Raw genomic sequence first — 72,089 nt, 5'->3', positions numbered from 1 at the left:
GTATCTGTTGTAACTTCTCCTTTTTCATTTCTAATTTTTTTGATTTGAGTCCTCTCCCTCTTTTTCTTGATGAGTCTGGCTAATGGTTTATCAATTTTGTTTATCTTCTCAAAGAGCCAGCTTTTAGTTTTATTGATCTTTGCTATTGTTTTCTTTCTTTCTATTTCATTTATTTCTGCTCTGATATTTATGATTTCTTTCCTTCTGCTAACTTTGGGTTTTGTTTGTTCTTCTTTCTCTAGTTCCTTTAGGTGTAAGGTTAGATTGTTTATTTGAGATTTTTCTTGTTTCTTTAAGTAGGCTTGTATAGCTATAAACCTCCTTCTTAGAAATGCTTTTGCTGCATCCCATAGGTTTTGGATTGTCGTGTTTTCATTGTCATTTGTCTCTAGGTATTTTTTGAGTTCTTCTTTGATTTCTTCAGTGATCTCTTGGTTATTTAGTAATGTATTGTTTAGCCTCCATGTGTTTGTGCTTTTTACGTTTTTTTCCCTGTAATTCATTTCTAATCTCATAGCATTGTGGTCAGAGAAGATGCTTGATATGATTTCAATTTTCTTAAATTTACTGAGGCTTGATTTGTGACCCAAGACGTGATCTATCCTGGAGAATGTTCCGTGTGCACTTGAGAAGAAAGTGTAATCTCCTGTTTGTGGATGGAAGGTCCTATAAATATCAATTAAATCTATCTGGTCTATTGTGTCATTTAGTTTGTGTTTCCTTATTCATTTTGTGTTTGGATATCTGTCCATTTGTGTAAGTGAGGTGTTAAAGTCCCCCACTATTATTGTGTTACTGTCGATTTCCTCTTTTATAGCTGTTAGCAGCTGCCTTATGTATTGAGGTGCTCCTATGTTGGGTGCATATATACTTATAGTTGTTATATCTTCTTCTTGGACTGATCCCTTGATCATTATGTAGGGTCCTTCCTCGTCTCTTGTAACATTCTTCATTTTAAAGTCTATTTTATCTGATTGAGCATTGCTACTCCAGCTTTCTTTTGATTTCCATTTGCATGGAATATCTTTTTCCATCACCTCACTTTCAGTCTGTATGTGCCCCTAGGTCTCAAGTGGGTCTCTTGTAGACAGCATATATATATGAGTCTTCTTTTTGTATCCATTCAGCAAGCCTGTGTCTTTTGGTTGGAGCATTTAATCCATTCACGTTTAAGGTAATATCGATAGGTATGTTCCTATGACCATTTTCTTAATTGTTTTGGGTTTGTTTTTGTAGGTCCTTTTCTTCTCTTGTGTTTCCCAGCTAGAGAAGTTCCTTTAGCATTTGTTGTAGAGCTGGTTTGGTGGTGCTGAATTCTCTTAACTTTTGCTTGTCTGTAAAGCTTTTGATTTCTCCATCTTATCTGAATGAGATCCTTGCCGGGTAGAGTAATCTTGGTTGTAGGTTCTTCCCTTTCATCACTTTAAGTATATCATGCCACTCCCTTCTGGCTTGTAGAGTTTCTGCTGAGAAATCAGCTGTTAACCTTATGGGAGTTCCCTTGTATGTTATTTGTCGTTTTTCCCTTGCTGCTTTCAATCATTTTTCTTTGTCTTTAATTTTTGCCAATTTGATTACTATGTGTCTCGGCGTGTTTCTCCTTGGGTTTATCCTGTATGGGACTCTCTGCGCTTCCTGGACTTGGATGGCTATTTCCTTTCCCATGTTTGGGAAGGTTTCAACTATAATCTCTTTAGATATTTTCTTGGGTCCTTTCTCTCTCTCTTCTCCTTCTGGGACCCCTATAATGTGAATGTTGTTGCGTTTAATGTTGTCCCAGAGGTCTCTTAGGCTGTCTTCATTTCTTTTCATTCGTTTTTCTTTAGTCTGTTCCACAGCAGTGAATTCCACCATTCTGTCTTCCAGGCCACTTATCCGTTCTTCTGCCTAGTTATTCTGCTATTGATTCCTTCTAGTGTAGTTCTCATTTCAGTTATTTATTGTTCATCTCTGTTTGTATGTTCTTTAATTCTTCTAGGTCTTTGTTAAACATTTCTTGCATCTTCTCGATCTTTGCCTCCATTCTTTTTCTGAGGTCCTGGATCATCTTCACTATCATTATTCTGAATTCTTTTTCTGGAAGGTTGCCTATCTCCACTTCATTTAGTTGTTTTTCTGGGGTTTTATCTTGTTGCTTCATCTGGTACATAGCCCTCTGCCTTTTCATGTTGTCTTTCTGTGAATGTGGCTTTTGTTCCACAGGCTGTAGGATTGTAGTTCTTCTTGCTTCTGCTGTCTCTATAAACCTGCTAGTGTTGGAGCGTCTCCTGCAGAGGCGGGGGGCAGCTGTGGCTCACAAAGGGACGAGGACACTGGCACCAGAAGTCCTGGGAAGCACTCCTTAGCGTGATCCCTCCCAGAGCCCGCCATCAGCCATCAAAAACATATTAATTTTAAGTGCCTGCTCTTACGTCTTATTACTTAACCTTAAAATAATGGATTTGGTCAATCTCCCTGCTAGTGTCTAAATAAAAAGTCAAAAATTATTGCAAACCTTTAAAAGTTTAAATTTTCCAGATTTATTCATTAAAGTAGCCAATAAAGAGAAAGTATATAAAGTTACCTATTTCCTTCCAGGGTATAGTCTTAACAAACAGATGACATTTTGGGTGACTTTCCAACTTTCTAAAAGATATGGTCTTCTTCATGTAATTAAAGAGTTCCCACCTTGCTAATAACTGAAGACCTAAAGTGATACCTTCTAAACTGGGAACATTTACCTTAATCCTAAAACCATAAGATTAAAGCTTTGTTTTCAGCATTTATATTTTATGGGTTTGTTTTCAATTTATTGAGGCAATCAGGAGGTACCATCATATCACACACACTGTGCTCAGGAAAAAAATCAAGGTTCCTTGATCCTCAATGCTCCCTGAATTTATGCGAAGTCCAAAACACCTATACCTTAACTAACAGGAAAAATAGGAAATACTATGGAAATTAATAGTATAAACTGGGATATAGAACAATAAACTAATAATCAAGGGCCCTGGGTTCTAGGCCTGGTTCCATCAATTACTAATTTCGTGACCTGTGGCAAATCATTTAACTTCTGCTAATGATGAAGCTGTTGTAAGGACCAAAGGAGAGGGTGTTTCTTAAAGTATTATACTTGGAAAAATGAGAAAGCTCTATGCAAATGCAAGTATCAGTTTGTATAACTCTGAGACATTTTTATCCTATTTCAGAAAACAAACTACCTTCAGGCACTTGAAAACCTCGTCAGCTGTCATCTGCATAAAATTATTATTCTAATTACAAATTATTTTCATATATTCATTAAACCAGGTTCATCAGGGCATCTATTAGGCAATTCTTTATTAGACTAATTCAAATTATGTATATGAAAGTAATAAAGCTGCATTTCTCTTTCAATAATAATTTCAGAAAGTCTCCATTAATCCAACTAACTGAAGTATTACTCTAAATTTTTTGCTGTCCAAACGTCTGAGAGGAAAGACTAAAACTGCAAAAATGAGTTCAATGCAAACTCCAACAAACAGTTACCAATACTCTCTTCGGCGACAATATCTAAATATCGTGGATATGTTTTGTTTTATTCTGCTATTTCCATTTCACCCCTCGAGAAACAGAGCCTATATTCAAAAAACAAAGTAAGATAAACAGACATTAGTACACAACACTAAGTAATATGAAGGGATCAGAACTTAAAACTCCCTGGTCTCCAGCTCATTTTACATCTTTATAATCCCTAGTTGCCCACCTGAATTAGCAACACCAGCAGAATCAGGGTAAAAACGATGTTTATCTCTTTGTATTTAAATATAGCAAATAAAAAAGCATGTCTTCCTTTAGAGTCTGATACCTCTCATTTCTTTTTCTCCTTCCACCCTCCCCTATTCACCAAGCACACTAGCATTCCTTGAGCACTCTGGGTATTTCTACTCTTCTGTGTCTTTGCTGTTCTCTTGGCCTGGACTGTCCTCCAGCCATTAACATCCCCCTTCATCTTCAGGCTGAGAATCCATGCCTTCCCATTATTCTGCAATGTGTTCTGCCTTGAAATGGGTGAACTGTTCACTGACCTGCCTCTTCAACTAAAGTATAAGCCCCTTGAAGGCAAAGACAATGCCATATTCATCTTTTTATTACCTACAGCACCATGATGCTTGGCATACACTTAGAAGGAAAGGAGGTAAATGAAAGAACTGATGACTAAATGAATGGATGGATGCTACAGAAGACCTAGTGACTGACATAGTATTTTAAAGTTATGCAGCCTGGTATCTATAAGCTAGCCTATTTGGGCAGGAGAGCAAATTTAAATTATAAAAAATCTACTTAATTTATGTAGAAAACAAACTTATGGCTATCAGGAGGTAAGGAGCGAGAGGAATAAATTGGAATATTGGGATTGACATATACACACTACTATATATAAGATAGATAACTAATAAGGACCTACTGTATAGTACAGGGAACTCTACTGAATACCCTGCAATGGTCTATATTGGAAAAGAATCTAAAAAAGAGTGGATATATGTATATGTATAACTGATTCACTTTGCTGTACACTGGAAACTAACACAACATTGTAAATCAACTATACTACAATAAAATTTTTTTAAAATCTACTTAATTTATAAATCTATCCTGATGTAGAAATAATATTACCCAATCTTATCTGGTATGAAAAAGTTGGATATTATCATATAAAACTTGAGTTACTTGGTCACATAAAACTACCCTGGATACGAAACATTAAAAGCATTTATGTTTCATCAACATTCTGTCATTTTTCATTTCTCTCCAAGTACTTTTTACTTTTTAAAGTCTTTAGCAGTCAGACCCATGGAGGAAAAAAGGGGCCAGTAATAAAACAACTGTGAAATAATTAAATTATTTAAGAGCCATGTTATTTTGACGAAACATAAAATAATTAAAAATTGTGCTTTTGAGAAAGTGTTTCATCACGTGAAGAAATCTTCCCAATAAATGCATTAAGTGAATAAAACGGTATACAGATTTATCTGCTATGTGAAAGTAGACCATTCCTATGAAACCTTTCATAAGTGGAAATGGCGTAAAGCGAATAAGCAGTTACCTTCAGATACATCTTACCACCAGAGGCACAAAATAAACACAGATAAAGCACAGGTGCTCACAGACACAGTTCAAAGCTATGACGGCTTGACGCAGAGATGCTGAGTGTGGTTCCTGTGAAGGCGCTCGCTCACTGCTCAGGGTGCCTGCTGCCTCTATAATGGCTCACTGCAACAGAAGCTGAACACTATTTCCACTTTCTGCCTTTTTTTTGCAAAAATGAAAATCCTCTTTGGGCTTCAGTTTGAAAAAACAGGTAATAATGTAAGTCTTGCGTAAAAGCGACGTTGCGTGAAGTGAACTTTGGAAAAGCAGGGGATACCTTTGGTCTTTATTTTTCAGAGAAAATAGTTCTATCTATACTTCCTTCCTCGTATATATAGATAAAAGGTTGGAAGGATATACAATATAACGTTAACAGTAAAGTTATCTTTGGCTGGTGTGAATATAGGTGATTTTTAAAAAATCTACTTCAAAATATTTTTTGAGTTTTCTCTGTGTTCTAAAAGACAGTATTTTGTTATTATAATCAGTTTCTTAAAAAACCTATACATTATTTCAGTTTTAACAGGGAAAAAAAAAAAAAAACCACCTTACAATTTGTAGGCAAAAGCAGAATAGGGTATGATTACATCTGAAGGGGAATCCAGTGTGTCCCTAACTTACTATGTGAACCTGAGCAGGCCACTTAATGCTTACAACCTCAGCTTCTTTATTTTTAAAAGGAGGTGCTGGAGTAGATGAGGGTTAAAATGCCATGTAGCTATAAAACCCCAGAACTCTAAGCAAAAAGCGAATAGCTTTCAAGAGCCTTGGAAACTGGTTCCATTCTTTACAACAGACAAGACATAAACATGAACCAAGTAAATAAGGAAACCAAAGTAGCAAGGGCAAGAACCATAGAACTCCCCCAAATACTCTCGCATTACAATACTGTCGCCCAAAGTCCTTACACTCACAAAGTGGCCCCAGGTCTCCTGAGTCCAATCCCTCGAAGGCTAATTAATGGTATGCTACATTGGGGTATTCTCAAGATGTTAAGGAGTCATTTGGGGAGGGAACATAAAAGTTATACTAAACAATAGTATGCAATTTATAGTCTGGATATGGCACATACTGTACTGGCTTACTTTTATTTCACAGTTAATCTCCCAGGTCACAAAAGTTTTATAAGATTGGAGGCATGTGTAGTATTCCCTTTATAAAATTTTATAGTCCCTTGCTATTTTCAGGGGTTTGTTTTACAGGCACAATTTGCTGCTTTAATCTCACCCAATTGTCATGTTCTGAATCATGGTGAATAAAAATGTCCTAAAAGGAGAGCTGTGCTGAGGGTAGTATTTAATTACATGTAGTGCCTGATTTAAATGTTATCTGGGCATTGCCAAGTGCCAGGCACAGAGTAACCCAGAGGTGCAAATCTGCATAAGCCAACACAAGTCATTACTGGTGTTTGAATAGCAGAGCCCATTCACACTAGGACTGTACTCTGGCGGCATTCTGATGAAGGTGGCCCTCCCATCTTCCATCAGTATCTGTGCAAATTAAGGCAGCTAACGAACTAGCTCCCATAGCTCATGTTCCCAAAGTGGCAAAGTACAGGTTTCGTCTGTAAACCCATCAGTGAACAAGGCAATATCTGACATATCTCTTAGAGAAGCTTCCCTAATTCTCATTCGGCCAAATGCTACTGATGATGAATATTAGTGTGGGGAAGGAGAGACTCACCTCGGAAAAGGCTGTTCATTTCTAGGATTCAATTACACTTCAGCAAAACTCAGGAATGTTTAAAACATGCATACCCTACTCATTGTGCTCTTTCCTTAGGCGTGTGAAGGAGAAAGATGACCAAAAGTGATGGTGTTCCACACTTTTTGCCCCCTTGACCTGGCCCCTAATAACACGACCCCACTTTCCCTTTAATGAGATACTCCACCCTCATTCGCACTGATTGGTATCCCTAACTTTCTTTGCCGGACCAAATCTGTGAACCACAGTGATTGTTTAAGAAAAGGCTTTGTGACCCAAGGCAAACCAGTCTGAAACCTCCCCAAGACTTTCCTGCAGGAGGGATGGCCTCTGGCTGCTTGGGCGTTAAAGCTGGGAGCATGCAAGTCCGGGGCTGTTTCTGCCTGGGAGTGATGCCAAACAGGGAAACAGAGACGGATCGTACAAAAAAGTGTAAGTGTCTGGGTCTAGCTATGCCTAATAAAACATCATCCAAGTTTCGTGAGCCAAGCCAAAAGATCCTCATTTTGTCTTTAGTGGGACTTCGGTTTCTGTCATTTGCAACAGGAGTTCAGACTAAAAGGAGACATTATTGTTAACGGAACAATGCATTTTGTTCAGAAAAGCAACACTATTCACACTCCTTTTTCTTTACTGAACATTTCCTAAGTAGTGTTGTTTTGGGAAAAAGAGAGAAAATATGATCACATATTCCAAACAGACGTTGTCATCAATGACAAATACTGCTTTCACATACCCCAAGGTAACATTAGCTAACTCCCTAAGGGCCAGTCCAAGCACACAAATGGAAAAACATATGGTAAGCACTAAGTAAATGGAAGCTAGCAGCAGTCATAGCAATATCTGGAACACACAGTTTATTTATACTGAAAAAGGCTTACTTTACAGCTCTATTGATCTACAGCTGTATCGATCTTCCAGTGGAACTTATCTTGCTATTTATAAATAAATATACTAAAGACTACTAGGATATTTTAAAGGGATGGGTGAAGAAGTTGGTCTGAATTATCCTCATGCATGTGTGTGCACTTTTATCACATATGTTCGTGTACACATGCGTAAGTAATAAAGTATATTGGTTTATGAGTGTTAAAATTTACATTCATAGTGTCATAGCATATTCTTTTGAGACCTCCCCTTTTTGGCCTGAATTTATGTTTTTAAAAAAATGTCCATATAGATATCTATATCTATAGATAGATACATACATACATATCATTCATTTTAAGATTTCTTTAGTATTTTATTGTGTGAATAAATCACAATTTATCGATTTCTCTATAATGGTTTCTTAGGTGGTTTCCACTCATCAATCGTTCATTATCACAAAGAGTATTACTATGAATTACCCAATATTATACAGATGTCTTATGCAAACATGTGAGAATTTCCCTGAGGCATATAGCCAGAAGTGGATATAGGGGTCATGAGATGTACACAACTTCACATACACTAAGTCAAAATAAATTGGTCTCCAAAGCGCATAGACCCATTTATATATATTGTCAACAGCAATTTAAATACCTTAAATATTACTGAGAAAAACTGAACCCTATATTGATAAACAAAAAATAAATTGATGTGACAAATCTGACAATGGTGAAAGAACTAGGAAAGAAACTAACTTTAAAACTAATATGTCTAGCTTGACCCATTTCAGCCTGCTCTCTTATTAATAGCTGATGTTTGTATATATCTTTATAATTTTCAAAACACTTTTAATAGAATATTTTGTAGGTACTAAAGAGAAGGAATCAAAGTAAAGGATGAAAAACATGAATGAAAAATGGATTCTTACATCTAATTCTATAGCCAGGACCAGTACTGCCCCACAAAAACACTGGCCCAGGTTCTAATTGCTCTCTTCCAGCTGCAGCCCAAGTAGCCCTTTGAAAATCCAGTTGGATCATGACTCTCCCCTACTTCAAACAACGCAGTAACTATGCACACAAATCCAAAACCTTTTTTTTTTTAACATCTTTATTGCAGTATAATTGCTTTAAAATGGTGTGTTAGTTTCTGCTTTATAACAAAATGAATCAGATATAACTATACATATATCCCCATACCTCCTCCCTCTTGCATCTCCCTCCCACCCTCCCTATCCCACCCCTCTAGGTGGTCACAAAGCACTGAGCTGATCTCCCTGTGCTACGTGCCTGCTTCTCACTAGCTTTCTATTTTACGTTTGGTATTGTATATATGTCTATGCCACTCTCTCACTTTGTCCCAGCTTCCCCTTCCCCCTCCCCAGGTCCTCAAGTCCATTCTCTACATCTGCGTCTTTATTCCTGTCCTGCCCTTAGGTTCTTCAGAACGATTTTTTTTTTTTTTTTTTTTTAGATTTCATATATATGTGTTAACATACGGTATTTGTTTTTCTCTTTCTGACTTACTTCACTCTATATGACAACTCTAGGTCCATCGACCTCACTAGAAATAACTCAATTTCGTTTCTTTTTACGGCTGAGTAATATTCCATTGTATATATGTGCCTCATCTTCTTTATCCATTCATCTGTCGATGGACACTTAGGTTGCTTCCATGTCCTGGCTATTGTAAATAGAGCTGCAATGAACATTGTGGTACATGACTCTGTTTGAATTATGGTTTTCTCAGGGTATATGCCCAGTAGTGGGATTGCTGGGTTGTATGGTAGTTCAATTTTTAGTTTTTTAAGGAACCTCATACTGTTCTCCATAGTGGCTGTATCAATTTGCATTCCTACCAACAGTGTAAGAGGTTCCCTTTTATCCACACCCTCTCCAGCATTTATTGTTTGTAGATTTTTTGATAATGGCCATTCTGACCGGTGTGAGGTGATACCTCATTGTAGTTTTGATTTGCATTTCTCTAATGATTAGTGATGTTGACCATCCTTTCATGTGTTTGGTGGCAACCTGTATATCTTCTTTTGAGAAATATCTATTTAGGTTTTCTGCCCATTTTTGGATTAGGGTATTTGTTTTTTTGATATCAAGCTGAATGAGTGGCTTGTATATTTTTGAGATTAATCCTTTGTCAGTTGCTTCATCTGCAAATATTTTCTCCCATTCTGAGGGCCGTCTTTTCATCTTGTTTATGTTTTCCTTTTCTGTGCAAAAGCTTTTAAACTTCATTAGGTCCCATTTATTTTTGTTTTTATTTCCATTTCTCTAGGAGGTGGGCCAAAAAGGATCTTGCAGTGATTGATGGCATAGACTGTTCTGCCTGTGTTTTCTTCTAAGAGTTGTATAATGTCTGGCCTTACACTCAGGTCTTTAATCCATTCTCAGTTTAGTTTTGCATACGGTGTTAGGGAGTGTTCTAAGTTCATTCTTTTACATGTAGCTGTCCAATTTTCCCAGCAGCACTTACTGAAGAGGCTGTCTTTTCTCCATTGTATATCCTTGCCTCCTTTATCAAAATAAGGTGACCATATGTGCGTGGGTTTATCTCTGGGCTTTCTACCCTGTTCCATTGATCTATATTTCTGTTTTTGTGCCAGTACCATACTGTCTTGATTACTGTAGCTTTGTAGTATAGTCTAAAGCCCAGGAGCCTGATTCCTCCAGCTCCGTTTTTCCTTCTCAAGATTGCTTTGGCTATTCGGGGTCTTTTGTGTTTCCATACAAAATGTGAGATTTTTTCTTCTAGTTCTGTGAAAAATGCCAGTGGTACTTTGATGGGGATTGCATGGAATCTGTAGATTGCTTTGGGTAGTACAGTCATTTTCACAATGTTGATTCTTCCAATCCAAGAACATGGTATATCGCTCCATCTGTTTGTATCATTTTTAATTTCTTTCATCAGTGTCTTATAGTTTTCTGCATGCAGGTCTTTTATGTCCTGAGGTAGGTTTATTCCTAGGTATTTTATTCTTTTTGTTGCAATGGTAAATGTGAGTCTTTCCTTAATTTCTCTTTCAGATTTTTAATCATTAGTGTATAGGAATGCAAGAGATTTCTGTGCATTAATTTTGTATCCTGCTACTTTACCAAATTCATTGATTAGCTCTACCAGTTTTCTAGTAGCATCTTTAGGATTCTCTATGCATAGTATCATGTCATCTGCAAACAGTGATAGCTTTACTTCTTCTTTTCCGATTTGGGTTCCTTTTATTTCTTTTTCTTCTCTGACTGCTGTGGCTAAAACTTCCAAAACTATGTTGAATAACAGTGTGAGAGAGTGGGCAACCTTGTCTTGTTCCTGATCTTAGAGGAAATGGCTTCAGTTTTTCACCATTGACAACAACGTTGGCTGTGGGTTTCTCATATATGACCTTTATTATGTTGAGGTAAGTTCCCTCTATGACTCCTTTCTGGAGGGTTTTTATCATGAATGGGTGTTGAATTTTGCTGAAAGCTTTTTCTGCATCTCTTGAGATGATCATATGGTTTTTATCCTTCAGTTTGTTAAGATGGTTTATCATCTTGATTGATTTGCATATATTGAAGAATCCTTGCATTCCTGGGGAAAACCCTACTTGATCATGGTGTATGATCCTTTTAATGTGCTGTTGGATTCTGTTTGCTAGTATTTTGTTGAGGATTTTTGCATCTATATTCATCAGTGTATTGTCCTGTAGTTTTCTTTCTTTGTGACAGACATCTTTGTCTGGTTTTGGTATCGGGGTGATGGTGGCCTCGTAAAATAAGTTGGGGAGTGTTCCTCCCTCTGCTATATTTGGGAAGAGTTTGAGAAGGATAGGTGTTAGCTCTTCTCTAAATATTTGATAGAATTCGCCTGTGAAGCCATTTGGTCCTGGGCTTTTCTTTGTTGGAAGATTTTTAATCACAGTCTCAGTTTCAGTGCTTGTGATTGGTCTGTTTATATTTTCTATTTCTTCCTGGTTCAGTCTTGGAAGCTGGTGCTTTTCTAATAATTTGTCCATTTCTTCCAGGTTGTCCATTTCATTGGTATATAGTTGCTTGTAGGAATCTCTCATGATCCTTTGTATTTCTGCAGTGTCAGTTGTTACTTCTCCTTTTTCATTTCTAATTCTATTGATTTCAGTCTTATTCTCTTTTTCTTCATGAGCCTGGCTAATGGTTTCTCAATTTTGTTTATCTTCTCAAAGAACCAGCTTTTAGTTTTATTGATCTTTGCTATTGTTTCCTTCATTTCTTTTTCATTTATTTCTGATCTGATCTTTATGATTTCTTTCCTTCTGCTAACTTTGGGGTTTTTTTCTTCTTCTTTCTCTAATTGCTTTAGGTGTAAGGTTGGGTTATTTGGGATGTTTCTTGTTTCTTGAGGTAGGATTGTATTGCTATGAACTTCCCTTTTAGAACTGTTTTTGCTGCATTAGGTTTTGGGTCGTCGTGTTTTCATTGTCATTTGTTTCTAGGTATTTTTTGATTTTCTCTTTGTTTTCTTCAGTGATCTCTTGGTTATTTAGTAGTGTATTGTTTAGCTTCCATGTGTTTGTATTTTTTACAGATTTTTTCCTGTAATTGATATCTAGTCTCATAGAGTTGTGGTTGGACAGATACTTGATACGATTTCAGTTTTCTTAAATTTACCAAGGCTTGATTTGTTACCCAAGATATGATCTATCCTGCAGAATGTTCCATGAGCACTTGAGAAGAAAGTGTATTTTGTTGTTTTTGGATGGAATGCCCTATAAATATCAATTAAGTCCATCTTGTTTAACGTATCATTTAAAGCTTGTGTTTCCTTATTTATTTTCATTTTGGATGATCTGTCCACTGGTTAAAGTGGGGTGTTAAAGTCCCCTACTGTGATTGTGTTACTGTCAATTTCCCCTTTTATGGCTGTTAGCATTTGCCTTATGTACTGAGGTGCTCCTATGTTGGGTGCATAAATATTTACAATTGTTATATCTTCTTCTTGGATTCACCCCTTGATCATTATGTACTGTCTTTCTTTGTCTCTTGTAATAGTCTTTATTTGAAAGTGTATTTTGTCTCATATGAGAATTGCTACTCCTGCTTTCTTCTGATTTCCATTTGCATGGAATATTTTTTTCCATCCCCTCACTTTCAGTCTGTATGTGTCCCTAGGTCTGAAGTGGGTCTCTTATAGACAGCATATATACCGGTCTTGTTTTTGTATCCACTCAGACAATGTATGTCTTTTGGTTGGAGCAGTTAATCCATTTACATTTAAGGTAATTCTCGATATGTATGTTCCTATTACCATTTTCTTAATTGTTTTGGGTTTGTTATTGTAGGTCTTTTCCTTCTCTTGTGTTTCCTGCCTAGAGAAGTTCCTTTAGCATTTGTTGTAGAGCTGGTTTGGTGGTGCTGAATTCTCTTAGCTTTTGCTTGTCTGTAAAGTTTTTAATTTTCCATCAAATCTGAATGAGATCCTTGCTGGTTCGAGTTATCTTGGTTGTAGGTTTTTCTCCTTCATCACTTTAAATACGTCCTGCCACTCCTCCTGGCTTGCAGAGTTTCTGCTGAAAGATCAGCTGTTAACTTACAGGGATTCCCTTGTGTGATATTTGTTCTTTGTCCCTTGCTGCTTTTAATATTTTTTGCTTGTGCTTAATTTTTGATAATTTGATTAATATGTGTCTTGGCATGTTTCTCCTTGGATTTATCCTGTATGGGACTCTCTGTGTTTCCTGGACTTGATTAACTATTTCCTTTTTCATATTAAGGAACTTTTCAACTATAATCTCTTCCAATATTTTCTCAGTCTCTTTCTTTTACTCTTCTTCTTCTGGGACCCCTATAATTTGAATGTTGGTGTGTTTAATGTTGTCCCAGAGGTCTCTGAGACTTTCCTCAATTCTTTTCATTCGTTTTTCTGCTCTGCAGTAGTTATTTCCACTATTTTATATTCCAGGTCACTTATCCGTTCTTCTGTCTCAGTTATTCTGCTATTGATGTCTTCCAGAGAGTTTTTAATTTCATTTATTGTTGTTCATCATTGTTTGTTTGCTCTTTAGTTCTTCTACGTCCTTGCTAAACGTTTCTTGTATTTTCTCCATTCTATTTCCAAGATTTTGGATCATCTTTACTATCATTATTCTGAATTGTTTTTCAGGTAGACTGCCTCTTTCCTCTTCATTTGTTTGGTCTGGTGGGTTTTTACCTTGCTCCTTCATCTGCTGTGTGTTTCCCTGTCTTCTCATTTTGCTTAACTTACTGTGTTTGGGGTCTCCTTTTCCCAGGCTGCAGGTTCATAGTTCCCGCTGTTTTTGGTGTCTGCCCCCAGTGGCTAAGGTTGGTTCAGTGGGTTGTGTAGGCTTCCTGGTGGAGGGGACTAGTGCCTGTGTTCTGGTGGATGAGCCTGGATCTTATCTTTCTGGTGGGCAGGACCGCACCCGGTGGCATGTTTTGGGGTGTCTGTGACCTTATTATGATTTTAGGCAGCCTCTCTGCTAATGGGTGGGGTTGTGTTCCTGTCTTGCTAGTTGTTTGGCATATGGTGTCCAGCACTGTAGCTTGCTGGTCATTGAGTGGAGCTGGGTCTTAGCGTTGAGATGGAGATCTCTGGGCGAGCTTTCGCCATTTGATATTACGTGGATCGGGATGTCTTTGGTGGACCAATGTCCTGAACTTGGCTCTCCCACCTCAGAGGCACAGGCCTGACACCCGGCCAGAGCACCAAGACCCTGTCATCCACACGGCTCAGAAGAAAAGGGAAGAAAAAAGAAAGGAAGAAAGAAAAAAATTAAATCCAATAAAGTTATTAAAAAATAAAAAATAAAAAAATTATTAAAAATTAAAAAATTAAAAAGTAATAAAAAAAAAGAAAGAAAGAAGAGAGCAACCAAACCAAAAAACAAATCCACCAATGATAACAAGCACTAAAAACTATACTAAAAAAAGAAGAAAAAAAAAAAAGGACAGACTGAACCCTAGGACAAATGGTAATAGCAAAATTATAAAATGGTAATAGCAAAATCACACAAAGTCCACCACCTCAATTTTGGGATGATTCGTTGTCTATTCAGGTATTCCAGAGATGCAGGGTACATCAAGTTGATCGTGGAGATTTAATCCTCTGCTCCTGAGGCTGCTGGGAGAGATTTCCCTTTCTCTTCTTTGTTCGCACAGCTCCCGGGGTTCAGCTTTGGATTTGGCCCCGCCTCTGTGTGTGGGTCACCTGACGGCGTCTGTTCTTCGCTCAGACAGGAGGGGGTTAAAGTTGCAGCTGATTAGGGGTCTCTGGCTCACTGAGGCCGGGGGGAGGAAGGGGTGCACAATGGGGCCAAGCCTGCGGCGGGAGAGGCCAGCATGATGTTGCAACAGCCTGAGGTGCGCCGTGTGTCCTCCCAGGGAAGTTGTCCCTGGGAGACAACTGGCAGTGGCGGGCTGCACAGGCTCCCGGTAGGGGAGGTGTGGATAGTGACCTGTGCTTGCACACAGGCTTCTTGGTGGCTGCAACAGCAGCCTTAGCATCTCATGTCTTCGCTGATAGCCGCGGCTTTCGCCCACCTCTGGAGCTCACTTAGGTGGTGCTCTGAATCCCCTCTCTTCACGCACCCCAAAACAATGGTCTCTTGCCTCTTAGGCAATTCCAGACTTTTTCCCAGACTCCTCCCAGCTAGCTGTGGCGCTCTAGCCTCCTTCAGGCTGTGTTCACACCGCCAACCCCGGTCCTATCTCCGGGATCTGACCTCCGACGCCAGAACCTCAGCTCCCAGCCCCCGCCCGCCCCGGCAGCTGAGCAGACAAGCCTCTCAGGCTGGTGAGTGCTGGTCAGCACCGATCCTCTGTGTAGGAATCTCTCCGCTTTGCCCTCTGCACCCCTATTGCTGCACTCTCCTCCTTGGCTCCAAAGCTTCCCACCGCCACCTCCCGTCTCCAGCAGTGAATGGGCTTCCTAGTGTGTGGAAACTTTTCCTCCTTCACAGCTCCCTCTCAGAGGTGCAGGTCCCATCCCTATTCTTTTGTCTCTGTTTTTTTTTTCTTTTGCCCTACCCAGGTAGTTGGGGAGTTTCTTGCCTTTTGGGAAGTCTGAGGTCTTCTGCCAATGTTCAGTAGGTGTTCTGTAGGAGTTGTTCCACATGTAGATGTATTTCTGATGTATCTGTGGGGAGGAAGGTGATCTCCATGTCTTACTTCTCCGCCATCTTAAAGGTCTCCCCCTAAACCTTTTAACGTTATTAATACAGACAGTCAGCCCACCATGCTTACCAAGCATCATCTCTTGCCCCGACCCTGATACCCTCCATGCTCCAACATTATTCAACAGCTTTTAGTTCTACCCTCTCTTTTTCTACCCTGGATCTTCAGAGATGCCCAGAAATCTCTCCCTGTCTACTTCCAACTCTCCCACTCTCCCACTTTCTCTTGCCTAATTCCTATTCCTTTTTTTAAATTGAAGTATAGTTGGTTTATAATATTATGTTAGTTTCAGGTATACAGCATAGTGATTCAACATTTTTACAATTTCTACTCCATTAAAAGTTATTATAAGATAATGGCTATAATTCCCTGTGCTATACAATACATCCTTGTTGCTTATCTATTTTGTACATAGTACTTTGAATCTCTTAAACCCATACCCCTAATGTGCCCCTCCCTACTTCCCTCTCCCCATTGTTAACAACCAGTTTATTTTCTATATCTGTGAGTCTATTTCTGTTCTGCCACATAAATTTATTTGTATTATTTTTTGGATTCCACAAAGAGTGATATCATACAGTATTGGTCTTTCTCTGACTTATTTCACTAAGCATAATATTCTCCAAGTCCATACACGTTGCTGCCAATGACAGAAACTCATTCTTTTTTATGGTTGAGTAATATTCCATTGTACATATAGATACACCGCATCTTCTTTATCCATTCATCTGTTGATAGACACTCAGGTTGCCTCCAAATCTTGGCTACTGTAAATAGTTCTGCTATGAACACTGGGGTGCTTATATCTTTTCGAATTAGTGTTTTTGTTTTTTCCAGATATATACCCAGGAGTAGAATTGCTGGGTCATGTGGTAATTCTATTTCTAGTTTTTTGTGGAACCTTCATACTGTTTTCCACAGTGGCTACACCAATTTATGTTCCCACTAACAGGGTAGGAGGGTTCTCTTTCCTATACATCTTCACTAACATTTGTTATTTGTAGACTTTTTATGATGGCCATTCTGACAGGTATGAGGTAATAGCTCATTGTGATTCTGATTTGTATTTCTATAATAATTAGTGATCTTTTCATGTGTTTGTTAGCCATCTGTATGACTTCTTTGAAAAATGTCTATTCTGGTTTTCTGCCCATCTTTTTTTTTTTTTTTTTTTTTAACATTTAAAGAGTAATCTCTTTGTTACTTTTTTTTTTTTTTTTTTTTAGTTTTAAATTTATTTATTTATTTTTGGCTGTGTTGGGTCTTCATTTCTGTGTGAGGGCTTTCTCTAATTGCAGCAAGTGGGGGCCACTCTTCATCACGGTGCGCGGGCCTCTCACTATCGCAGCCTCTCTTGTTGCGGAGCACAGGCTCCAGATGTGCAGGCTCAGTAGTTGTGGCTCACGGGCCTAGTTGCTCCGCGGCATGTGGGATCTTCCCAGACCAGGGCTCGAACCCGTGTCCCCTGCATTGGCAGGCAGATTCTCAACCACTGCACCACCAGGGAAGCCCCTGCCCATTTTTTGATTGGGCTGTTTCGTTTTTTGATATTGAGTTGTATGAGCTGTTTACATATTTTGTATATGATTCCCTTGTCAGTCACATCATTTGCAAATATTTTCTCTCATTCCATAGGTTTTTTTGTTTTGTCAGTGGTTTCCTTTGCTGTGCAAAAGTTTTGAACTTTAATTAGGTCCCATTTGTTTATTTTTGCTTTTATTTCTTTTGCCTTAGGGGACTGATCCAAAAAATATTGTTGTGATTTATGTCAAAGAGTGTTCTGCCTATGTTCTCTTCTAGGAGTTTTATGGTTTCTGGTATTACATTTAGATCTTTAATCCCTTTTGAATTTATTTTTGAATATGGTTGTGTGGTAATGTTCTAATTTCATTCTTTTACATATAGCTGTTCAATTCTCCCAGCACAACTTTTTGAAGAGACTGTTTTTCCTCCATTCTTGCCTCCTTTGTCATAGATTAATTGGCCGTAAATTTATGGGTTTATTTTTGGGCTCTCTATTCTCTTCCATTGATCTATCTGTCTGTTTTTGTACCAGAACCATGCTGCTTTGACTACTGTAGCTTTGTAGAATAGTCTGATGTCTGGAAGGGTGAATCCTTTTTCCTCAAAATTTCTTTAATAATTCAGGATCTTTCGTGGTTCCATCTGAATTTTAGGATTGTTTTTCTAGCTCTATGAAAAATGTCATGAGTATTTTGATAGATATTGCATAAAATCTGTAGATTTCTTTGGGTAGTATGACCATTTTGACAATATTAATTCTTCCAATCCAAGAGCACAGATAGCTTTCCATTTCTTTGCAGCATCTTCAATTCTCTTCATCAATGGTTTATAGTTTTCAGAGTATAGGTCCTTTAACTCCTTGGTTAAGTTTATTCCTAGGTATTTTATTCTTTTTAATGTGATTTTAAATGGAATTGTTTAATTTCTCTTTCTGATAGTTCATTATTAGTGTACAGAAAAGCAACAGATTTCTGTATATTAATCTTGTATCCTGCAACTTTGCTGAATTCATTTATTAGTTCTAATAGTTTTGGGCTGGAGGGTTTTCTATATAAAGGATCATGTCACCTGAAAATAGTGACAGTTTTACTTCTTTCCTTCCAATTTGAATGCTTTTTATTCCTTTTTCCTTGTCTGACTGCTGTCATTAGGACTTCCAATACTATGTTGAACAGAAATTGTGAGAGTGGGCATCCTTCTTTTGTTCTTGAATTTAGAGGAAAGGCTTTCAGCTTTTCACCATTGAGTATAATGTTAGCTGTGGGTCTGTCAGAAATCAGCCTAATTCCTATTCCTTCTGAGGGAACAGCTTAAATGTGACTCCCTCCAGGAAACCTACTGCAACTCCAAAGCCCTTGGGGGGAGGTGTCAAAGGCTCCCAGAGCACCCTGTGCTTCTGCAAGCATGGCACCCTCTATGGTACACTGCCTTGTCTTTATTTCCCCACACTGAACTGTGAGTCTTTCTGGAGTAGGGATCAAGCCTGGTGTACCTAATACATGGGCTCATACTCATGATCGGCAATTATCTCAATGATCTAAAGTGTGTAATAGCATAAGCCTGGAGCCACAGATAGGACATCATGAGGAGGAAAGACCAAAAGATGATGCTACATCAATTCTTTCTATTTTGTGTTCTACTATTCTTGTTTCTTCTATAATATATGTGTGTGTGTGTGTGTGTGTGTGTGTATGACTGTAGATAATTCCTGTAGTTTTTTTTTACTACCACACATTATACTCAAAACAATTCATAACTCTTCCACACAGGGGACAGAAGGCTTTACCCTAGCTTTTCTGGAATTTAAGGTCTGGAGAGAGATGTTGGATATTGCTGCAATGCTATTTTCAGCATGAATTAATTGTAGAATGAACAAGTGTTATTATTTGTTATTATTATTAATCTGGGACAATGAATTTGTCTTATTCTAGGTTGCTTAATATTTCATCATCTTCCATTAGTTCTCAATGTAACAAATTCAGAATACTTTCAGTGACTATTGCTTTCAGAATCTGTAGGAAAAAAATACTTTCTAGATCCTAACCTTTAAGAATATAGGAATTCTGTACTAGGCCAAATCAGTCACCAAGAAGCTAGATTATCTGTCCCCCAGCGGTCACTGGAATTAAGAGTATGACTCTACTTCTACTTAACATAACAGCTCAATATGAGTCATCTATGAATTCATGTAAACCGTCCTTCCACTTATTTATATTTTAAGTCTGTATCACACCAAACTTTAAAAAGTTCTTTAAATTCTGTTGAAATTTCTTTCAGTTGTCCCTCTTTGCCTCCTCAAGCTTTAATCGGATGAGGAGTGGTACGTTAAATTTCCTACCAAGGGCATTCACAGTTATGGGGTTTCTTTCCATACATAAAGGAACTTACATAGAAGATGCACATACACTGTATCATTTACTCTTCAAAATGTCTCAGACAAACAGATATTAATTTCCCAATTTCCAGATGACAGAACTGAAGCTGGGGGAAGTAACAAGGTCTCTCCCTTTCCCTCTCTTTCCTTTTCACTTCCTCCCTCTCTCTGTCTCTCCCTTTCTCTCTACTCATTCTACCTCTGGGATGAATCTTCTGATTTTAGACAATTCTTACTTGCATGGAGCTGGAATCTACTTCCCTGTGCATCATTTTTCTAAAAAGTGAGACTTAACAGTCTTATTCTAGCCCTTAAAACATTTAGAGGAAAGATCCTCTTCTGTATAGGAGCTCTTGCCATGTAAGAGGTCCATACTCATTACTCTGACACAGCTGCTAAAACTACTGCTAATAATGAAGTAGCCACTGCTTGTTCAACTCACCTTCTCCCTCAATGAGCTTTACAAGTGGTTTTCAAACATTTTCTGGCCGCAAAACTCTTTGTAAGATAAAATCTTTTATGAAATCCAAATACATATTAAGGGGGAAAAATCTGTGGCTCTGGTTGAAATGAACGTAGAGAACCTGGGGTTATTCTCTTAGACCCCCTACCTCTGCAACTACTCAACCCTTCCTCTCTATGGGACCTCCATGTCAAGTAACCCATAAGGAATTTCTGGGCTTCATGGTATGCAGGTATAAACCACTAACTATATTCTCTCTTAGTCTTTATCTAGAATGATGTGCTGGACTGGCCTGAATGATCAAATAGACTGAGGAATATGAAGATTTAGAATAACTAACTGAAAATTCCTGTTAGTGTATAATTTGGTTATAAAAATATGAACATAGGCAGACTAAGAATCACACCAAAGAGCAACTTCCTCCCATGTCCTTTCATCTGAGGGTTTGCTGGGCTGTGTGATAGATGGAAATAACCAAAGAACCTGAGAAAAGAAGACTCATAGGACTCCATGACCTATTAATCAGGAAGGTCTCCAACAAAACTGGAGCAAGAAGATATTTATCTTTTGAGAGTTTCCAAAAACTTAAGAAACTAATGATTCTTCATTTTTAGGAAACCTGGTTTCTCTGAGTCTCAGTTTCCTCATCTCTACCAAAATTAAGCTGGATGTTGTCCAGGGCCACTTCCATGCCTAACAGTTAATCAGTCAGTGAACTGAAAGTTTTACTTTACCTCTCAAGGATATGAATATACAATAAAAGCTAAACTCATTCCTTGATTTTATTTTAAATATACAGTCAGGAAGATAAGCCAGCATAGTGAAGCTTAATACTCAGACTACTAAACTGAGCTAAAGAATGACCAAGTCAGAAGTGTGATAATCACAGGTGCTTTTACAAAGTCTGTGAGACATTTTGATAAGTCAAACTGATTATATCATATAGTATTATCTTGCTCTGAGTCATTTGGTGTCTTTAATTCCCTTCAAATGAGTGGTCAAAAATAAATCTACATATTCCAAAGTGTCTTGTGAACACAAAAATTTGAGAATCACTGTTATAAATCAATGTTAATAAGTAAACCATTCATACTGAACTGTGTATTTCCAGAAATCACGTTTTCGCCTTTGCACCTAATGGAACTACATTCCACCTCCCGTGATTATGGAATGCCTCCTCATCTGAGGTGGCACCGCTCTCATCAACTCAAATGCCACTGCACCTCATTTCCCAAAGAGCAGCAACACAAGTAATTCTCAACAATCATTGCAAAGGCACCAGATGGAATTTCAAAGGATAAATAAGTACATTTATACTGCAGCAGGGGATTTCAAAATTTCCTTTCAAATAGAGCCAATTAAAATACAGGAACTCTGACAGGAGTTCCACTACAGAAGAAGAAAAAATAATGCACTATCCATGTCACTATTTTAATTGGCTCCACAAAGAGAGCATTTTCTAACCATCTGAAATCAAATCCTGCCAGAATGCATAAAATTTACTCAGATATGTAGACAACACAATACGACTCTGAATGCCACAGAGCTTCCCAAGCATCTTTTCAAAAATTGACAGTGTCAAGTTGTTCAGGGAAAGAACTGAGTGTCAAGAAATGAGCTACTCTTCCATGCTGTGATCAGATGGAGAAAGAGGGAATCCAGAATTTGTCTACAGCGGTGCTGTACAGATGTTTAAAATGGGATATAATGACCCAAATCTACTAAGAGATTTTCTATGTTTACATTTGTGTCTAAATTCCTGTAAGTCAGAGAGTAGAATTTTTTCCAGCAAATTAATATGTGTCCTTTAGGAATCCTTAGAAATTGCCCAAAAGAATATGAATAACCAATTCACAAAAGGGAAAACCTGAGTGTCCACTAAATATGAGAAAATACTCAGATTTACCCTTAATCAGAAGAATTCAAATAGAAATAATGACAAAATATCCTTTCTTATCCACCATAAAGGCAAATATTTTAAAAAATCACATCATACCAAGTGTTGGCAAGGATGTGAGAGGACAAGCACTGATGAGGGGAATGTGAATTGGAAGAGCTTTTCCAAAAACCTGGCCATTTTTATGTAAATTAGGTATGAATAACCATTATGGCCTAGAAGTCTCATATTTGATATTCTGCCCCATAGAATCTGTCACATCAGTTCCTAACAGGCTTATAAGGGGACATGCACAAGGATATTCAACCAAGACAGTGGACTCCCCTGGCAGCACAGTGGTTAAGAATCTGCCTGCCAATGCAGGGGACATGGGTTCGAGCCCTGGTCTGGGAAGATTCCACATGCTGAGGAGCAACTAAGCCCGTGCGCCACAACTACTGAGCCTACCCTCTAGAGCCTGTGAGCCACAACTACTGAGCCTGCGTGCCACAACTACTGAAGCCCACGCACCTAGAGCCCGTGCTCTGCAACAAGGACAAACCACCGCAACGAGAAGCCTGCACACCACAACGAAGAGTAGGCCCCGCTTGCCACAACTAGAAAAAGCCTGTGCACAGCAACGAAGACACAATGCAGCCAAAAATAAATAAAATTAAATCTTTAAAAAAAAAAAACAAAAAACAAAGACAGCATTTCTGTGACAATGGTGATTTAGAGACAACCTAGATGTCTACAAGTAAGAAAATGGATACTTTAAAATGTGGGATATGTATTACGGAGTACAATTCAGAAACAACACATTAGGTTTATAACAATAACATGGACAGATCTAAAAAAGTGTTGATCAAAAGGAAAAAACAAGATAAATAATAGCACATTGTTTTATGTAAATTAAAACTCCATACCCTCCAAACTAGTAATATATATTTTATAAGAATTCATGTAGATGTAAGAACACATTGCATGCATTTTAGAGAGAGTGTCTTCAGGAAAAGTGGAATGAGCCTGGGGTTTGGAAGTAAAAAGGAAATAATGAACTAAAACAAGAGGCAGGAATTTCTGGGACAAATAATGGAAATGTGCTATGTGCTGAGGTGTGTGATAAGCTCACATTTCTGCAACCAAGACTCAAAAGAAGTAAACAGAAAACAGAATAACAATTCATCTTATCCCACTAAGGACTGTTTCACTTAAATATAATCCTACCTTCTTATAAAATACCATATTCAACAATAAGAGTAAATATTAAATAAAAGAGTTGAGCAAAAGATCAAATTTTTATTGAGTAACTTTTAGCTAAGCATAAGTCACCACTAGGAAGGCACCAAAAAGCTAGACAACCAGCCAACTGCCAGGTACTCAATGTTTACCAAACACCAGGCAGGACATTGCTAAATGTAAGAAAGACTAAAATACGGAACCACTGCTCAAGTTTTGCTATTTTGGTTTTATCAGGCAGGAATAAGGTCTTAGAAACATATATGGAGATTATAAAATTATGAGAGTATACATACGTGCCTGAGATCAGAGAAGCCTATTCTACCAAAGCCTACAATACAACTTTTCCAAAAAAAATTCATTTTAAGAGCTCTTCTTTTGTAACTGCCTTCAAAGTCACTGGCGCTTTATTTTTTAAAATTCTCAATAGTAGTAAAACTTATATTTGAAAGATGTGGTTCACTTTTAAATGATTACTGCTGAAGTCACAAATAAACTTCCATTAGTGTAACTCTAAAGAATTATAGAGTTTATAGAGTATGTTCACAAACTCTAGCTCTTCTGGCAATGTGTTTCAGAATCATCTGAGTAAAAAAAAAAGACCAGCTAAGGATATCTGTTAGAGACTTTGTCATAAATAGTGAAAGTGATTTTATTAATATACCATAAAATGAAACTATTGGCAAAACCAAAACTGTTCCAAATGCATTTTAAACAATGGCTGCAACAGCCTAAAAATAAATGTATAGCCTTATAACCTCTTAAGGTAACAAGATTAGACACTTAGACTCTGGCATTTTTGTCTTAAAAATACATTTCATTATATATTAAATACTATGAGTGTCCACACAACTGCTATCCATAATAGCACTGCTATGTAGAACAAAAAGTGGCAATGTCAGAAGGCCTGGGTTTTATTCTCTTTTCTTCCAATTACAGTCAGTTCTTCTATAATACTTGTTTTGAAAAGGCAGATGTGTTGTGATGCATTGATATATTAGGAAACAATTTGAGTATATCACAAATTTGGCATTTGTATATGCACGATTTTGTCCATTAAAAACACTACAGTAGGTGGACACAGAATCTGCATCCAGGGGAGCCTAGCCATGCAGGAAGGTACAAAACAGACACATCTCAAACATCTACCAGGAACCAGTTCACTGTGTGCACTATCGTACAACGCTGTGTTTTGCTATTCTTACACTTAGGAGCTTGGTTACATGAAAAAACACTCTTTCAGCATTCTATTTATATTGAAGTATCCAGATTCAAAAATGCCAGGAAGTGCATGCAAAAGGAAAGTTTTAAGTCTTGAGGAAAAGTTTGAAATAAGCATTTTGAAAGAAACAAGAAATCATGTTGTGGAGAGGGATCCAAGCTGGTGGTGGAGGAAAACTCTGAACTCACCTACTCCCATGAACACATCAAGTCTACACCTACATATAGAGCAATTCCTCCTGAAGAACTGAAGGCTGACTGAACAGCTTCTGCGAACACATCAAGTCTACACCTACATATAGAGCAATTCCTCCTGAAGAACTGAAGGCTGACTGAACAGCTTCTGCACATAGAAGGACCACATAGAAATGGACAGGAAAGACAAAGGCACAGTATCCAAAGGAACCCCACAGCCCCCATGAGGTGACTTGTAATAGGGAGGGATGTCACTGATGGGACCAAGTGCAGACTCCCTGGCCTTGAGACACAGCAAAAATATGGCAGTTTAAAGGGCACACAGACTACATGGGAAGGAAATTTATATACTAACTTTGAGTGTCTGCCAAATGGGCTAGGAACTGCTGGAAGTCTCTCTGGAATCAGAGGCACCAGCAAAAATGTAGTGCTTTTAGAATGCACCCAAAATTAAGCAACAATCAACTTGAGATAGAATGCTACATACAGAGATTGTTATATATGAACCTCATGGTAACCAAAAACCTATAAAGATACACAAAAAATAAAAAGAACAGAATATAAGCATAACACTAAAGAAAGTCATCAAATCACAAGGGAAGAGAACAAGAAAAGAACAGAGAAGAACTACAAAAACAACCAGAAAAAAATTAACAAAATTTCAACAAGTACATAACTATCAATAATTACTTTACACGTAAAGGGATTAAATGCTCCAATCAAAACAAATAGGGTGGCTGAATGGATTGAAAAAAAAAAAAACAAAACAATACCCATAAATATATATGCTGCCCAGAAGAAACTCACTTAAGATCTAAAGACATATACAGAATGAAGTGAAGAGATGGAAAAAGATATCCCATGCAAATAAAAATAAAAAGAAAGCTGAGATAGTGAGAATTATATCAGGCAAAATAGACATTAAAACAAAGACTCTAACAAGAGACAAAAAAGGGCATTACATAATGATAAAGGGATCAAACCAACAAGATAACACTTGAAAATACCTGTGCACCCAACAGAAGAGCAACTAAATACATAAAGCAAATTAAAAGAAACAAAGGGAGAAATAGATAGCAATATAATAATAGTAGAGAACTTTAGTACCCCACTTACATCAATGAATGTATCATCCAGAAAGAAAATCCATAAGGAAACACGAGCCTTAAAGGACACACTAGTCCAGAGGAACTTAACAGATATATACAGAACCCTACATCTAAAATCACCAGAATAAACATTCTTTTCAAGTGCACATGGGACATTCTCCAGGAGGATAGATCACGTTAGGCCACAAAACAAGATGCATAAATTTAAGAAGGCTGGAAATCATATCAAGCATCTTTTTCTACCACAAAAGTATGAAACTAGAAATCAATTACAAGAAGAAACTGGAAAAAAACCACAAATACATGGAAACTAAACATAATGCTACTAAACAATCAATGGGTCAATAAAGAAATCAATGGGGATATAAAAAATACTTTAAGACAGATGAAAATAGAAACAAAATTTTCCAAAATCTATGGTACACAGCAAAAGCAGTTTTAAGATGAAAGTTCATAATGATACAGACCTACTTCAAGAAGCAAGAAAAACTGCAAATAAAAAAATCTAAATTTACATTGAAAGGAAATAGAAAAAAGAAGGACAAGCAAGCCAAAAGTTACTAGAAGGAAAGAAATAATAAAATTCAGAGAGGAAATAAAGGAAACAGAGACTAAAAAGAAATAATAGAAAAGATCAATGGAACTAAGAACTGGTTCTTTGAAAAATAAATGAAATCCACAGATCTTTAGCCAAACTTATCATGCAAAAAAGAGAGAGGACCAAAATAAAATCAGAAATGAAAGAGGCGTTTACAAACAACACCACAGAAATACAAAGAATCATAAAAGAATACTATGAACAATTATATGCCAACAAATTAGGCAACCTAGAAGAAATGGATAAATTCCTAGAAACATATGATCTTCCAAGACTGAATCATGAAGAAACAGAACACCTGAATGGACAGATGTCTTCACAGTTGAATTCTAAGAAATATTTAAATAAGAGTTAATACCTATCCTTCTCAGATTCTTCCAAAAAATGAAAGAGGAGGGAACACTTCCACACTTATTTTACTAGGCCAACATCACCCTGATACCAAAACCAGAGACATCACAAAAAAAGAAATTTACAGGCTAATATCCCTGATGAACATAGATTCAAAAATTCTCAACAAAATATTAGCAAACCAATTTTAACAATACATTAAAAGGATCATACACTATGATCAGGTGGGGTTCATTCCAGGGATGCAAGGATGGTTTAACATCCACAAGTCAATCAACTTATTAACAATCAACCATATTAACAGAATGAAGGATAAAAGAACATATAACCATCTGAACAGATACAGAAAAAGCATCTGACAAAATTCAACATCCATTTAAAATGAAAACTTCCAACAAAGTGGGTATAGAGGGAACATACCTCAACATAATAAAGGTCATATATGACAAACCCATAGATAACATCATACCCAACTTTCCGTGTTTTTCTAAGATCACGAACAAACAAGGATGCCCACTCTTGCCATTTTATTCAACATAGTACTAGAAGTCCTAGCCACAGAAAATAGGCAAGAAAAAGAAAAGACATCCTAATTGAAAAGAAAGAAGCAAAATTGTCACTATTTATAGATGACATGATATTACATATAGAAAACCCTAAAGACTCCACCATAAAACTATTAGAACTAATAAATGAATTCAGTAAAGTTGCACAGTACAAAATTAATATACAGAAATATGTTCCATTTCTATACACTAATAACTATAAGAAAAAGAAATGAAGAAAACAATCCCATTTACAATTGTATAAAAAAGAATAAAATACCTAGGAAAAAATTTAACCAGGGAAATGAAAGACCTGTATTCTGAAACCTATAAGACATGGAGAAAATAAACTGAAGACAACACAAATAAGTGGAAAGATATACAATGCTCATGGATCGGAAGAATCAATATTATTAAAATGTCCATACTACCCAAATCAATCTACAGATTGAATACAATCCTTATCAAAACACCAATGGCATTTCTCACAGACTAGAACAAATAATCCTAAAATTCCTATGAAACCACAAAAAACTCTGAATAGCCAAAACAAAAAAGAAAAACAAAGCTAGAGGTATCATGATCCCAGACTTGAAACTATACTACAAAGTTACAGTAATACAAATAGTATGGTACTGGCATAAAACAGACACACAGATCAATGCAACAGAACAGAGAGCCCAGAAGTAAACCCATGTTCATATGGTCATTTAATGTACAACAAAGGAAGCAAGAATGTGCAATGGGAATAAGCCTCTTCAATAAATGGTACTGGCAAATAGGACAGCTACGTGCAAAAAAATAAAACCTGGACCCCTTTCTTACACTATCTATAAAAATAAACTCAAAATGGATTAAAGACTTAAATGTAAGACCTAAAACCATAAAGCTCCTAGAAGAAAACATAGGCAGTAATCTCTTCCACATTGGTCTTAGTTATATTTTTTTTGGATTTGTCTCCTCAGGCAAGGGAAACAAAAGTAAAAATAAACAAATGGGGCTACATCAAACTAAAAAGACTGCATTGTGAAGGAAACCACAAACAAAACAAAAAGGCAACCTACTGAATAGGATAAGATATTTGCAAATGTTATATCCAATAAGGGGTTGATATCCAAAATATATAAAATATTCATATAATTCAATATCAAAAAAAAATCAACCCTGTTAAAAAATGGGGAGAGGACCTGAACAGACATTTTTTCAAAGAAGACATGCAGATGGCCAAGAGGCACATAAAAGATATTCACTATCACTAATCATCAGGGAAATTAAAATCAAAATCACAAAGAGGTATCACTGCACACCTGTAAGGATGGCTATTAGCATAAAGACAAGAAACAACAAGTGTTGGTGAGGATGTAGAGAGTAGAGAAAAGGGAACCCTTGTGCACTGTTGGTGAGAATGTAAATTAGTGTAGCCACTAGGGAAAACAGTATGGAGGTTCCTCAAAAAGCTAAAAAGAGAACCACCATATAATCTAGCAATTCCACTTCTCGGTGTTTATTAGAAGAAGACTGAAACACTAAATAGAAAAGATATATGCAGCATTACTCACATTAGCCAAGATATGGAAGCAACCTAAATATCTACTGATAGATGAATGGAAAAAAATGTGATATGTATATATAAAATGGAATGGAAAAAGATGTGATATGTATATATAAAATGGAATAAGACTCAGCCATAAAAAAGAATGAAATCTTGCCATTTGTGGTAACAATGGATGGACCTGGAGCATATTATGCTAAGTGAAATAAGTCAGAGAAAAACAAATACCACAGGATTTCATTTATATGTGGAATCTAAAATTTAAAACAAACAAACAAAGCAAAACAAAACAGAAACAGACTCAAAAACAGAGAGGACAAACTGGTGGTTGCCAGAGGGGAGGAGAGTGGGGAGACGGACGAAATAGGTGAAGGTTTTTAAGAGGTACAAACCTAGAGCTATAAAATAAATAAGTCAAGGAGCATATAGTGTACAGAATAAGGAATATAGTCAATAATATTTTAACATTTTTGTATGGTGACAGATAGCAACTAGACTTATTGAGTCAATCATTTCTCAATGTGTAATAATATCAAATCGCTATACTGTACACCTGAAACTAATAAATTATTGTATGTTAATTATAATTCAATAATTTTTAAATGAAAGAACATGTTGCTCTCCTAAGCCACAGGCATAAAGAAATCAACATTGCAGACCATCAGAGACAATGTAAGAAAATTAAAGAAATATCTACATCTGAAACAACTTTAAGTACTGTGAATTCAAAAAAAACAGTCTAAAGAAACAGAAGAAACAAAAAGATTACTATGCAAACAGCAAAAAAGAAAAATCAGAAATATTTCTCATGAGCAAAGAGAAGGCATCATCTATATAAGAAGAACTTAAGCAGAAACTGCCAAATCCTATATGAGAGGCTCCTGTTAGTCCTAGTAGTGGTAGGTTTGGCGGTTTCAAACATTGCTATAAATTTCCAAATCCTTAAGCTGTTGGGTGAAGCCAGCAATGCGAATGAGAAAGCTATAAAAGAATTTCTAGCAGTGCTACCAAAAGTAATTGAAGAAGAAGGCTATACGTGGATCACATTTTCAACTTTGATGAAATAAGTATCAATTATAAATGCATGTTTTGAAGGATTTTCAAAGACAAAAGCATGCTCCAGAATTCAAGACTGTGAAAGATAGCAAATTTTATAACCCTCCTTCTACCATTTCACAATAACTCACAAGTAAAAACAAATAGGGCCAAACTGAGTCCTCCTAAGGAACTGTTTGCTATAGCTATTAGGAAAGAATTGTCCTCATTTCTCCTGGGTCTCTAACAGTAAGAAAAATAAAAACATCTCGCTGCCTAGTGGCCTTTATAACCGGGAAGGACAGTCTATGAAGAATAAATCCAACACAGAATTCTAATAACATCATATAAACTTCAAAATTTAGCCTAGAAGCTAGTTTACATGCATAGATTTTCTTCAGCAATGTGAGCCAATACATACCCAAATATTTTTGCTATTTTGAATAGAGGTTCTATTACTAGAAACCAAAAGTTCATTGATTAATATACCCTGGTCAAAGAAGCTTTCTGTGTTGTCCCAGATTCAATGGTCCCTGATTGTCCGTTCCTACAAAACACTCTACTTGTCCTTTGGAGCAGTCATGGCATAGGTAATCCTTTGTTACCACAGCACCATAAGCTCCATAAAGGAACAGACTTTTCTGTCTGTTTACCACTGTTTCTCAAGGATTAGCCCAGGCTTGGCACCTCATGGAGGTTCACTGAATGTCTGTATAATGAATGAAGGTTCAATGAGCGAATAAAGGAGCACACTTGGCCATTCTGAGCCTGTTTGCTCGTCTCTAAAACAGAGAAGCAGGTGATAGTTGCCTTTTTTTATGGGGATCTAATGAGATAATGTATGTGAAAGTAATATGCTAGCTATAAAGCAATAATTTTTATTCATTCAGCACATACTTTACTGCAGAAGTAAAGAGGAGCATAATGGAGTTGATAAAAGCATGGGTGCAGGAGTGAGAATGAGTTTGAAAATCACCACTGTATCTTATTACTTGTCTAATTTGGGACAAGTTATATATGCTCTCTGAGCCTCTGTCTCGGGTTTTGTGAGCATTAAAAAAAAAAGTTAATACACGAAGAGCTCCTAATTATATTTTAGGTGTGTTATGTGCTCTATCAGATACACTGATATATCAGGAAAGGGCTCTGTCTCCAAGAAGCTTACAGTCTAGTAAGAAGATAAATCATACATATAAATGGCTTGAATACAGGCAAAGCTGGTGCCCTAAAGGAGCTATAATGTGATATAAGACATCACAGGAGATCATGGGAGATCACTCCAGTTCTTTAAAAATAAATTTTCTTTCTCTAAAGTTACTAAGGTATCTTCCTGCTAAGCATTACTTTCATTGTCAAGCAAGGCTTAAGAAACTCTTACAATGATATTCAAATGTGATCACTAAATTTCTTGTTTGCATTCTTCCATATGGCAAATTCAAAAGCATTTAGATGCAATTAGAAAAAAATGTATATCAACCTTCAGCCACAAAAATGCTCATGGCATCACTCTGGTCAAGAAGGTACCGGGAGAACTGCTACCATCAAAGGATTCATAGCTGGGAGGAGACTTACAGGCTATAATGGGCTCCCAAAATGCCTGTGACCTAATCTCTGGAACCTGTGAATCAAGTTAAGGGTGATTATCCTGGATTATCTGGGTGGGCCTCATGTAATCACATGTAAGAAGCACACAGGAGGAATCAAAAGAAAAGGCAGTGTGGTAATGGAAGCAGAGATTAGATTGATGTGTCTTGAATGGAGGAAAGGGCCACAAACCAACTAATACAGGTGGCCACTAGAAGCTGAAAAAGGCAAGTAAACAAAGTCTGCCCTCTGAGTGTCCAGAAGGAACCAGCCCTGCTGATATCTTCACTTCAGCCCAATGAAACTGAATTCAGCCTTCTGATTTCTAGAAGTGTAAGAGAGTAAATCTGTGTTGTTTAATCCACTAAGTTTGTAATGATTCTTAAGGAAAGCCACAAGACACTAAAACAGAGACGGAAGAAAAATGGCCCCTGTTCTTCAGTCTCTGCTCTGATTTCTAATGGGAAAGAAAGTTACAAAGTGCCCCAGACAACCCCCAATTGAGAGTTCATTGACTGATGAGGAGAAACTGCCTTAAAATTGTGAAAAGAACTTTCTACCACAACAATCCTGATAAAAGCTAAAAGACTAACCATGCAAAAGCACAAAATATCTTGAAGTGATCCAGGATTCTGAGGAACATTAAAACCCATCTCAAAGTTAAAATCCTAGAGTTTGAAAAAAAAAAAAAAAGTTCTTTATCGTCACCATTCTTACATGTTAACTTTGTGGGAAAATTCATTCCAAACATAAGTTGAGAACTTGAAAGATATGGCATAATTATAAAGGAGTGAGTTAAATTCTTGTCAAGCATTCTAGAACTCAAACATCCAAAGGCATGTTATAATTCTTTAAGCAGACCCCAGAGCAAGGAGGCAAGTACACGTTCATCCTAACAATACTTTCGTACCACCATCACTGTCTATCCACATCCCATGCTCTGGTCACATGATTGTCTTTCCTGCTGCCTGCCTTTGCACATGACAGTCCCTTGCTTGCAGCACCCTTCTTCCATCCACCAACTCAAAGACCTAGAAAAAGTCATTAAATCTTAAATATTCGAGACTAAATCCAAATGTTGTATCCTTAGGGAAGTTTCCTTTGACTAACCCCTAGACAAGCTCCCTGCTTCTTGTACCCCTTGCCATCTTGGAACAGAGTTTCATTAGCAGTTATCCCATTGTTATAATTATCCATCTACACATCTATCTCCCCAACTAGCTGGAGGTAGTTGGGCAATGACTCCTGGCAATGACCATGCCCTACACATCTTTGAATCCTGAATGCTTAGTACCATGCCTGGAACATAACAGACGTTAAAAATGTTTGTTAAAGGAATCAATGCATCAATGCAGCCACTTCAGTAAACCAGTATCAATAACTTACTATCTATTTTGGTTATCTTGAAGGCTTGACTCCCAAAAAAACATCTGTTTCTAAAAACCCAATATACACTTGAAAAGAAGAGTTGCTACAAAAGAGGACCTACAAAACAATATGTAAATAAAGCATGGATTCTGGACTTATTATCACTGCTAGTCCAAATAGCTAGTCTTTACAGTATGGAGTAGCCAACACTTAGCATTTTGTCTGCCAGCGCCCCTTTGTTCTCCTGGAAGTAGCACCCTGCTTTTCTGGGGCTGTGAATTGCTTCCCCCTCCCTCTCTATGCATTGGTCCAAACAAACAGTATCTGAGTTCAGATCTATCTCCCATGGCTTACCTATGTATACGAATATATTCCCCGTTTTGAATTTGGTTTCTGTCACTTGTAACAAATAGATTCTGACGAACGCAGGTTGTTAACTAAAAGGTAAACTGGAGCAAGTTTCTCAATTATTTCTTCATGAAAATCAAATGAGTAGCTTTTCCAAGCTGTTTTTTTAAGAGTATGATGCAAATATGTATCAGGCATTCTGCTTATTAACATTGTGCTGCATTAAAGAACAATCTAGAGAATCACCTCCATTAAATAAAAAGTAGCAACATGGCAGAGCACAGTACGGATCCAGGAAATCTGAATGTTAACTAACTGGATGCCTTTGGACAAGGGACTTTAAATCTCTGGGCACCAAATTGCCATCTATATTCTAAGCCACTAAAAAAGCATGTATTTTGTGGTTCAGAATACAGCAGCACCTCCACGATTTCTGATATCAAAAATTCAAACTTCTTTTGGTAAAGAAAAAAAGAACTTCTCAATGGGATTTAAAGAAAAGTTCAAATATCCAGAATACTGAAGTTTTTAAAAGCAAAACCAGAGCCATTACACAGTATGTGATAAATGAACAAAAATAGGAGATTACCAGGAAAGTTACCTTTTTATGAACTTATCTAGCTTGCTGGATAAAAACCGGAAAAGAGGACTAAATCCATCCCCTGCTGAAGTGTGGCTAATTCTATAACCATCATAGCCACAGCATTCAATAATGCAACAAGTACTCACTCGGCAACAGTTATATTCAGGGCACTGTGACCAGTGCTGAGGGCAATGCAGGAAGGGATAAACTGGATTTATAATCTCACCTCCCTGTTTAAAAGCCTCCAGCAGCATGCCATTGCCCTTGGACTAAAATCCAAATTCATTACCTGACTTTAAAGGCCTGACTTTGAAGACTCCTACTTTTCCAGCATCACCTTCTGCCACTCTGTCCGTCCATCTCCTTGTTCCAGTCAAAGTCCTTTTTCAGACCCTTATACAGCCAAGCATTTTCGAGCTTCAAGGTGTATGAATAGACTCCTGCTTGATATTCCTTCTGCCCGGAATGTTGTCCCCCCACTCAGCCCACGGCGGGTTGGCTGGCTCCTTGCTGTACTTCAGGCCAATCTTAAAATAAATGCAACCTCCTCAGCTAGACTTTTCCTCATTTTACCCTCCTTTCTCCCCCAACCCCACCATCGTCACCATTATTTTCTCTCTCAGTCCCACATTACTTCTCTTCCCAGCGCTTTTTCCATGTTGCAATTATTTTATTTGCTTGTCTCCTTGGGCTTTGCCTGGGTCTGGGGAGGGGGCAGGGACGTGGTGGACTGTTTTGTTCTGTGCTGTATCTTCAGTACCTAGCATAACACCTAACACACAGAAGTCACACTATGAAGATACATTGAATGAATGAATGGAAAAAGGAGATTCATGTAACTACAATAGCTATGACATAAAGCAGTATACATTAAGTGTTTACACAGTAGGAAAAAAAGAGACACAGGGTGACTAACAAAAATGTCAAAGAGAAAAAGTGCAAAGCATGGTCTAAGGAATGAAAGAAATTTCCCGTAACAATATGAAAGGACACAATTGGTGAGACGACATCATGCAGGATCTTCAGAGCAAAACAAGGGAGTCTGTATTTATCCCATGAGCACTGGGGACTCATATAAACTTTCTAATCAAGAGAGTACAACTATTCTCTCTGGGTTTTAGAAGGATTACCCTGCTGCCGGTATGAACGTATAATGGATGGAGACTGGGAAGAGGGCCATAGCAATAGGTCAGGCCAATGCATCACCAAAGAGTAAAAGAGTCAAAGGAAAGAATGAGAATGTATGAAAGACATTTTGCAATTGGCTGGATGTGGAAGGTGAAAGAATAAGGAAAAGAAGATTCTTCCTACATCAAGGGTGAATACTGCAGAATGTGGGAAGAGGAAGGTTTTGAATTGGAGGAGGAAAACCATGGGTTCAACCCTGGCTACCATATAAAACAAAATAGAAAAACCATAGAGGAGCTTCAAGATGGCAGAAGAGTAAGACACAGAGATCACCTTCCTCCCCACAAATACATCAGAAATGCATCTACATGTGGAAGAGCTCCTACAGAAAACGTATTGAACACTGGAAGAAGAACTCAGACCACCCAAAAGGCAAGAAACTCCCCACGTACCTGGGTAGGACAAAAGAAAAAAGAAAAAACAGAGACAAAAGAATAGGGATGGGACCTGCACCAGTGGGAGGGAGCTGTGAAGGAGGAAAGGTTTCCACACACTAGGAAGCCCCTTCGCGGGCGGAGACTGCGGGTGGCGGAGGCGGGAGCTTCGGAGCCACGGAGGAGAGCGCAGCAACAGGGGTGCGGACGGCAAAGGGGAGACATTCCAGCACAGAGGATCAGTGCCGACCAGCACTCACCAGCCAGAGAGGCTTGTCTGCTCACCCGCCGGGGCGGGTGGGGGCTGGGAGCTGAGGCTCCGGCTTCGGAGGTCAGACCCCAGGGAGAGGACTGGGGTTGGCTGCGTGAACACAGCCTGAAGGGGTTTGGGCGTCACAGCTAACCAGGAGGGAGTCCGGGAAAAAGTCTGGACCTGCCTAAGAGGCAAGAGACAATTGTTTCCAGGTGCACGAGGAGAGGGGATTCAGAGTACCGCCTAAATGAGCTCCAGACACTGGCGTGACTCGTGGCTATCAGCGTGGACCACAGAGACGGGCATGAGACGCTAAGGCTGCTGCTGCAGCCACTAAGAAGCCTGTGTGCAAGCACAGGTCACTATCCACACCTCCCCTCCCAGAAGCCTGTGCAGCCTGCCACTGCCAGGGTCCCGTGATCCAGGGACAATGTCCCCGGGAGAACACACGGCACGCCTCAGGCTGGTGCAACGTCATGCCGGCCTCTGCTTCTGCAGACTCGCCCCGCGTCTGTACCCCTCCCTCCCCCTGGCCTGAGTGAGCTAGAACCCCCGAATCAGCTGCTCCTTTAACCCCGTCCTGTCTGAGCCAAGAACAGACACCCTCAGGCAACCTACACACAGAGGCGGGGCCAAATCCGAAGCTGAACCCCGGGAGCTGTGCAAAGAAGAGAAAGGGGAATCTCTCCCAGCAGCCTCAGGAGCAGCAGATTATATCTCTACGTTCAACCTGATGTACCCTGCATCTGTGGAATACCTGAATAGGCAACGAATCATCCCAAATTGAGGAGCTGACTTTGGGAGCAACGATATATTTTTTTTTTCCCTTTTTCTCTTTTTGTTAGTGTGCATGTGTATGCTTCTGTGTATGATTTTGTCTGTATAGCTTTGCTTTTACCATTTGTCCTAGGGTTCTATTTGTCCGATTTGTTTTTCTTTTTTTTATTATAGTTTTTAGCACTTGTTATCACTGGTGGATTTGTTTTTTGGTTTGGTTGCTCTTTTCTTTCTTTCTTTTATTACTTTTTAAATTTTTTTTAATAATTATTTTTTATTTTAATAAAATATTTTATTTTATTTTATCTTCTTCTTTCTTTCTTCTTTTTTTCCCTTTTACTCTGAGCCGTGTGGATGACAGCCTCTTCGTGCTCCAGCCAGGCATCAGGGCTGAGCCTCTGAGGTGGGAGAGCCAACTTCAGGACACTGGTCCACAAGAGACCTCCCAGCTACACGTAATATCAAATGGCAAAAATCTCCCAGAGATCTCCAACTCAATGCCAAGACCCAGCTCCACTCAACGACCAAGAAGCTACAGTGCTGGACACCCTATGCCAAACAACTAGCAAGACAGGAACACAACCCCACCCATTAGCAGAGAGGCTGCCTAAAATCATAATAAGGCCACAGATACCCCAAAACACACCACCAGACGTGGACCTGCCTACCAGAAAGATAAGATCCAGCCTCATCCACCAGAACACAGGCACTCTTCCCCTCCACCAGGAAGCCTACAAAACCCACTGAACCAACATTAGCCACTGGGGGCAGACACCAAAAACAAACGGGAACAACGAAACTGCAGCCTGGGAAAAGGAGACCCCAAACACAGTAAGTAAAGCAAAATAAGAAGACAGAGAAACACACAGCAGATGAAGGAGCAAGGTAAAAACCAACCTGACCTAACAAATGAAGAGGAAAGAGGCAGTCTACCTGAAAAAGAATTCAGAATAATGATAGTAAAGATGATCCAAAATCTTGGAAATAGAATGGAGAAAACACAAGAAACGTTTAACAAGGACCTAGAAGAACTAAAGAGCAAACAAACAATGATGAGCAACAATAAATGAAATTTAAAATTCTCTAGAAGACATCAATAGCAGAATGACTGAGGCAGAAGAACGGATAAGTGACCTGGAAGATAAAATAGTGGAAATAACTACTGCACAGCAGAAAAAAGAAAAACGAATGAAAAGAATTGAGGAAAGTCTCAGAGACCTCTGGGACAACATTAAACACACGAACATTTGAATTATAGGGGTCCCAGAAGGAGAAAAGTAAAAGAAAGGGACTGAGAAAATATTTGAAGAGATTATAGTTGAAAACTTCCCTAATATGGGAAAGGAAATAGTTAATCAAGTCCAGGAAGCACAGAGAGTCCCATACAGGATAAATCCAAGGAGAAACATGCCAAGACACATATTAATCAAATTATCAAAAATTAAATAAAAGCAAAAAATATTAAAAGCAGCAAGGGAAAAAGAACAAACATCACACAAGGGAATCCCCATAAGGTTAACAGCTGATCTTTCAGCAGAAACTCTGCAAGCCAGAAAGGAGTGGCAGGACATATTTAAAGTGATGAAGGAGAAAAACCTACAACCAAGATTACTCTACCCAGAAAGGATCTCATTCAGATTCGACAGAGAAATTAAAATCTTTACAGACAAGCAAAAGCTAAGAGAATTCAGCACCACCAAACCAGCTTTACAACAAATGCTAAAGGAACTTCTCTAGTCAGGAAACACAAGAGAAGGGAAAGACCTACAATAACAAACCCAAAACAATTAAGAAACTGGTAATAGGAACATACATATCGATAATTACCTTAAATGTAAATGGATTAACTGCTCCAACCAAAAGACACAGACTGGCTGAATGGATACAAAAACAAGACCCGTATATATGCTGTCTACAAGAGACCCACTTCAGACCTAGGGACATACACAGACTGAAAGTGAGGGGATGGAAAAAGATATTCCATGCAAATGGAAATCAAAAGAAAGCTGGAGTAGCAATTCTCATATCAGACAAAATAGACTTTAAAACAAAGACTATTACAAGGGACAAAGAAGGACACTACATAATGATCAAGGGATCAATCGAAGAAGAAGATATAACAATTGTAAATATTTATGCACCCAACATAGGAGCACCTGAACACATAAGGCAAATACTAACAGCCATAAAAGGGGAAATTGACAGTAACACAATCATACTAGGGGACTTTAATACCCCACTTTCACCAATGGACAGATCATACAAATGAAAATAAATAAGGAAACACAAGCTTTAAATGATACATTAAACAAGATGGACTTAACTGATATTTATAGGACATTCCATCCGAAAACAACAGAATACACTTTCTTCTCAAGTGCTCATGGAACATTCTCCAGGATAGATCATATCTTGGGTCATAAATCAAGCCTTGGTAAATTTAAGAAAATTGAAATCGTATCAAGTATCTTTTCTGACCACAATGCTATGAGACTCGATATCAATTACAAGAAAAAATCTGTAAAAAATACAAACACATGGAGGCTAAACAATACACTACTTAATAACCAAGAGATCACTGAAGAAATCAAAGAGGAAATCAAAAAATACCTAGAAACAAATGACATTGAAAACACGATGACCCAAAACCTATGGCACGCAGCAAAAGCAGTTCTAAAAGGGAAGTGTATAGCAATACAGTCCTACCTCAAGAAACATCTCAAATAAACAACCTAACCTTACACCTAAAGCTCTTAGAGAAAGAAAAAGAAAAAACCCCCAAAGTTAGCAGACGGAAAGAAACCATAAAGATGAGTTCAGAAATAAATGAAAAAGAAATGAAGAAAACGATAGCAAAGATCAGTAAAACTAAAAGCTGGTTCTTTGAGAAGATAAACAAAATTGATAAACCATTAGCCAGACTCATGAAAAAAAAGGGCAGAAGACTCAAATCAATAGAATTACAAATGAAAAAGGAGAAGTAACAACTGACACTGCAGAAATACAAAGGATCATGAGAGATTCCTACAAGCAACTATATACCAATGAAATGGACAACCTGGAAGAAATGGACAGATTCTTAGAAATGCACAACCTTCCGAGACTGAACCAGGAAGAAACAGAAAATATGAACAGACCAATCACAAGCACTGAAATTGAAACTGTGATTAAAAATCTTCCAACAAAGAAAAGCCCAGGACCAGATGGCTTCACAGGCGAATTCTATCAAACATTTAGAGAAGAGCTAACACCTATCCTTCTCAAACTCTTCCAAATATAGCAGAGGGAGGAACACTCACAAACTCATTCTACGAGGCCACCATCAACCTGATACCAAAACCAGACAAAGATGTCACAAAGAAAGAAAACTACAGGTCAATATCACTGATGAACATAGATGCAAAAATCCTCAACAAAATACTAGCAAACAAAATCCAGCAGCACATTAAAAGGATCATACACCATGATCAAGTGGGGTTTATCCCAGGAATGCAAGGATTCTTCAATATACGCAAATCAATCAATGTGATACACCATATTAACAAATTGAAGGAGAAAAACCATATGATCATCTCAATAGATGCATAGAGAGCTTTCGACAAAATTCAACACCCATTTATGATAAAAACCCTCCAGAAAGGAGGCACAGAGGGAACTTACCTCAACATAATAAAGGCCATATATGACAAACCCACAGCCAACACTGTCCTCAATGGTGAAAAACTGAAACCATTTCCACTAAGATCAGGAACAAGACAAGGTTGCCCACTCTCACCACTATTATTCAACATAGTTCTGGAAATTTTAGCCACAGGAATCAGAGAAGAAAAAGAAAAAAAAGGAATCCAAATAGGAAAACAAGAAGTAAAGCTGTCACTGTTTGCAGATGATGTGATACTATACAAAGAGAATCCTGAAGATTCCACCAGAAAACTACTAGACCTAATCAATGAATTTGGCAAAGTAAGAGGATACAAAATTAATGCACAGAAATCTCTTGCATTCCTATACACTAATGATGAAAAATCTGAAAGAGAAATTAAGGACACACTCCCATTTACCATGGCAACAAAAAGAATAAAATAACTAGGAATAAACGTACCTAAGGAGACAAAAGACCTGTATGCAGAAAACTACAAGACACTGATGAAAGAAATTAAAGATGATACAAAGAGATGGAGAGATATACCATGTTCTTGGATTGGAAGAATCAACATTGTGAAAATGACTCTACTACCCAAAGCAATCTACAGATTCCATGCAATCCCTATCAAACTACGACTGGCATTTTTCACAGAACTAGAACAAAAAATTTCACAATTTGTATGGAAACACAAAAGACCCCGAATAGCCAAAGCAATCTTGAGAAAGAAAAACGTAGCTGGAGAATCAGGCTCCCTGACTTCAGACTATACTACAAAGCTACAGTAATCAAGACAGCATGGTACTGGCACAAAAACAGAAATATAGATCAGTGGAACAGGATAGAAAGCCCAGATATAAACCCACATACCTATGGTCACCTTATCCTTAATAAAGGAGGCAAGAATATACAGTGGAGAAAAGACAGCCTCTTCAATAAGTGGTGCTGGGAAAGCTGGACAGCTACATGTAAAAGAATGAAATTAGAACACTCCTTAACACCATACACAAAAATAAACTCAAAATGGATTAAAGACCTAAATGTAAGGCCAGACACTATAAAACTCTTAGAGGAAAACATAGGCAGAACACTCTATGACAAAAATCACAGCAAGATCCTTTTTGACCCACCTTCTAGAGAAATGGAAATAAAAACAAAAATAAACAAATGGGACCTAATGAAACTTCAAAGGTTTTGCACAGCAAAGGAAAACATAAACAAGATGAAAAGACAACCCTCAGAATGGGAGAAAATATTTGCAAATGAAGCAACTGACAAAGGATTAATCTCCAAAACATACAAGCAGCTGATGCAGCTCAATATCAAAAAAACAAACAACCCATCCAAAAATGGGCAGAAGACCTAAATAGACATTTCTCCAAAGAAGATATACAGATTGCCAACAAACATATGAAAGAATGCTCAACATCATTAATCATTAGAGAAATGCAAATCAAAAGTACAATGCGATATCATCTCACACCGGTCAGAATGGCCATCATCAAAAAATCTACAAACAATAAATGCTGGAGAGGGTGTGGAGAAAAGGGAACCCTCTTGCAATGTTGGTGGGAATGTAAATTGATACAGCCACTATGGAGAACAGTATGGAGGTTCCTTAAAAAACTAAAAATAGAACTACCATACGACCCAGCAATCCCACTACTGGGCATATACTCTGAGAAAACCATAATTCAAAAAGAGTCATGTACCACAATGTTCATTGCAGCTCTATTTACAATAGCCAGGACATGGAAGCAACCTAAGTGTCCATCGACAGATGAATGGATAAAGAAGATGTGGCACATATATACAATGGAATATTACTCAGCCATAAAAAGAAACGAAATTGAGTTACTTGTAGTGAGGTGGATGGACCTAGAGTCTTTCATACAGAGTGAAGTAAGTCAGAAAGAGAAAAACAAATACCGTATGTTAACACATATATATGGAATCTAAAAAATGTATATAAATAAAATAAAATGGTCATGAGGAGCCTAGGGGCAAGACAGGAATAAAGACACAGACCTACTAGAGAATGGACTTGAGGACACAGGGAGGGGGAAGGGTAAGCTGGGACAAAGTGAGAGAGTGGCATGGACATATATACACTATCAAATGTAAAACAGATAGCTAGTGGGAAGCAGCCGCATAGCACAGGGAGATCAGCTCGGTGCTTCGTGACCACCTTGTGGGGGCGGGATAGGGAGCCTGGGGGGGATAGGGAGGGTGGGAGGGAGGGAGACACAAGAGGGAAGAGATATGGGGATGTATGTATATGTATAACTGATTCACTTTGTTATAAAGCAGAAACTAACACACCATTGTAAAGCAATTATACTCCAATAAAGATGTTAAAAAAAAATGACAACAAAACAAAAGGAAAAGAACATGAATCAATTATACTGTTCTGAAACAAACATGAGGCATCACTCAGGTACAGAAGATTTCCATTCTCAGCACATCATCTTTCAGCAGCAGTTGCCCAAGCCCAGGGTGCCAATTCAGCTCCTCTACCAACAGTGTGTGTCTGCAGGAAGGTGCGGAAAGCAGAGAGCACAAATCGACAATGTCTTTTTGCTGTTGCTGTGCTCCCGACAATACGGATCTAATTCACCTACTCGGGGTGCTCTTTACTCCTAAGTAAGTACACATTGCTGCTGCAAAACTGGAAATACGAGAAACTAAAAAACAAAACAACGTATTGGAAGGAATGCTGTAATACAATGAATTGTATTATGATAAACGGGTAGGTTTCGATAAGTGATATAGGTGAAGACAAACTTTTAGTGCTGCCATAAAGATTAAATGAATGCCTGGCACATGGAAAGTGCTAACTAAGTGATAGGTGCTATTATTATTACTGCTATTAGTATCAAAATATGCAAAGGTACAATGCAAATTGTAAAGCACCATAGATCTTACTGTTATTATTATCAGAGAGCAATTTTATGAAAATCTGAGATGTTTTTGTTGTTTTCCACGGTAATTAGCAGAGAGGTCAGAAAAATCAGAGAAATTTTGACTGGGAGGAACACTAAGCACCATTTCATTCAGCTGTCTTTCTTTTTCAGATGGGTAACCTAAAATCAGATGTGACTTGTCCAACATCACCAGCTGGTTAGTACCTGAGCTAGACAGCATTCTTTCACAATTATCAGGTCTTGTATTTGTTTTTTCCCTCCCCAACAAGCCTAGGTGTGCCTGGGAAAGGGATAGGGGGAATCAGGAAGAGGACGAATAGCATAATTGCATAGTGATGCTTGAAATAGGTTTCAGAACCAAACACAAGAGGCATTCCAATCCAGCTCAGGCATTTAGTGACTCTCTGGACTCGTTCAAATAATTTCACTTTCCTGACATTCAGATGTGTCATTGGTAAAGGAGGGATAATAATACTTGCCTCATAGAATGACAATGGAATAGTTAGGAAAGTACTTCTTAGCAGAACGTGTGGCATGCTAGTAAGGGCTCAATAATTGGCAGACATGATGATGATGATGATGGTAGTGGTGATGGTGAGGATGGTGGTGATGATGATAGTGAAGATGGTGGTGACAAAGATGGAAACTGCTTATGGGTCAGTTCCTAGAAGGTGCTTTGACATAAGGCAGACTGATGAAATTTATGTGCAGAGACATGACAGGAGTTACCTCATGGAAAAGCCCTGGGTCCTGGCAGCAGAGCCAATGGCTTAAAAGCCATATGACCCAAAGAATTTGATAACAGCTGAGGAGTAACTGATGCAACTAAGGTCTGGGGGTCAAACAGAGGGAGGAGTTGAAACCAGATGGCCTCTCCATTGGGTCCAGGTGAGGATGAGAAAGGAAAGGATGTGTGTTAAATTACAGCACTTCACTAATCAGTAATACATTTGGTCATTTACTTCCTAATGGTGAACATCTCACCAAAATTACTCTTGTCGATGAAATATGAACACTGCTAACTTATGGATTCAAAGAAGATGACACCCTTGTCTACACATCCTCTGTACACAAGTCCTAAGCACTGAAACTATGGATTTCCAGAAAGTCTTAAATAATTAATATTGAGTTGGCAAAAAAGCTTGTTCAGGTTTTTCCGTAACGTGGAAAAACCTTAACGAACTATTTGGCCAACCCATATAAATGGTTATTCTGCATCATTATAATCTGTGAAGAATGTGTTCCATTCTGGAAGGAAGAAGATAAAAGAAAGAGAGGAGTGTAATAAATAAGCAGCAGAGAGGGAAAGGGGCAGGAGACAGGAGAGGAGAGAGGTGATGTAATTCATTTGTAACTCAGTAATGTCCTGTATTACACAAAACTAAAATATTGACTTCAGCCCCTTGGCTATGCTACCAAAAATATATGCTCAACCAAGGTTAATGTCTAAGTTATATAATGCGAATTTAGTACCAGAAAGTTTTGGACAAATTGGAGACTTCATCAAATCTTGAAGTTTTTCAACCACAGGAGAATACATCAGCCCCACAGTTAAATACCACAGTCAGCTGACCACCAACTTCCCTGAAGACAACAAAGGCATCAAATAGAAGGCTATTAGCCTTTCAGAATTGATCATATCCATGAAGAAAGGGGGGTGGGAAAGCCATAATCAGTCTAAGCCATATGAAATGAGAAACTACACTTGCAAATTATCCTTTTGCAAATTTCACTCATGTGACATGATAAAATCTCAATGACTTCAATCATCAACAACTTGCATACAGAGACCACCCTTCTCCTCCCAATAGTTTGTGGAAATAGTAGAAGTAGGAGTAGGCAAACATCTTTAGAGCTGGTAAACAATCTAGGAAGTCATTCTATCATGGTTGTTATATCCTGGCTCTGCTGATATCTCAGAACAAAACTAAACGTTATGGGGAACTTCAATTCAAGGCGTTCACTTAAAAGGCTGGATGGGCTGAAGGAGGAGCAGACACACACCTGGCCAGAGCTGGATGGACTCTGTGGGCTATGCAAGTCCACACAGTGAGCTGGAGAGCACAAAAAGAACTCTGATCCTGAAGAAGATCCACCCGACATCCTGGGGCGTGTTCCTTACAGCTGCTAGTCTCAACCACACTAAGTGAGACATGAGACAGGAGAGTTGTAGTTGGGTGTTTGGGTATTGCTCTCACAAACACTTGGGTTCACCACCCGGCTCTGCCACTTAGTAACTGTTTGTGGCTGAACAAATCACTTAAACTCTTTAAGGTTCAGACTTTCCATTTCCAAATATGATATCACCAGCCCCAACTGAAATTTATAAAAATTAAATGAGGTGATATACGCAAAACCTTTAGCATATCTGCTGCAAATGAAAATACGTAAAATATTGCTTAATTTGCAGGGCTACTGCAAGAATTAAATGAGTTATAATATATGAAAATCACTTAATGCCGTGCCTGCCATATAATACAAACTCAATAAATACTAGCTCGTTGCTATTGTAGACAAGTCCTGAGCCTTCCGTGCTCTGAGCCTTCCATGATTCTATAATCTCTGTCTCTGGTAACTAAAATATCAACCCAGGTTTCTTGTCTCCCAGCCCAGCATGTCTGCTACCACCCTGCTCAGAAATTGAGTCAGAATACACAGTACGAAGGCAGAAGCCCCAGTGAGGAGCCAAGTGTCAGCTTCCTGCCCATCCCTGCAGACAGTTCTCCAACCCAGCCTGTGGTCCATGTTTCACAGACAGCCCTGGTGTCAAGCACCACTTACTGTGGAGAATGACTGGCAAAGACACACATCCAACTCTGGCATTTACCCCAGAAACATAATTGAGGTCTGAGATGCTTTGAGGACATTTTGAGGAGGGGTCAGTTTGATGCCAACCTGTGTCATCTCTGCGGCAGACACTTCCCCCACACCCCTATGTACAACTCATGCCAATCTCAGAGCTCCCATGTGAGGTGAAGGTGAATGCCGTTCCTTGGACAGCTGCTCAAGGAAGTGGTTAATATATATTAATGAGGCATCGCTTAAAAATGTTCTCCATTTCTCATAAACCAGTAATGGTTTTATACCAATTCTAGGCACATACAATTACAACTATGGCTGGGCAACAATGATAAAAACAATAGCCAATGCTTATTGATGCTTAACTATGTGCCAGTGACAGTGCTCAGTACTTTAGGAACATAATCTCACTCAAGCCCTACAGCAACTCCAGGGGCACTGGTTGAAGGTAACTAGGCTGCATGCGACAGGGCACATCTCTTTGACTGGCCAATATAACAACAATTTTGTTTGGGGGGAAAGAGTGGGAGGACATGGGAAGAGGGGGAATCTTTTAATATTGTCATCTAGCCACAAAACAGAGAGCTTTCTACAAAGAAAATAAGTCTCATTACAAGTAGAGCTTAAACCTTCTCTCCCCCTTCTGGACTTCCAAGTAACTGTGACATGTGTCTGAAACACTGTCCTATGGTTAAGCCCCTACATTTCTCAGGGAAGTCCCTCAATCTGCTCGCATTTCGGCATGCTGATCTAAGATTGACCAGGGTTGTTTTACATAAGTGAAATCAGCTTCCTCTAGTATCACTTCCCCCATTTTATAGATGAGAAAACTGAGGCAGTTACGTTCAGAAGCTCATACAGCTGGTAAGTGCCAGAGGGAGCATTTGAACCCAGGAGTGGTTGACTGCAGAGCCCAAGCTCTTCACCACTATATACACATTTTGTAATTTAACTAATGACAAGATACCAACGCCAGCCAGGTAATGAAAGTCATTCGTAACTTTCCATCACCAAATTGTAGTTCTATTGTTTTTTTTTTTCCCCATGACTTTGAAAAGGAAAACGACAAAAACCATGCATATATTTAAACACCATCATCAATCACACACCCACTACATACCCAGCACTCTGCACACACTGGGACCATCAACATTACCAAGTTGAGTGTCAGCTCCTGAGTAATTCACAGTTTGGAGGAGGAGAAATCTCTGCAAAAGAGGAGTTTCATAAAATGGGACAACATGTTCTCAGAAATACTGCCAGGGTTATAAGAACACAGAAGGACTAAGCCTTACCCCATGGGCACACCCAAAAACCTGTAAGGAAAAGAAAATACAGTGTAATTCTTACCATAAAAGGAAGACTTCGAAGAAATAGTCCTTTTGAATTTACCCATCCCTCTGCATGAGATGGAAAATCCTCAGCTGTGACAACACGCTGGATGATCTCCTGATTTACACTGAAGGGCCAAGCATATGTTTTCCCCACAAAGTAAATGACTCCCTGATAAATTGTTTTATGATGTTAGATTTGAGAGGTCTGATGGTTCTATCAGTCTCATAGCAGAGGTCTCAGAACAGAACAAACAGAAATAAAATAAAACATCACGTCCTAGATTATGAGAACATTATTTTCACTGTTAATGTGGATCAGCCAGGTAGGGCACAGTAAGTTACTAATCTTTTTTGTTTTAATAAATGTGTTTACAGTGAGGAGAAAGCAGCTTGATTCAATGTCTCATAGAACACTCAATTTCGGTAAATTAAAGTTAGTAACATTTCTCCCTGAGCTATGATAACATCTCACAGTGAATCTCAAAGAAAAGGCACCAAGTTGTGGGGAAATGTAGTGATAGGGTTGGGGGGTGCTTCTTGCGCCCTGGCAGCCTCTCCACTTGAAGAGAGAAAGGTTAATGTGCATTCTCATCAGAGTTCAGAGATAGGCAGCTGTACCTCGCCTACTTTTCTGGATTCGATCCAGCTTTCATGGCTGCAAAACTGGGTGGACTTGAAGCCAAAAATTGCATCGAGAAAGACATCAAATACAGAAAGTTGAGGCAGAATTATAAATAGAGGTTAGAAATAATTACAAAGGCATAAATTGTCACCAGACACCTCTGCAACTACTACTAAGCATGAAATTAAGCCATATGAAATGAAATGCATTATCAATAAGCTTTCAGTTATAAATTAAGGCTAGGAAAACTACATTTCCTCCTTCCTGCCTATTGAAAAAAATAGAGCTCACTACTGAACAAAGTTTTTTCAACACTATGAAGTGGTTTAAAGATAGGGTGGTTAATGTTCCACTTTATAATTGATACCGTAACATATAACTGCAGACCAACGCAATACATCGTAATTATTTGCGTAATTGTTGCATAGTTCTCTGAGATTCCATTCAAACTGTAATCTCAATTTTCCTACTCCCTCATGCTGGTGATTGGAAGCAGGGCTCTTCTCCCTTTGCGCCTGTGTGTCGTGACTCTGTAACTCTCTTGCCCTTTTAATTAGTCCTCTCTTTCTGATGGCAGGTGTCAGAAATTATATGGCAGGCTGGTCATGGCCAGCTTGCTTTCTGTCTCTTAATTATAGTCCCTCATACTTGAACACATCTCTCCACTTACTAAATATTTTTATGTGCATGATCTCATTTGGTTTTCACAATATCTCTAGGAGGGAGTCAGGGCAGGGATTACTATTCTCAGTTACTAGATGTGGAAAGATAGAGAAGCACTCAAAATCACAGGTCTTCATCAGGTCAAGAGCAAACTCAGGACTCCAAATGTTATCTCAGTTCTCTTTCCAGAATATGATGCTGGCTTCCTAATTCAAGAAGTATGTTCCCCTGGTATTCCATACATGGTGTGCAAACTCAAAAGGGGTCAAGTAAATAAGATCAATGAGTGAGTCAAGTCAGGGCAAGAGAACAAGGGAGTGATGGGGAGTATGGCAAAGTGGTGGGACCTCTGCCTAAAAACATGTTCATTCAAAGCAATTTTAAATGTGACGTGGGCCAAAAAGCACACACTAGGGAAAGGGTGGGGAGGCAGTAAATTTGGATATCTGGCTAGCAATGGTGATCCCTGCATTATATGTATTTGTTAATTAAATCTAAGGAATAAGAGAGACCTTACACAGACGCATACCTGGGAACCATATCCCTCTATGTTGGAGAAATGAGTTCACAAAGGGAAACGCGGTCCTTGGTCTTGAGGGCCTCACAGTCTACTGGGAAGTGACCCCCTCAGTGAAGCCTCTCATCAACTCCTGCTCTCAGTCAGAATAACGCAGGCTTTCTGGTAGGTTCCCATAGCCCTTTGCATGCATTGCAATGAGAAAGAATTGTGTGAGCAATGCAAGAGGGATTATTTGTTTGTGTAGCTATCTCACCCCTAAACTTTGACTTCTTTACAGCAGCATAATGCCTGATCCTTCCTGGCACTCAATAAATGGTTGACCATGAACTACAGAAAGTTTCGATACAACCCACGGACTTTGATGGCAAACAAACAAAACAAACAGAGCTAGTTAAGATGAGCCAGTTTCTAGCTGTGCGGAGAGCGACACACCTTGCACACTTATACTCGGTTCTTCAAGAGGCAGCAAAGCCTAGAGGTTAAGAGCACAGGATTTAGACGTCAAGTAACCTGAATGCAAACTACAGCACCACGACGAATGCTCTGTGCAATCTTAAGCAAAGACTCTGTAAAAACACTCTGAGCCTTACTTGCTTCTTCTGTAAGAAAGGGACAATAATATCCATGTCACAGTGTCATTGTAAGGATTCAATGGAAAGAACATAGGCACTCCCTGAGTTTCAAAAATTAATTTACTCAACAAAATTTACTCAACTCTGGTATCTCAGGGCATCTACTAGGTCCTGGGGATACACACCTAGTCCTTAATCTCATGGAGCTTTTATTCCAGCAGATAAGGTACATATTAAATAATCATACAATGTAATAAATAATGATTAAATAATCATACAAATAAATATAAAATTATAACTGCCTTAAGTGTTTTGAAGGAGGCATATATGGTACTATGGTACATGAGATTGGGGGGTGGGGGAGATCAGACCTGGCTGAGGAAGTTGAAAGGGAGAGGCCTCAGGAAGAAGGGGAAATAGCTGTAGAGGAGTAGAGATCTGAGATAAGAATAAGTATTGAGCAGCTGGGAACAGGAGGAAAAACTCTGAGCAGAAAGACTGGCTTGTGTACGGGCCCCATGAGGAAGGAGGCGATGAGGCAGAGCAGGGAACGTGCAAGAAATGACAAGGCAGGCCGGGATGCCTTGACTGCTGAGAGCTATGGGGAGGCTGAGGAGGCTGAAGTGGCAGCAGGGGCCACACCAGGCTGGAACTTGTAGACCATGTTCTAGGAGCAATGGAGAGCCATTGAAGGGCTTTAGCCTAGACTCATGAGATCATATTGGCTTTTTAAAAATATCACCCCAGCTGCATGTCACGTGAGAATGTACAATGCAGGGGGGTGGGGAGGAGGGGTACAGTTAAATGGATATTACGCTCTACCAATAAGACCCAAATGGTCATTTAGACCATAGTTTTGGCAAGGAGATGGAGGAAAATGAGAGAACAGTGCTTAGTGAATGTTATTTCAATAACTTTGTTATTATTATTATTATAGATATTACATGCATTATCTCATTTAATCCTTATAGAATCTCAGTAGGGAATCTCAGTCTCATTAAGCAGATAGAAAACAAAGTCTTAGAGACCTCAGTGATTTGCCCAGGGTCAAAGGGCTGGCCGTAGACTTGACTTCAAAGTACTTTGCATTATCCCAGACTGTCTGTGGACAATCAGGCTACAAAATAAAGAAATAAAGTTAGAAATGCCTTAAAGCATGGCACCAACTGAGTTAAAAATGTAACATGAAAAAGGGGGGAAAACTGGCTCTTGTTTGAGCAAAAGAATGTTTTCCTTTTTTTTAATTTTGGAGCTTTGATATCAAATCTGTACCACAAACAAATACAGTTATTTCAGAGTTCCATGGTACCTTAGAGACAGAAGCTGTGAGGGTGCCCAAGTACATAGGTCAAAGACTATAACAAACATGTGCATTCATATCCATTTATAATTTGTCAAGCTCAAGAATGTAGAACTCCTGTTGGCAAATAATTTTACTATCTACTCCTCTAAAACTATGCCTTATGATAATCTCTTATCATCATCATCATTACACACAAATATATCTATTATTTAATTTTGTGTATATTTAATCAAAATACTTTGTACTCTATTTACACACATAGGTACTAAGCAGGTCTGAAATAATCAAAGAATTGCATTTGGTAAAAAAAAAGGAAGGAAGGAAGAGGGAGGGAGGGAGGGAGGAAAGAAGAAAGGAGAGGAGAGGAGAGGAAGAACGAGGGAGGGAAGGAGGGAAGAAGAGAGGAAGGAAAGGAAGGAAGGGAGGAAGAGAGGAAGGGAGGGAGGGAGGAAGGAAGGAAGGAAGGAAGGAAGGAAGGAAGGAAGGAAGGAAGGAAGGAAGGAAGGAAAAAAAAGAGTAACTCCTAGATATAGAACCTAAGAGGTTTTATAGTTACTCCACGGAGGTGTAATCATCTTGTCTAAATTTTTTACACTGTTCATAAGACCATCCTTCTACTTTTTACCCCAGGGGTTACAAGCCAAATGCTTGCAGGAACCAGTCAGGGACAGTGAATGCACACGGCAGCCTGGAGGAACTAGTGAGCACACACCCCATCTAAAGGGCAGTCAAGTTTTATTCCAACACACCTACACTCACACAGAAGCCCTGACTCGTGTCACTTTGCCCAAGGCCAAAATCAGCCCACCAGCCCCTCAGTGTTTGCTATTACATAGAGAAAGATCCCTAACTGTTCACAAATTATTAGGTGCAATATCTTTTTTAAATCTATTTTGTAATGTAAAGTATGAAGAGTTTTTAAAGTTCTTATTCTTGAAGAAAATTGTCATTTTAAGATGCTGTTCTATAAATATATTCTAGAAAGGGAATTTTTAGAGAAATACAGTTCTTCGTACACTAATTAAAAGGGACAAACACCGGTTGTTTTTTTCCTCCCCAATTAATGCAGCCTTTCATGCATTTCTCCAGGGTGGTTTCCTTTTATTACCTAGCAGATATAGGAAAATTACACATGGACTATGTCAGATCTGGTCTCTGTTTAAATAAACTCTCTGCCCTTGGGGGGGAAATGATGCAAAGGAATGAGTAATGTATTAACTTTCTGTGCATTCTTTGAAATGTCCTCCCACACCAAAACTATTATTTATCCAAATCATGTAAAAATATCTTTTCTATTTGCAGTACATCTGTACATTCATTTCGAAGGCATTTGATTATACAAAATTGTTACTAGTGCCCAGATTCTAATTGTAACAATTATGATTTGCTTTATTACTTGCTTTTTAGGTTTATAGGACTCTTCTCCTCCCCAATATTAGCTTAAAAGTTGAAATCATTTTAGAGCCTTTAAGTGAAGAAATGTTATTTCTCTCAAACCAACAAGGATGACTCAATATCAGAAAACAGTGATAACTAAAGTCATTACGGGTTCAACAAAAACAATTCATGCCAAATTCACCTGAATTTAAATAAGAGTGATAGAATTGCATAATTGTGGAATATATAGTTTTGGTAAAGAATCTGCTAAAATATTTCTTTATAAACTTATGAACAAGATGGAAAAAATGTGGGATACATGACGATAAGATTAGGATAGTAAGGGCATACCAGGTCAACCCACCATACACAAAGAACTTCACCATTGAAATGAAACTGGAGATGTTAAAGGAATGGGAAGCATCTCTTCGAGTGTGTCCAAGGCTCTGTTTAGTTGCTTCCCCTGTTTTGTGCTGCCTTTCAATATCTTTTAATCAAAAACTAGGAAAAGTCCCAGAAGTCAGTTGTGCTTTTCAATTGTCTGAATGTCACATGTTTAATACACTGAATGAAATTCTTGAGTTTCAAAATGATCTAAACGGACCAGGGCCAAGACCACAAATAAATGCTTGACAAGGCTAAGCATGTATTTCTGCATCTGAGTTCAAAATTAAATCCACTGCCTAATCATACAGCAGAGAAATAGTGTGACAATTCTTCAGAAGGAACAAAGACTTACACCTTGATTCCAGGTTCATCTTAGATTGCAAGGGTTTTAAAATAGCACAAGGGAGAAGGAGCAGCTTGTGTTTCAGTGTTTGACCCGTCGTCTCCAGGCTCTGGTGTTTCTAAGCTGTATGATCTCAGAACTTAATCTAAGTCTTAATTTCCTCCTTTATAAAATGGCAGTAATAATTATTTCTTAAGGAGTAATAAGGACTAAATGACATATTAAGTATAATAATAGTATTAATAACAATGATGGTAATATCTATCACTTATTTGAATCACTACCTGCTAGATACTGTGCTAAGTATTCTACATGCATTATCACATTCATCTGTATTCTAAAATAGTGTTTGGTACACAGTAGGTTTCTAATAAACCATAGTTCTTATTGTTAACTAGTTGGCCTTCCAGCATTATCCAGGAGAATCATTCACAAACACTTAATTAAAACAACTCCACAGTTCCTTACTCTAGACCCTAGAGTCTAGAATCTATAGCTGCCACATAGACTTTTGCCCTTGTGAGGACCAGTTCTATCACAAGTCAGGTCTATAATTCACCGACTTTTAAAAGTAGAGCTCCTCTTTAAAACTGCTGCTAATTTTCTCTGTTCGTGGGGTCTCAAGAAGTATGGCAAGTCTTTCTCAATGGATGGTCACTTATCCCTCTTGACCTTCATCAGCTTGAGCCACTCTGAAGAATGAATTTAACATGTGTGTGACACAGGCTACGTTTTGCGTCACATTATTCCAAACAGAGCCTCAAAAATGTGTTGAAACTTGAGTGATGTTGTAACAGTATATCAAACTTTAATTTTATTTCTTGGATAAGAAATGCTACCATGGAATATGATGGGCTACTCTAATTAGGAGAAATTAAACAGATTTAGAGACCTCTAGAAGAGGGTAGCTGGGATTATAAGGGCTCTAAAACCACGACTTAGGATGAATAGTTGAAAGACTATGAATGTTCAGCCTGTGAAGAAGATTAGGGGGTGGGAGGTTTGAGAAAAAACGGATGCTCTCTTCGAATGTGTAAAATGATTCCCTGTGGAATCATGAATAGGTATAGGATGAAGGGGCTCAGGAGAAGTAACCTAAGAACAATGAGATGACCAACAATAGAACCAACCACATTAAGTTATAGAAAGTTCTACATCACTGGAAATGGTTCAGCAAAGGCCTAACAATCTAGGACTGTTATAGAAGAAAGGCCTCCCACCTGCAATATAATTTTAGATCACAGGTCTCAAACTAGCAGCCCGTAGACAAAACAGACAACATGTTAAAGTTGGCCTCACTTAGTGTTTTCCTTCTAATCTGAGTTAAGTGTATTTTCAAATGTGAAAGATATCATTAAAACTCCCTATTTTCAGCTTCCCTTGAAAATCAGAAGATATGGGAATACTCTAGCCACAAAATGACAATCAGTTGGAGTCTGCCTTAGATAGTCTCTACCATACTCTATGGCTGACACCACTTGTTTTCATATCTCCTTGGGACTCCTAAATTAAATGATCTCTGGAGTTCTTCAACCATCAAGATTCTCTAACTCAAATGGAAAGAACGCTGGGTGTAGAGGCAGAAGGTCCATATGTAAGTCCAACCTGACTTTTTGTCCTTGGACAACCTGCTTGAAATCTCTGATCCTCTTTTTTTCTAATCAGGGAACAATGCTTTTTTGAATCACCTCATAGGACTGCACTCAAGGACGATGTGAAATCATTTCTGCAAGCAATGCTGAAGTGTTTGCAAAGGTAAAATATTACCACCAAACACACAGGATGGTTTATTTATTCTTTCAAGGATAGAATAATATGGCTTCAAATATTCTCTTAAAATAAAAACAGGTATGATGAATGTTTGAAACACCTATATTTTGAAAGAACACAGATGAAATTACAGAAGGCCTGAAGAAACTATTAAAAATCTAGCAGTGAATTGGGTGTGTTTAACACCTTTATGCCTGAGATGAATCAAGTTTATTAATTTAATATATTTTATATGACCTTTATAACACTTCATCTCCAAGAGCTTAGCAACTCTGCTTTTTTAAAATTAGACTAGTATATATATATATAAATACATACATATATATGGAAAGGAAGGTAGGACCCTATGGACATTTCCAGAAATTTCAAGTTTGAAGACACAGAGAAAATGACACCACTCCTGAATGACTCATCCCAATCGCTGTACACATTCATGCACTTGATAATTACAAAACTCTGCATTTTCTTATATATGATTTGAGATTGGGGCTGTCAAAGAATCGTTGGAGGGAGGGTACTAGAAGAAGTAAAGGACTGAGCTAAAGAGTTAGAATGTGAGACGCTTGACATTCAGATCACGGATGTGGTGCCGTTGTTGCAGAGGACAAGATGCAGCACTGTGGCTCCCAAAGTGTGGCCCTCAGGTCAGCAGCAGCAGCAGCACTCAGAACTTGTTAGAACTGGAAATTCTCCAGCACCCCCCTAGACATACTGAGTCATAACTCTAGGGTGGGGGACCCAGGACTCTATTTTAAAAAGTCCCCGAGGTGATTGTGATGGACACCAAAATTTGAGAACCATAAGCCTAGGGCATGGCTAGGGTAGTAGCCAGATAAAGTAGGATGGAGAACAAGATTCACTGAAAGGGGAGAATTTGAGGAATTGACTGGGATAATGAGGAAATTATCTACAATGGAGACTGTAATCATTAAGAATTATGACCAGAGTAGTTTTGAAGAAAGAGAGCCAACACAGGAGTGAAAATCTTTAAGAACATTGAGGTCATGGCCTGGGAGTTAGAGGATGACCATAACAAGGGAGGGTAGCTGGTAATATAATTGGATGTTTCAAATTTCAAATCAAATAGCACATGGAAAGGCGCTGTGGCAGGAAGGAGCAAGAGACTGGAAAAAACAAAGGTCAGCATGACCAGTGAGGGGTGGTGGGTGGTGTGAGATAAGGTGGAGAGGTAGGGAAAGGATATGATTCTTACCCTAAGACCTAATGAGAATAGCAGAATAACTTTAAGGTGGCCCAAAGTACCAGAATCAGACTTGCCTTTTTTAAGAGGTTCTTCAGGCAACCATGCAGAGACAAAGACTAATGGTCAGGCTGTAAAGTTGTTTAGGAATGTTAAGAGTCTGGTTGACTAGAGATAGGGTGAAATATGTAGAAATGTCAAGGATAATTCTGGGTTTCTGGTTGGCACAACTGGTACCATTTTATCAAGATAGGGAAGTAGGGAGTAACATCACAAAGCTAGGGAAAAACTCTAAGGTTTCTGATAAAAATTATCTTATTATAACCTTATAACAGAGTATGACGAGTGTTGTAATTCCACAAGAGCTACCTTATGTTAATGGTAAACTGTGAAGCCAAAAGGCTGAGGTTCAAATCCCAGCTCTAGCACTCCGTAGCTGGCAACTCGTGAGCAAGTAGTTAACCATCTCATCTTGAAAATGAAAATAATAAGGCTTACTTCATAAGTGACAAAAAAAGGTCCCTACTCCCCAAGGAAAAGAGCGAATGTTCTGCAGCCACCATCAGAGGGAACTGGTTTAAAACCCATACAAATAGATCTATGGCAGTTTTGCACTAGTATACAAGCTTCTAAAAAGCCAGTTAATCAGCGAGAGTCCCTCCATCTGAAAGTCAGTCAGTCAATTCCAGTAACCACACTTCCACAGGTAAAGGGCAGCTAAATTCCTAAACCCTTTGCTTCCAAAAGGCGGGCAATCCCAGAATTCCATTTACCATACCCCTTTCTGATTCCATCCTGCTGCCTCCCCCTCAAGAAGAAACCACTATCATCCATATCTTGAACTTTGTTTACATTTCTTTCCTTTAAAAAAATAAAAATAACTTCAGTGTTGTTTGTTTTGAAGAAAATGCAAAAATGTTCCTATAAATAATCTAATTTTATTCAATATTTTCATATTCATCTCTAGGTTAGTATACAATATGTATATTCATAACTCACTCATTTTCTCTGCCATATAATCCATTGCATAAATATTCTACAACTTATTAACTCACTCTCCTATTGATGGACATTTTGGTTATTCCCATTTTCTTGCTATTATAAACAATGCTTTTATGAATATTCTGTTATGTGTCAACTGCGACATGTGCAAAATATCTGGATATATATATATATATATATATATATATGTATACACATACACGCGCGCACACACACACACACGAATGGAAGTGCTGAGTCATAATATAAGCCAATGTTTAACGTCACAAGAAAATGCAGCAACATAATCCTAAATGATTGCATTCCCCAAATCAATGTATCACAATTCTCTCCAACACTTCATGTTTTCAGACTTCTTAATCTGTTCTAATCTAGCAAATATAAATGAGATCTAAGTGATGTTTCACTTTGCATTTCCCCAGTTACTAATGAGGTCATACAACTCTTCATATGCGTACTGGTTATATGTTTTTTTCTTTTCAGGGTAACTCCTGTTGAAGCCCTTTTGCCCATTTTTCCATTAGGTTGTTTATCTTTTTCTTCTTTCATAGTAGCTTTTATATATTCTAGTCACAACTTTTTCATTATTTACATGTTTTTCAAAAAAAAAATTTTGGTTCAAGGCTTATCTCTACTTTATACGTCTTTTGAAGAACAAAATATAAATAAAGGATCTGTAAAGTCAATGATTTCCTTTGAAATGTCTCATTAAAATTGACAAGCTTCTAATTAGATTGATGGTATGCATGCTTGTATTTTAAATAATTTCCTTTTATTCCTTTAAAGAGACATACCAAATTTATTTTTTATTCTATATGTGATCATTCCAATATGTGAAAATCTCAGGGGTTTCAGTCTGTTTTCTGTTTTGCTTTCCTTCTTATTTCTCTGACTGAAAATGGTTGGTTTTCTTGTGTATTTTTACCATCTTTGATTGTGGGATCATTTTTTTTTTTTATCTTCCCTGTGGGATTCCTGTAGTCCCAAATAGGGTATACTTTTCTCTAAAGAGGAACGGTGGATGCTCTCGCTGTAAGACAAGGGAGGCTACCAACCTAGGACCACTGGGTCCCCTTCCTTCCAGGTCCTGATATTATGCGGGAGCCAGGTTCGGCTTCCTTACCTTCTAGTTTACAACTGGCTTACTCAAGGCTGATCCTCAGAAACAGAGCTGTATGAGTATCACACACAGAATAATTTTGGTCTTTCTTACTTGCTCCTTGCTCAGTACTTCTCACTTGGGTTTCAGTTCAAGGTTTATTGTTTTCTTTGGGGACAGTGGTTGGGTACATGGAGGGCTGGAGATTTCCCTTACTTGCACTGAAACCTAGGTTTATCCATGATCTAGGCGCTTTGTAGCCTTGAAGTAGTCCCCATCAAGTGACAGTATAAAATAATCATTTTTAATTTATTGCTGTAAGAGTTCAGTGTATGTAATCATGGTCATATAAAACTGCCCACTTTCCTATTTTACAGCGGTTCTCTGATGACATGTTGGAAATGTCACCCAATTATGTTGCTCCTAGCTGATTACTTCCTTCTCTGAATCCTAGTGGATTCACTGTCTATAGCATCCAGTTTAACTCTTAATTATGTGCAACAGTTTACCACTCTCAATCTGCTCAGGGTAAATACATGCTGTTTCTAGGTTTTCCGCGGACAGAAAGCATTGTCTTTACTTGTCTTTTATTCTCCCAAGACCCCAAGTACAAAAGGTCCTCGACCAAAAAATAATTGTTGGTAATTTCCTTGTGTAAAAGTGTTCATACAACTGAATTAAAAATAGAATTCTTGACAACAAACCCAAAAGAGATACAATTATAGACCTACTCTTTTCCATAATAATTCATCCATTTATCACAAGTAAAATCAATGATGAGAAGTAATAAATACTCGATACCCTTCCTAAAACTACAATTTAATCTGCTTTTGCAAAAAAGGAAAGAAGAGGTAGAAAGAGAAATGCTATCGTCACTGCCTTGAAGGAAGATGAAACACTTCTTTTTGCATACAATAAACTGCATTTGTTTCTGTATGAATCTCTCTCTCTCTCTCTCTCTCTCTCTCTCACACACACACACACACACACATTCTTAAACAAGAGAGGGGAACCAGAAGTATATTTCCTCCACCAGATTTCAAAACCAAAACAGACCTAACGATACAAGCACGACCCCTTAGTGAATAAAATTATAAAGAGTCTAGCTACTCAGGACCAATCTGTAATCAGAGCATCAAGCCATACTGTACAAAAATGTCAATTCTGGTGCAGCCTTGATGAGCTAAGACTGAACACACGGGCCAGTTTATCATATTGTCCTGACTGTCCTCTTTTAAAGCTGGCAGGCCCAATTTGAGTACAAAAAGGATTTCAGTTTGAGTGATCTTGCATCTGAAAAATAACCCGCCCAGACTGACAATGTTTTTCGTTGTTATTTTTTTTCTTAAGAGAAATAAAACATCCAATATAAATATTTTCTCAAAATCAAATGGTTCTGTAAAACACTCTTCACTATGATGTATACAAACAAAAAGCTAGGAGTTAAGAGATACATTTGTTGTTAAAAATATGTGTTACTCAAGACAATGTATTAATACATTTCAAGCATTTTGATACAGTCTCCCTTTATTTCTTTGAGCTAGTGGGGGTAACACTGAGACAATCACATCAAAAGCTTCAGTAAGGTAGGATGGGGAGGGCAGAACTGGCTGCTACTAATTCTCTGTGCTGTTTAATTTCATTCTACTTCCATCCAAACAACTGATTTTAAAAAGAAAAAACCTATAACTTTGAGTACAAAGTAAAATTTCCTCCCCACTTTGGCTGGTATGGAATTTCCCAGCTGATAACTTAAAACTTGCTTCTTTCAGAAATTTCACTGCCTTCCCTGCCTACCAATCAGGATGGAGCTGCCTGTCTCTTCCACTATTCCTCACCATCCAAATTAATGAGTTCATTTTCTAATTTGTTCATTTATTCAAGTAGATGTTCCTTCACTGAACACTTGTTTCCTGGGTACACTTTTATGCTCCCTTCAAACTCACTAGGATAATAGGCGGGAGAGTTTCACTGAAAAATCCTGGACTCTGTAAAGTAAAATCTATTTTCTTGTACTCTGGAAATAGTCACATAGCCTTCTTTAAAACTTCTGCAGAAACCTAGCTGAGGCAGATTAGATGGAATTTTGTTGTTGTTGTTGTTGTTAACACGCCTATACATTGGCCTTAAACCAGCTTTTTCCTAGGAATCAACATGTGCTACTGTATTCCTCTACTTCAAGCACCACTAGCTTCCTTGCTGGTTGTCGACTGTGAAACACACAGTCCCACCTCAAGGCCTTTGTACATGCTCTCCCTTCTGCATGGAATGATCTTGTAGCAGATACCTCCGAGACAGCATGTGGCTGAAGTCTCAATAACACACAAGTGTTTGGGGTAAATAAATGCTGTTTGGGGTAAATAAATGCTGCCTCCAGATTCAGGAAGAGGCAACCTGTTTGGGGTAAATAAATGCTGCCTCCAGATTCAGAAAGAGGAAGCACTGTCTTTATTTGCCCCTTATTTTCCCAGGTTCAAATAAAAAGACAAAAGATCCTCAGCAAATAACTGTTGGTAGTTCATTGTATGGAAAAGTCCCACATGTCCTTCCCTTTCCTCCCCCTCCCCCCTACACAGAGGCAGGTTGGCTCCAGAGTTTAGATTCTTAATCATTACACTTTACCACAGTGAAATAAATCCCAGCACATCCATATGATGGCACATTATGCAGCTCAGAAAAATAGAGAGGCAGCTCAATATAAACTTATGTTAACTACCCCTAAGATGTGCCATTTAAATTAAATTTTTAAAAAAAGGTATAGCATATCTGTCATTTGTGTGAAAGAGACAAAAACAGGCGATCTGTCCCCATATATGGCAGGGAAAAAGCAGAAGACGCGGACAACACGGCTGTACTAAGAAAGGGGGAACTGGGGACCGGGATCAGGGATGGAAGAATTTTTGCTTTTGTTTTTGTTTTACCCAATTTGCACTGTTTAGGTTTTTACCATTCATAAGCAGTGCTAAATAAATTAAAATTTACCATTTTTAAAAATTCTGCCCTCCCCCCACGCCATCCCAATAGTTATCAGAGTTTCCAGAAAGGGTTCTTTGTACACCAAGTATGGAAAAACTAGACTGTCACTGGTGCTTGAATTAATGCCTTTAAACATAAGAGTAATGCCCTCTGGATTGTGAAAAGGGAAGTGGTCCAGAGAGAAACAGCTATAGGAATAAAGGACACCCAGGTTGGCATCAATGCTTCTTCCATCCTCCAGGATCTTATCCCCAGGCATTTGATCAAAAAAGTCTGTAGAGCCCCACAGAGGAGTCACAGGGCCCCTACCACTGTTCCTGCCCCTCCACAGAGCCTCTGGACCACAGGCACCCTCCACCAAACCCATACATCACAAATCAACTCTGGCACCCAAATCTTACCAAAAAAAAAAAAATTCTACATGAAGGGAGTGGAAGTCAAGGCCAAGTAAAAGGCAGAGATGATGAGCAACCAATGGCAACAATCTGCTGTCAGACTGAATCTAATAACGGCCCAGAGTCCACAATCAAAGATGCGTTTGCTCATAGGTGTGGATGGGTATCGGGAGCCTGGGTCTAAGGCTGGCTCAGCTACTAGCTGCCATGGGATCTTGGACAAAGGAAAACTTTGGCTTCACTCCCCACAAGCCTCACTCTATCCATCTCTAAAAGTCTATAGGAGCAGATTCGGTCGGCGCTTTTCAGATTGTGTGTTTCACCCCATTAGAGTCATGAAACAAAAGTTGTGGGTCATACCATAATTTTTATAAATGAACTAGAATAGAATGGAAAGATATCACCCAAAGTAAAAAGGGGTAAATATTATTTTTTGAAACTTCTGGGGTTTTTTTCTTTTATTTATTTATTTATTGTATTTTGAATGTATTGTATTTTAAATGAAACAGACTCTCCACTGTGTTCTTTTTTTTTTTTTTTTTTGCCTTTCTATACCTAAATACTTCTTTTTTTTTTCACACACACACACTGTATTTTATTTTCACAAGAGATAAATCAACTGACACCAAGCATTGTAAATGGATGACCACAACAAAAGCAACAATGATTGCAATTACCAGACACGAAACACACTCATACTATGTCATAATATTGACATTCAGTCCAGTAATCCTCCACTGTAACAGCTCCTTTACTTTGCAGTGAAAATTGATTTGTATATTTTTTGCCTCTGAGCCCTTGTGGGATTTTTTTTTTTTTATTCAAACAGAAAGTTACAAAAATTATAATCATACTCATCAGTTCACTCAGTCCCATGTAATTAATTTTTTTTTCATCTTGATCTTTTGCTAGCACTTTTATGAATTCATCAATTTTCCATTAGAGTTCTGAAAATGCTTATTCATTCAGTTCAGCAGTATAGTCAGTTACCAGAAACCTGTACTTGTCAGAGTCTTTTCCATGAATTCCTTGAAGATGAAACTTCTGTTTTAATTATATGTGTGACTAAGTTGTGGACACGTGGACATGTATACGGTGGGTAACAGAATACAGCAGAACAGGAAATGTCAGTAAATAACCTACAGCAAGAGTAAATATTACTTTTTTAAAAGCTTTGTGTCAGTTGTGTGTGTGGATATGTACTAGGTAAGGATGTAAAATATGTTTTTTAATGTACATTATAGTCATTTGAAAGCTGCAGGACAAGATATTCCCTAAGCATCTTTCAAGCTCAGAGCTTTATAAGTCAGTTGGAGACAGTATTACCTACTGAAGTTTGAAAATAAGTAAAGTCTGAATTTAAAGCCCTGTTCTGCCAGTTACAGCAGTGAGGATTTGGTACAAGTTAGCTTTCCAAGACTCTATTTCCTTCCCTTTCTCTAAAGATCCCACTTGGAGACTTGGATGTCTGGGAACAGGGAAAAGGAAGGAGATTTTCCCTTTCCTCCTGCTCTTTTGCATTGCTTCTCATTATTTTTTCCAGGTCAGAATATTACTTTTTTTTTTTTTTTTTTTTTACTATTCTGGGTTTATCCCGCCCCCACTTTTCAACATATTTGTCATCTCTATGGTAATATCATAATTCCCCCACCCATAACTATAACATTAGGTTACTGGGCATACAAGAGGAGAAAATACATGTGAGAACTTAGAACCATGTCGGCACATAGTAGGTCCTCAATAAAGGCAAACATTAACAGTAGCAGGAGAAGTAGTAGTAGGTGGTGTCCTGGTAGTATTTACCCTTAATGCTTATCAAAATGCCTCCATCAAATGAGAATTATAGGGTGAGATGTTAGGTCTAGAGAGCTAAAGTAGCTAATTGATATCTTAAACAGGAAGTTTTGCATTTTAATAGAGGACCATAGAAAACCCAAATTATTTCAAGTCCCAAGGAATTACCCTTTAGTGGAGGAATTTCAGGCACCCAGACAAACTAGAGAAGGGAGCAATTCATTCTGCTGGTAAAGGTACAAAGAGAGGTGCCTCTCCCTCGCACCCAGCCGTTGGACACCAAATCAAAAATAGCACCGATAATCTCAGACTGATTATGGTTGAGAGGCAAAGAGAATTCTTAACTGTGCCTTCTCTCCTTGAATAATCACAGTCTTGTTACTTTGGGTTGATCTGGCAAGCCTTTTGGGAGGCAGGGAAGGTGCTGTGTTGAGACATTTCTACTGCTTTGTCAGCACTGATTATAATGTTTCCAAAGGATCATCCACAATATATCGCACCAATGATCTGTGTCTTACTGTCTCCATAATATTGATACCATGTGATAAAGATCTGTGTGTCGACAATATCAGAGTACACTGCACACATCTCTGTGTTTGAGGATGTATTTAAGCTGGTCTATTTAGTCAGACTCCAAGGCACCCCAGAGGTAGACAAAAGGGTCACAAGGTGACTGCTTCCCATCTAAAAAAAAAAGCATTATAAAGGAAGGGGAGCGTGATCTGAACCTCCGTTTTGCCAACAACCCTGTGCCAAGGGCTTGGCAATGAACTTCCATACATCTCTATGTCTCCTTGAAATACCACACTCAACAACATCAAAGAAAGATTTCTGTCAAGTCATGTTTCCTTATTTGGAAAGTAGATTGGGAATCCCAGAAACCCATAAGACCTTGCCAACAATGTAGGACCCGCCAAGATGCTCTCTCACAAACTTCGCTGACACTTAGGGTTTGCCCTAGTAGCAAATCGTTTAGTCCTGCTTCCCTCCTTCTCAGCACGAGCTTTATCTTGGAATTGTGCAGAGTCCAGGATATATACATGCACAGGGCTTGCAAGCGTGCCTTCAAAGCAAACAAGTAGCTCACCACTGATGTGTTCATCACTCTCAGCTGTGCATTAAGAATCCTGGGCAAGGGTTTCCCTGGTGGTGCAGTGGTTGAGAATCTGCCTGCCAATTCAGGGGACACGGGTTCGAGCCCTGGTCTGGGAAGATCCCACATGCCGCGGAGCAGCTAGGCCCGTGAGCCACAATTACTAAGCCTGCGCGCCTGGAGCCTGTGCTTCGCAACAAGAGAGGCCACAATAATGAGAGGCCCGCGCACCGCGATGAAGAGTGGCCCCAACTTGCCGCAGCTAGAGAAAGCCCTCACACAGAAACGAAGACCCAACACAGCCATAAATAAAAATAAATAAATAAAAAATAAATAAATTTTTTAAAAAAAAGAATCCAGGGCAAGCAGCCAGAAACCTCTGGCTCTCACATTGGCTCTGGCACTAACTTGCTGGGTGACCTCGGGCAAGTCTCTTTCCTTCTCTGAGTCTCCATTTTCTCACCTCTTGTACAAGCTGGTAGAACTAGATTATCTCTAACCTTGGTTCTAACTCCAGGAGCCTATTAATTTTTAAAACTTTTGGGCTGAGGAACAAAAGTACCTTTCTGAGCAACTAATTAAATGTACAGATAAAATCACATTAACTTATAAATCAGAATGTCCCTTCTAATTACATCTTAAGCAACATCAAGATGGAACTTGCCCAAAGCTACCAACATAGTTAGTCAACAGCTACTGATACCATTACACCCCTCTTCCATCTAAAGAACTGAAGCCTCTGGGGACACATTATACAGCAAAGTTTTCAATTCCAATGTCTGGATGTTCTCCTTTTAGAGTCTGAGGACAATGACCACTTTTTCTCAAACCCCTAGAATTAGCTCAAAGTTTCAGCTGGTCACTTAAAAGTATTTTATAAGTTTTCTATATGTCACATACTGTCCTGGGCACTGTGGCTATACCTTCAGTTAAGACCAGGTCCACGATCTCAAGAAACTTATATACAGGCTGAGTAGCAGATATAAAGAAATAAACGGATACATATTATAGTGTAAGTGAAGGAACGTATCATAAAGACATCTAATTCAGCCCTTGAAGAGTCAAGCAGAATTTTTCCCAAAGAAACAGTATCTACGCTGAGACTTTAAAAACAGGTAGAAGTTATCCAAGCAAAAGCAGCAGGGTATGGATCCGTGAAAACTATTGCTGAAAAAGCAAAAGCAAATATCTGGAGGTGATTTAACCACCTAAAAATTATCCCCCCAAATTCAAAAGATCCCCACCTACAATAGTTCTATTTGACACTCTCCTAATGGGTTTAATTAAAATACAAACCAGAGTATGTTTCTGTCTTAACATGTAAGGAAGGAACTCCCTTCCTTACTCATATCAATGTAACAGTAAGAGTCAGGGGAATTTAAAAGGGCAGATCTGAAAGGCCAGTCTGAGTCTATTAGTTAGGATCTGGGTGACCTGGGCAAGCTGCTTAACTTCTGTGATGTCAGTTTTATCCTCGGTTTAATGGAGCCTGACACATGACATCTGTTTCATAAATACTAGGTAACAGGTGAGTCCGTACCATGTGCCAGACTTGGGCTTAGCACTTCAGTCACTGACCAAGGTAAGTCCTGGCAGCATACACAGAAGGGGCATCTTATTACCATCTTCAATGCCCAGGTGAAGAAAGGGAGACGTGGGCAAGTTTAATAACCAGACCAAGGTTGTAACAGCTAGCAAAGTGGAAGCAGGCCTTTACCTCTAGTCGTCTACATTCAGAGCCCAAGTCTTAACCACTCAGAGTGTTTCCTTCCACCTTCTAATTTCTCCACTGCCAGTCATGCCAGAAAAGTAGGTTTGCCCCACTGAAGCGGCCAAAAAATTCCCAGCCTATTAAAGATGCAGACATTGTAAATGTAAGTTACTCCTCAGTTTGCCTTCCACTCACAAATGGCTGTGGTTGTTTAAAACACATGTATCACAGAGTTGCCTATCAATGCCACCTGAGCTCAATTACCACCCTTGACTAAGAGGTCAGGGCTAAAAGCAACAGATTCAGAAAATAAATTTGGACCTGAAAAGGGAAAGATGACGAACAGTTCGCTGGACAAGATGTCTGGCACCTTTGGCCACTTTTCAATGAAATGGTAGGGAAAAGATGTTGAGATCACCGAGAAAACAATTTAAGTGGGCTAGAAAGAGCGTGGGAGTGATGGCAACTTGTCACGTGCAGAAGGAGGCCCTGACATATTCTGAGGGACTCAAAAGCATAATAACGAAGGGGAGGAAAGGGGCTTTTCTTACCCCACAAGCTAGATCCACTAAATTGGGAGACGGAGCCTGACACTTTGACCCAGCGGCACATTGGTCTGGCTCACAGGGTCATTTTGTGTCAAGTGTTAGCACAAACGCTGACGCTGATGCATTGAAGGAGCATTTGATGCTTCCTTACACACTTTCCAACCTGGCACGGGGAAAACCGAGTCTAGCAAACATCTCTGTGATGGCTACACCTCTCAAAGAGCTTTCCAAGTTGCCTCTAGGTTGACCAGCTTCTTCCTTTACCCGTGGCACATCAGCATAGGCTGCAGCAGGCAGACAGTATACTACTTGGTGTGTGTGTGTGTTGCTAGAAGCGGGAGGGGCTTGGAGTTCTCCTCCTGAAGCTGTTTGAGAGGGATCCACAGCGTCAGATGCCAAAAGCTAGAGAATAACTGGGGCAAATGGTAAGAGGCAGAGGCAGACTGGAGGCAAGGACTAAAAATACAGAGTTCTGGGCTCTCTGCCCAAAGGTTTTGATTCAATAAGCCTCTAGTGGGGTCCAGGCACTCGTATTCTGATTAAGATGCTCATTTGCCCTCGAGGATAAGCCCGATGTGACAACCGCTGGTGTAGTGGGGAGAAGGCTAGACTGAGACTCAAGACAGCAGGGCACTGGTCCCAGTTCTGACACCTACTGGTTGTAGGATCTCTGGCAAGTCACTTTCCAGTTCTTAAGCTGCTTTTCATTTTCCTCAATTGATAAAGTGGGGAGAGAGAGTGCTTGGGAAAGGTCTCCGAGGATCTTTGACTCCATCAGTCTAGAATGGAGTACTGGGACGAGCAGCCAGCATGGTCTGTAATTAGGACCTTAAACCCTGGAGTCAACCAGACCTGGGTTCACATTTCAGCACTGCTGCTTTCCAGTTGCCGAGCCACAGACAACTTCTCTGGGACAAGTAAAGTCTCAGTTTCCTTAACTACAAAACGCAGACGATAGTAACAGTGCCTATGGCATAGATCTTTGTGACTATTAAATAGGCAGTGTCCAAAGAGCACCCAAGACAGTGCCCTGCCAAGTGCCCAGTACCTGTTGGTTGTGAACACCCCTGACAAGGTCAACCGGAAGAGCTGTCTGCTGTCCCCTGGAGCTACTGTGATTAATGAGGTTCAGGGAAAGGTAACCCTGGCTGAGCAATCCTCGGACTTGTCCTTTTATCAAGAGAAATGCACAAGAAAAGAGTTTTTCTGGGGAGGACGGGATACCAGAGCGAGACGTTAAACTATATCTCTTAAGAGGAAATACGGGAACAAATTAGAGAGGGGTGTTATACCATCTATACCATGTTTATCAAAGTGTGGCTCAGGGATGCCCTGCTTTAGAATCAATGGGGCACTCATTAAATTAGCACATTCCTGTCCCTACTGGGGAAGTGGGTCCAGTATTGTGTTTTTCTCAGAAGCTATCCAGAAGATGCTTCCTTAAACAGGGTTTAGAGAATCACTGGCAAATACTATTAATGAAACAGCCCCTGCCCCCTCAATTCTCCAGCCCTGGGTTTACCCAGAAAAAAAAAAAAAAAACAGTGAAGGCAAATGAACTTGTGCATCTGTGCGTTTACCAAGAATCTAAACTTCTTTTGCTCTTGTCATCTCCAGTGCAGCTGGGTTCCAAGCAGGTGTTCAACTTCTGCAGAATGCACGACTCCCCAGAGAAACAAACACTAACCCAGGGCTGGCTACTTCAGGATGTGGATTATGTCAACTTCTTTGGAATGGCAGTGTGGTTTATAAAACTTAAATACAAAAAGCAAGTGCCTCCAGGGAGATCAGCTCGGTGCTTTGTGTCCCCCTAGAGGGGTGGGATAGGGAGGGTGGGACCGAGACGCAAGAGGGAGAGGATATGGGGATATATGTATATGTATAGCTGATTCACTTTGTTATAAAGCAGAAACTAACACACCATTGTAAAGCAATTATACTCCAATAAAGATGTCAAAAAAAAAAAAAAGCAAGTGCCTCCTGCTTCCTCTATTCTCCACCCTTCCTCTCCTCCCCACCTGACTTCTTTACCGTGTTCCCATTCCTTTCCCTTTATGCTTTCTTTGCTTACACTCTTCTTTTCTTCGGAAATCTTTTCCTTTACGTCCCTTACTTCCATTTCTCTCTCTCACTCCTCACTCCTCTTGTGCTTTGCCCCATCTACCCTATACCTTTCCTTCTCTATCTCTTTCCCTCTCTCGTTTTGCCTCTATATATGTTTGTCTCTCTCTGATTCCTCCCTTGTTCTGCCTCTGTGTGTCTCTCTCTGTCCCCTCACTCCCCCTTCTCTTCTTTCTCTGACTCTGTACCTCTCTTTGTCCTTCTGTCCTCTATTGTACACAATACCTTGCTGCGCATTCCTCTTCTTGACGCCCCAGCTCCTGGCTCCCCTCCCAACAAGAAACCTCCAGGAGGCAGCCTTCTGGCTAGGCATGCATGCTCGCCCTGTGAAATCAGCCAGCGCCCTCTACAAGTCAAGGGGCTCACTCTACTTACAAAGTCTTAGTGACCTGCTGCCAGAGGCCCCGAGTGAGGAGGAGAACTCCTGGGAAGAGAGACGAAATGGGGGCTGGAAAGATGCAGCAGCAATTACAGAGTGGAAACAGCAGGGCTAAACTGCTCTAGTACCCAGAACCTCCCCTAAATGAGAAACTGCTGGACCAAGCGCTAGCAGTGGAGGGTTCTTTTGCGTTTTGAGTGTCCATCACTTCATTTCCATGGTACAAACAGCTCGCTGGCAGGCAGTGGAGTGGCGGCACCAAGGCGGGGGGGGGTGTTGGGAAAGCTTTAGCACCTCAGAATCTCCATCGATCTTCCCAAAGCCAATCAACCTCCTCAAAACACAAAATCTGAGTTAAAAGTGAGTGTCTACTATGCATGCTGCCTCCAGACAACTCCCCTCCCCCCAGCTGCTCCCCCATCTTCCAACCTGACACCCATCTCTAAGTATCTCCTTTATAGACAGAGAGACTTCTGCCTTGAGCTGAGGTAACTGTCCCCAATCTACAAATAAGCAAACTGAGGGATGGAGAAGTCACTCAGCTGACTCTGGAAGATACTATAATACTTTGGGCTGCCACCGCTTTCAGGGCCCTGAGTATTTTGCACACTCAAATCACCGGAAGGATGGTGCATTCAGAAGAAACTTTTGCAAAGTGCTGCCACGTCCTCTCCGAGTTCGAATCTCCGAGGGTGGGTGCAGAACGTTGTCTCTCTCTATTCTCTTTCCGTCCAGCTCTCAAACTCGACCTGTCCCCACGCTTACCGGCGCACACCACCTGTACACACCCTTCCCACCCACCCCAGCCCCTCCATCTGAGTCTTAGGATAAAAGTGCAGGAGGGAGGTGAAGAAGAATAAACTCGTGCACGGCCCGGGTGCTTCTGCAACTCCCCCTCCCCTTGAGGGAGTATAGAGGAGCAAAATGCTGAGGTTTGGCTCGGTGCCCAGCCTAGGGAGCTGGAATACCCGCCGCCAGGGACCACGAAGAAGGCCGGGCTCGCATCCGAGGACCAGCCAAGTACGCGTCGCCCCAGCTGAATGGGCCCTCAGTTGCCTGCAAGTTGAAACCTCAGTCACGCACACAATGAGGCCGCTGTTTTCCGACAGGAGGCATTTGGATGCCTCATACACTCACCCCAAATCGGGCCTGAGAGCAGAGAGCGCATTTCCTTACCCACGTTCAGATGCGCCCCTAGAAGCAGCAGGCTGGGCCCCGCGGAGGGAGCGGCTCCCCTCCCCAGAGCCCGGCCACAGGAAGCCCGCGCAGGCCACCTGTTGGACTCTGTCCGGCGGCCCCAGATCTTGCGCCCCCAAACCCGCACCGCGGAGCGCGGCACCCAGGGTACCCTACCCGTCAGCGACAGAAAAATTTCACTCGCGCCTTCTCCTGTGGCTACCTTTCCCACTCCCAATCACACACATACACAGTTCCTTAATATCCCAGCAGTCGCCTCTCTTTAATGAAGCACGCCTAGCCTCCCCTAGGGCCCCGGGCTGCCCACGGTCTCCGAGAGCGCCCAGGTGGCTGCGGATCTCTAAGCGCATACGGTGAGTGCCTGTTTAATGCGCGGGCGGCTGAAAAGCCCCAAATGGCACACTGATTGGGGAACAGTCAGTGGCCTGCTCTAGGGAGCCCCCTTTCTCCTTGGCAAGCGGAAGAGGTCCCCCTCCTTGGTTTAGAAATGAAGGCATTCGGGGAAGCCCCGAAGGCAATCGGATTGAGAGAACCGATGTTGCGTTTCGCTGCCAAATCCCAGGATAGGTGCAAGGAGACAACTTTCTCGTGTCTCCCTGCCATCTCTGCAAGCAACTAGCTAGGGGTAAAGGGCGCCGCCTCGACCGGACTACTTACCCCTGGGTATGGACGCTGCCGGCGCAGGAGACCTCAGCAGACCCGCGCGCGCGGAAGCCGCGAAACGCCTTGGTGTCTCGCTCCTCTCCTGGGCCACGCGGCAAAGCCTACGCGCTCCAAGCCGGGCAGCCGAGGGCAGTGGATCCCATGGGTGGCGAGTTGGCTGAGGGCGCGCCGCCCGGCTGGGGGCGCATCGCTCCCAGGGCTGGCGGAGGCTGCGGCGGGGAGAGGGGCTCCCAGGAAAGTTGGCGGCGCTGGGGGCTGACTTCGGACTTCGCGCTCGCTTCGGCTCGAGCGGCCGGGCGCGTCCTCCAGGATAAACAGGGACTCGCCCGCGGAATGGGGGCCGGCTGCGGGAAACCTCCGCTGGCCGCCGCCTAGAAAGAGTGCGGCGGCATCGCTGCCTGGAACCCCCAGCAGCGGCTGGAGCAGAGAGCGAGTGAGAGCGCCGGGCTGCCTCCTCCCGGCTGCCGGAGCCCCTTTTTCAGAGCCCGGCTCGCCCCAGCCCGCCGCGCCCTTCCTCCTGTCCGTGTCCTCCCCTCCGCTGCTTCACCGGCTCTCGGGGCTCGCGGGGCTGGGCTCCCGGCAGAGGCTGAGCAGAAGGCGGCCGCAGAGCCCGTAGCTTGGAGGGTGATATCGCCGTCTCGGCTCGGGCTCGGGCTCGGGCTCGGGCTCCGGCAGCGGCAGCAGCGGCCGCTGCCTCCCGCGCGCCCACGTGCCGGAGCCCCGGTGTGCGCGCTTCGGCCGCGGGGCTGGAGGGAGGAAGCGAGGGCGAGCGGCGGAAGGGGGTGGGGGGAAGGGTCTGCACACCGGCACAGCTGAGAGGAAGCCGCCGAGAGGCTCCAGAGGGCACGGGGCTCCTCGTCTTGCAGCTCCGGGAAGACTGGTGTGCAAGGCTCCCCAGCTCCCCCCTCCCTTTGCAGAGCGGAGGGAGCCTGAGTGAAACCTGGAGCTGGGGGGTGGGGGGCGGCGGCGCTCCACTCCACAGGATCAGCCGCGAGCAGCGGCTGGAGGCGGCTACTTGTCTCCGCCAAAGGGACGGGTTCCAAGTATCCTTGAACCCCGGCACATCTCCCCCGAGGAGAATGGGGTACAGAAACCCCGGGTGAGAGAGTACGCCTGTTCCGGCGTGCCCCGCCTTCCTCCCAGGCTAAGCACTCTCCCCGTTAACCAACAGACTCCAAGGTGCTCCTCCTTCCAGGGAGAAAGGAGTTATCTTGCAAGATGGGCCTGACAACCTACAATCAATTGACAAATACTTAG

The sequence above is a fragment of the Eschrichtius robustus genome, chromosome 2 (assembly GCF_028021215.1).
Source record: "Eschrichtius robustus isolate mEscRob2 chromosome 2, mEscRob2.pri, whole genome shotgun sequence".
Taxonomy (NCBI): domain Eukaryota; kingdom Metazoa; phylum Chordata; class Mammalia; order Artiodactyla; family Eschrichtiidae; genus Eschrichtius; species Eschrichtius robustus.
Note: the sequence above shows the minus strand (reverse complement) of the source record.